This window comes from Lepidochelys kempii, chromosome 1, assembly GCF_965140265.1.
Source record: "Lepidochelys kempii isolate rLepKem1 chromosome 1, rLepKem1.hap2, whole genome shotgun sequence".
Classification (NCBI taxonomy): Eukaryota; Metazoa; Chordata; order Testudines; family Cheloniidae; genus Lepidochelys; species Lepidochelys kempii.
The window spans coordinates 172,449,125-172,521,213 of record NC_133256.1 but is presented as its reverse complement, the minus strand read 5'-3'; positions in this window follow the sequence as shown (position 1 = coordinate 172,521,213).

The window sequence follows — 72,089 nt, the reverse complement described above, 5'->3', positions numbered from 1 at the left end:
AACATGAAAAAAATGGGTGTTTATCATGCACACTGTAAGGAGAGTGATCACTTAAGATGAACTATTACCAGCAGGAGAGTGGGGAGCGGGGAGAAGATTATAGTGTCATAGTTCCCCTTGGGAGGCAGGAAAATACCTCAAAGCTCTGCAAACTCCTCCTTTACAAGGGGGAATAACTATGGAATGATCTGACCATATGGAATTTATGTATTGCTCTCTGAGATCTGTTATGGCTCCTCTAACCAAGTTGATGGGCACTAGTTGCTATTGGTATGTTCCTTTTCTTTTTGTCTCTCTCTTTGGCGTTAAAGAGTTATTCTCAATTTACTTCCTGTTGCCTTAACTCATGAAAAAGGAGCATCGATGTTAAATCAATCATTTGATCAGTAACTACGTTTTTTTAATCATTCCTATATCAGATGGTGCTTCCCTATAGACTAATGAATCAAGGATTTTATTGGTAACAAGTGAATACTATAGTTTTAATGTTTGGGCCCCAGCAGCTGTGAGGATCTCCAAGTTTCATCTAATATGGTCTCCCTCAAGTGTGTATTTTTGGACTGTTTACATACATCCTTCTTCTGATTGTATGGTACTAGTGTCCATTTTTCCCACTATCTTTTCTATTTTGCTTTTTCACTTATTTAATTTCTTTTTTTTCTACTTTACTCCTGTTACCCTCCCATCTTTGGAATTTCCTTCCCCCCCGTAGAATATGTAGTGGGAAGCAACACCCTTCCTCTGGATTATATAACTTTTGCTACTTAGATATGAAAGAACTGTATGCTGCTCAAGAACCTCTGCAATGTCTCATTTATTCACAAAAGAACTTTATATTTAATCTGGTATATTTTAACAAAAATGGCTCTGATAATTAAATGTGTCTCTTGCCATATAAAGGGATTCAATAACCATATTAAAAGTTTAAAAAATATACTCGGTGCTTTTAACAGAGAATGTTTACATTGCATGCTCCAGGAGACCTCTCTAATGGGATTTGAAGCTTGTAAAATGAGTAGAGATTGGGCAGACCTCTTAGTTTATTTTGCTTTAATTCTAGAGCAAGGGGCATTGCTATACTAATACATAAAAAGTTGAATGTTAATATTTTGAGCACAAGATCTGAGAATGAGGGCAGACTTAGTGTCCTCAATGGTCAAAATGGCAATATATAAAACCTTTGCCAATCTCTATGAGCCAAATCAACATGGTCCAAAAAATTATCATATTTTTGAGTATAAATTATATGGGCCACCATTCTATTATTATAGACTTTAACAAAACTCTAGACCCAGTCCTTGATAAGTCTTCTCCATCTCTGCATAAAAACTCATCCAGCACTTCATACCTACATGGCTGAGGTAGGATTACAACAAGGAGTGGAAACTGGGAAATCCTGCAGGCAGAAACTATAGGGGTTGTGTTTTTTTATAGCTCATTCCGCATATTCAGTACTGGACTATTGCTTAGTGTCACAAGACTCGATCAATTCTGTCACTGATTGTGGCATTGGAACTATTGTTATAGCTGGCCAAGCTCCTATATATATATATATATATATATATATATATATATATATATATAAATGTCTTTAGGCCCTCAGGATATGCACCCCCAACTAACATGGGGGAGATAAAATATTCCTCTGCTGATTGATTCATCATTTGTTAATTCTATCCAGCAGGCGTTAGAAATAATATTAATTAATTTATTAATTAATAATAAATAAAAAACAAATGCCCCCACTACTTCATCAACTACCACACTTTGGGAAGTCTTTAAAGTCTTCATCAGAGGTCACATACTCTTTTATGGCACCTTAATAAAAAGTGGAGAGAACATAGAATTGATACCCTTGTGAAGGAAATTAAGACGTTGGATTTAGACTGAGTTCCTCCACAGAGGAACTCAGAACTCTCATCAATCTAAGTTATGAAATCGAAAAGCTTCTGTCTGAAAAAGCTGAGGTTGCTTTATTCTGTTTGAAACAAAATTATTAGGAATCTTGCAAGAAAGCTGGCAAGCAGTTGGCATATAAACTTAAGCAAAAGGCTAACAGTGGACACTTGTTATTTTTAAAGCAAAGACTGAGTTCTCACCTGTGCTATAAGCATAACCTGAAGACTTTGGTGTCTGTATAAAGCCACTGATCAGTTTCCAAGTAAGAAAAGATTCATTCCCAGTGTACAGTAGCATACATTGGGCAACATTTTTTCCCTTACAAGAAACAAAATGCCATTTTTCTCCCATGGAAGAAAGTATTATCCCTTAAATGGCAATATCAAATTACATAAGCATCAAATTACATACTTTTTAATGGCCAGTATCAACGAAATATTTTTAAGCTGTTAGAAATAGTTCAGTACATACTTGAAGAAAGAACCAAAGCATATCCACATGTGTTCTAGTTTGCTGGAGATTAATTTTAAAAATGTTCTAAAGTTGAGGATAACATGTATAACTTTTACAAAAACAAAAAATCAGCATAAACAAATATTCTGGAACTTCTCCTTAGGAAAGGTTTTGATTAGCTGAGTTCATTCTGCAGCAGTATGTTTTATACTAGTGCCTGGTAAATACAAATTCTCTGATATTATACTCCTTATTTATCATGTAGCAAGTCCTAACATCATGAAAAGGATCTTCCATCTTTTGAGCTTTGGCTTGACACACAAGGATGACTAATAATACTTAGCATTTGTATAGTACTAAGTTCAAAGCACTGCAGAGATATTAACTAATTCTCACTCCACTTCTGTCAGATAGATGGCAAGTGCTGTTATCCTCTTTTTACAGAAGGGACTCTGAGACAGAAGGAGAAGGAAGGAGAAAGAAGGAGCTGCACAAGGCCATACAGAGCCATCATTAGAACTCCAGACCTCCTGACCTAGTGCTCATTACTGTAGACCACACTGCCTTATTGATTGAATTTAATGTCTGTCATACGTGGCACATATTCTGCACAAGTCCACCAAAATGGAATGATGGTCTTCTAATTTTGTTCAGCTGAGCACTAACACCTAGCTCTTGTGTAGTGCTTTTCATCTGTAGATCTCAAAGTGCTTTACAAAGGAATGTTAATGATCATTATCAGAGCAAGGAATAGAAAGAACCCAGGTCTCCTGAATCCAGTCCAGTGCACTATCCTCTAGTCATATGCATATATGTATTCATAGTTGTTATTGATAAATATTTATTTTGCCAAATAGTTCAGTTAGCATGAAATGAGGGCTACAGTTCTTTTCACCTGCTAATTTAGGTTGTGGAAGTCATTTTGGAGAGCGTTTATTTACCTGAATAGTCCTATTGGCTTCATTCATTCCAGTATCTAATATTACTAGGAGTACTCATATGAATATTGGGCATTTATTTTGATAACAAAAGAATATCCAGAATTGTCTGGGTAAATATATTGTTTTTAAATTTAACATGAGCTTTGGGGGGCATATAAACTTTCATGCTTCAGGGCATAAAGCAAACTTAAACTACTTGGGGTTAGGAGTAATTTTGCCTACTTATCCCATACCTGTCCACTGAAGGGTTTATTATACCTTCCTTGGAAACAACAGTCCTAGGATACAGCGGTAGGATATTAGACTAGATCAGCGGTTCTCAAACTTCATTGCACTGCAATCCCCTTCCGACAACAAAAATTATTACATGATCCCATAAGAGGTGACCAAAGCCTGAGCCCACCCCAGTTCTACCAACTCAGGTGGGGGGCCAAAGCCCAAGGGCTTCAGCCCTGGATGGGGGAGCCAAAGCTGAAGCCGAGGGCCTCAGCCCCGGGTGGGGTGGGGGCAGTCCTGTAAACTAAGCTCTATGGCCGAGGGCTGAAGCCAAAGCCTGAGTCCCACCACTCAGGGCAGAAGCCCTTGGGCTTCGGCCATGCGCCCCAGCAAATCTAACGCTAGTCCTGGCGACCCCATGAACACAGGGTTGTGATCCACTTTGGGGTCCCAACTCACAGTTTGAGAACCCCTGACTTTATCAACAACTTTTCACACAGTAATTCCTGCAGTACAGGGAATGAATCTTCCCTGATATTTATAACCCCAGTCTGGAAAATTATTATGTACAGACATAACTTTATGCACTAAAAATAGTCTGATTGACACATGGTGTACTATATTGCATGCATGCATAAATGTTTGCAGTATTGGTGGCTTATTTGCTTATTTCTCCCATGTCTTCATACATGCTTTATGAAATAAGGATTGACATTTTTCAGTGTTAATTGCTCGTATTTCAAAGCAGTTTGTGTGGTATAATACTTAATTAGTTGGGTTATAAATGTGTCTTTGTGATATTCAAGGCTTCTTCTAATCTAGTCCCTTGACTATGTCTTTTCTTCTCTTTGCTTTAATTTACCCTGCCTTTGTTCTAATTTTCTATTTCTACCAGTATTATTTTGCTTTGAACAATTATGCTTTCTTTTTTCTTGTTTGTGCTCAGTTTTGTTCATCATTTGGACATAGCCAATAATTTTTATTCCATAAATCATCACCAGCTTCAGTTACAGTACAGTACAGCATTTTTCCAGTACTCTCTGAAATAAGTTTCTTTTTGTATTTTATATTGTCTTCAGAATATCCTCTTAAACATTATCTTCAGCCATAAGCTTTCCATACTCATAACCATGACAGACCTGATCCTTTTGCTATTCCTCTGTGAAGATAAACGTTCCCTCCTAAATCTATCACATAGTATACAATTTTTGAAACTTATTTTTCCATCTGAAATGACAAGAGCTGATACATTTTAGTTCAAAAAATTGTGGTTCTATTTCTTCAACTTTTGGGGAAATAATTTTATTGAAGAGCTTCAAAGGTTCTAAAGTGAGACAAAAAACAAAATGAAAAGGAAAAAGATGTGGAGAGACCAGAAGAGAACAACAAAAATTATAAAAGGTTTAGAAAACCTAACTTATGAAGAAAGTTTAAAAAACAACTTGGGCAAATTTAGTCTTGATAAAAGAAGATTGGCAGGGAACCTAATAACAGTCTTCAAATATGTTAAGAGGTGTTATAAAGAAGCTGGTGATCAATTGTTCTCCATGTCCACTGAAGGACAAGAAGTAATAGGCTTAATCTGCAGCAAGGGAGCTTTAGAGTAGACATTAGGAAAAACTTTATAGCTATAAGGGTAATTAAATTCTGGAATAGACTTACAAGGAAGGTTGAGGAATCCCTATCCTTGGAGGCTATTAAGAGCAAGTTGGACAAACACCTGTCAGGGATGATCTTAGTTCATTTGTTTCTGCCTAAACACAAAGGGCTAAACATGATGTCCTTGTGAGATCCCTTCCAGCCCTACATTTCTGTGATTCAGTGAAACTGAGCCACGCACAATTGGGTACTGGCAACACCTATTCAAGTGTGTTGGCTGTGGCTTAGAAACCTAGGAAGACAAGAGTCTAGAACAGGGATCAGCAACCTGTGGCCAGCCATGGTAAGTCCCCTGGCAGGCCGGGCCAGTTTGTTCACCTGTCACGTCCGCAGGTTCAGACAATTGCAGCTCCCACTGGCCGCGGTTCACCGCTCCAGGCCAATGGGGTTGGGGCGGGAAGTGGCGACCAGCACATCCCTTGGCCCACACAGCTTCCCACAGCCCCCATTGGCCTGGAGCGGTGAAGTGCAGCCAGTGGGAGCTGCGAATGGCCGAACCTGCAGATGTGGCAGGTAAACAAACTGACCTGGTCCGCCAGCAGGCTTATCCTGGCGTGCCGCGTGCCAAAGGTTGCCGATCCCTGGTCTAGAACTGTAGTGGAACCACCAAAAAAGGAGAACTGCAGACTTCTGTCTAACCATCAAGGAGCTGCAACTGTCCTTATTTCTGTCTGGTACAGCACTGAGCATACTAAATACTACATTATATTATTTTATAATAAAGTGACTATAATTGTACTTCATTTGTTATAGAATATCTTCATTACACTGTAGTTACAGTGTAACTACACTGGTTATGCCTCTTTATACCTAGGAGGACAGATTCACAGGGTAAATTATCATAGCTCCATAGCTTCAATGGAATTATGATATTATATAGCACCTGAAGATCTGCCCCATAATTATTTAACCAAACCTTAACTAAGTGACCAAATTACTTACTAATCTTTTGGTTTCAGATACAACGCATTACTTATGATTGTGTCAGTGTGCTTTTTTTTTTTTCCTAGTACAAAATCCTACAATCTATCCCTCATTGTTATAGTTTATACATTATAATTGCATTGTAATTGCAGTGTAACTGCAATAGAACAACTGTCCCAGTTTTATAAAGTACTTACAAATGTACTACATGTGGGGAATCCCTGCAAAGGTAAGAAGCTATACTAAGGACCAGGAATTTATGAAGGAATTTAAACACCTAAATATTCAGCTAGGCATTAACTCCCATAGACTTTCAATGGAAGTTAGGCACCTAAAATGCTTAGGTTCTTTTGTAAATTCCAGTAGGTGCATATCTCTGTGTTTAGGTGCCTAAATACTGTTGTAAATCAGTGCCTAGATGACTTTGCTAAAGATCTTTTCCATCTCTTATTTCTATGACACTTTTTTTAAAATATAGCATTGAGAAACAAATTTGTTGTAACACTGGAAAGTAAACATTAAAGGAACATAAATGCTGGACCTGAACCAGTGGAGCAATCACAGCTATAATTGAAGTCAATGGGAATGGCATGGCAGGTGTTCAGTACATCTCAGAAACAGGCCTTTTGCACTGTAAATCAGCTGCAGTCCCTACACTGTCTGATAAATACATCATTAAAATGTTTCTGTTTGGTTACTGGTAACTTTACAGTGAGGGGGGAAAAAGTACAGTATTAGAGAAAAGATTTTCTCTTGTATGAGGGAGTTATCAAAGTTGTAAATCCTTGTTGAAGCAGCACGATTTGGAATAAATATTCCATGTGTGACAAGTCATCTTCTGGAACAATTGAGCCGATGAAAGATATTCAAAAGATAATTGTAGGAAACATAAAAGATTTTGAAAGATGCATAAATTACAATTATTATGTAATGTACTTTGTCAGGAAATTCACAATAATAGGATAAAACTGTTTTTATACTTCAAAAGGAAGACTAGCCTCTAAGATAGCTAGTATTCTTACCTGAGAGAGAATATCCTGCTATGGTACGTCAGATATGATTTACACATGTGCTTGAAAATCCATTAGTGGTAGTCAGTTGCTTTTTTTAAGATACTGAAGAAGGGTCATACAGGGAGAAAAATAATGTGCGATTTTCAAGGCAAGTCAACAGATTTATAGGATGTCAGTTGACTTTGTTAAGCCATAATTATAACAGTTTCTGGGCCAACCCAGTCTGTGAAGCCTTATTTGGCCTAGTTTGAAGTTCTATAATACATGATTGTCTTTGCTAGTTCAGACTCATTATTGTTTGGAAATTTTGTTCTAAGTGGATTTGGATAACCCTCTTTTTAAAAGATCTGTGCTACCATCTTTCATTGATCTAGAAACTTATCACTGTCCCATAATAGACTTCTGAATTTGTTTTTGCCCCACTGGATATTTACTTGTAAAATCTAAGTCAAAAGAGAGATTTCTCCATGGCTTTACAAATAATTAAATAAAATTCCAGGCCCATGTAAGTGAAAAATGTATTCTCTCTAATTTTCCTGTCCACTTACAGATTTCTAACTTGCTAGTTTCATTTGCAGTATGCATACTGAAAGCACATTTCAAGGGCTTCTACTGATCTGAGAAATGTATTGTAGCTTAAGGGCCATTGGAGAAAATTGGCTAATTACTACTCCAAATTAATCCATCAAGAACACAGTGATGTATGCAGGTTGAGGGGTAAGTATGGGTAGGGAGGTCGGAGTATGGGAAGGAAGGCCGGAGAGAGAAGAAACTGACTGGGAAATCAGAAACGACACAAATAACTATGTGAAGTGGAAAATATGCACACAATTTACGGATGGACAAATCGGTTAGGGAAAAATAGCCCAAACATTTTCTCATCCCCCAAACTGAATCAAACTAGATTTTCTATTTCCATGTTGAAACTAAAATCCTCCCCGCACCCCGCTTTCCCTAAAATGGCTATTGCTCATTCCTCCCCAGGGATGATCCTCTTAATCAACCCTGGCTCACTCACTCCTTGAACTCCTGAAGCTCTTTCCCTCCCAAAATCCCACGTTCCAACAGGACATCTACCAGCCTTCTCCTGCACAAGGAGCCTCTGGCTGATAAAGGAGCCTTCAGGTTGAAAACATCCCCTAAGGAAACAGGGGAGTATACAAGGCCTCTCTATAACTCCCTCATCCAGCAACCTGTCATTTTGGGCCCCCTGACTGAGTTCTCCAAACTTCAGGACCTCTTCTTTACCCTGTATAGGTGCTCCATAGGACCTATTGCTGCCTGAGGCAGTAACAGCCTTAATGGCTCTTGCATAGGGAAATTGGAGTCTGCAGAGGTCTAGAGAATAGGAAGGAGAGTTTATTTGCATAACCATCTTGTTCCCTTCTATGTCTCTGCATGATCCTACAGCAGAGTAGTTGAAAAGCCACTTCACTCTTTACTCTCACTTTCCTCCATCATTCTGACCATCCCCCAAGATCAGTTAGGCTGGGACAAATCTCCCCTTCCTGAGACTAAAACATTATTAAAGTTTCAGTGTGTTGCTAATTAATTTTAGGACCCAAACTCCCCTTGATAAGAATACAAATATAACAATTCTAGCATCTTTACCAATTGTGCTTTCAGTTTTTGGAAGAGAAGCCAAAACATTCCATCTCTGTAATAAGGAGTTCAAAATTACTCTGATAGGTAAAAAGGAGACCTAAATGGAATGAAGGTTATAAAAACAGGTTGAAAGGATTCTCGCACACACAGAACATAGCAGTAGATTATGCTCTACATATATGTCTGAGGTTGTTGAAAAAATGTTATGGTATTGTATTCTGAGAAATTGTATATGATCATGTATTTAAAAACTGTATCATAATGGGGAACAAATATTGGATAATAGGCTTTTTAATGTAGCAGACAAAGGTATTACAAGATGCAATGCCTGGACATTGAAGTTAGATAAATTCAGACTGGAAATAAAATGTAAATTTTTAACAGGGAGGGTAATTAATCATTGAAACAATTTACCAATGATTGAGGTGGATTCTCCATCACTAGAAATTTTTCAATCAAGAGTGCATATTTTTTCTAAAATATATGCTCTAATTTGAACAGAAATTATTTAGGGGACATTTTATGGCCTGTGTCATGCAGGAGGTTATACTGGGTGATCATAGTGGTCCATTATGGCCTTAAATCTATAATACACTTAAAAAAGAGGCAAGTTTAAGTCTTCCCATGCAAATTGTAACATGGTCATTTCCTTACTTCTGAATTCTGCAGCTTCTTAACAGGTTCTGATGGCATTTCCAATGTTTTATTAAGCAATAAAAATTCCAGACTCTGGAAATATTTGTCTAGAGAGTATCAGCATGTCCTACCACATATGTCTACACAATATAAAGTTTGCCTCACACTGCTCCACCTCAAAAGATGGCTAGTGAATGAGGCAGGAATCCATTTACCCCAGACTCACATTTTCCTAGTAGGGACTATAGTAGTAACCAGACAAGTAGGTGATCTTCAGTACCACATGTATTTTAACATCCAAGAACAATAGATTGAACTAAAGGATGGGATTTCTGCTTATCTGTACAGATCTCTAGTTTTGTGGGTTTAAATCAGACCTCCATAATTATTTGAATATTTTTTGTTTAATTGTAATTGCATACAATCTAGCGTAGTTATTTTTGAAAAAAGAATAGAATCAGCACATGGAAATTTGATCTAGAAATTGATAAAAGATTGAAACAAGTATTCTGAATATCAGAGAGGGGAAAAAAGCAGAGCTAACTCTTAGCATGACAGCTGTGAGAGCAGACAAAATCATTCTTAGTCCTGTAAAACTAGCAAACCAAGGTCTTCGTGTAAAGAAGGTCAGACCATGACAAAAGAAGCAGAGTAAATGATGGAGCAAATCATGGTAGAAAGAGATATCCATCTCCAGAACTCCAAACAGATACCTCAAAAAGAGTATTGAAAAAGCTATTTATGGACTGGTTTATCTCTCTCAAATATCTAATATAGTGAACAGAGGTTTAATAATGATTATGATTTATTATTTCTGCTGGAGCCAAAGTATTGCACAGCTGATGCTCAGTGATAGCCTTTAAATAAAGGACATTGACAACACAATTTTTATTAAAAGATTTCATCTGGAGGATGTTATTAAGATTAATCATATTGCTTATGCTTTTGCTCTAGTGAGTGCAGTGAACATGTTTAAGTTACAAGAAGAAATTATAGAAACTGGAAATCTAACAAATACAGACATGGCTGTGCTGGACTCTACTTGACAAGGCTTCAAACAGCTTTGGCCAGTCTGTCCCTAGATGGGAGGGAAACAAAGGAAAACACATAAGAGACTCTAAATTCAGGGTCCTATCCAAAGCCTATTGAAGCCAATAGAGTCCCATCCATTTCAGTGGTCTCTAGACTAAACCATCTGTGGGATTCTATTGTGGAGCTTTCTCTGTGTGTTCCCTCACGGGGAAAGGACCTGACTCTTGAAGAAAGAATAGGTGGTTCAGAGGCACTATGTCTCCATGCTCCCCATTGGATCTTCCTGGTAATGAAAGTTTGTTGCCAGGGCCTGCCCTGTTTTTCATTGCCAAGACAGCATGCTTCCATTACCAAAGAGACCTACAGGGAGGAGAGCCACAGTATCTGTACAGATGCCCCATGCTTTCAGCTGATACTTTGGAACTTCAGAGAATCACAGAGTATGACTATACACAAAATTAACACTGATACTTTTTAATTGGAATTGGATAATTGTGAGTGGAATCTTTATAGATTTGTTTTATGGATGGAGCATGGAAAACACTGGCCACACAGACTGGTCCCTACCTGTAGATCTGAATCTCCACAAGTAGACTTCCACAGGGTCTGGGAGAAGAAGAGAACAATGCCACATAAGTGGCACTCTTTGCTTCATCTGTCCTAGGCAGGGATCAACTGGAGTTTTGTCCCGTGGAAGCAGACAGGACAATTTTGAGGGTAGTTTATTAGTAAAGGGTTTTTATTTGTTTGGGGACATGGAAAAGGGGAGATGGAATGTGCAAGTATGCTCTGATTGAGACAACCCAAAAGGTAAGGGATAAATGGCTAATTGCATTTTTTTTTTTTACCAAGAGAGACATTTAAAGTAAGAAGACATCCAATTGCCCTTATATCATGTATGGGTACAGCCACAGACAGAATGGTGGCTGAAAGTTTAACAACATATCTACAGAAAAATTGACTTACAGACAATGTGCAAAATGGGTTCAAGAGTGGAAGGAGTACAGCTAATCATATAGTAAACATAGAGGTGGATGCAGAAAAAGTATATGAAATGATTATATGATAGTAGCTTGCCTACTTATTGAAAAAAATATATGATACATTATGGAGCGAGGGCTTACTGCATAAAATAGCATCCACACACATAAAAGAAAGTTCTTTACTTAAGTAATCTTTGATTCAGATATATACTCTATGTGGCTCAGAGTAGAAAAAGCTTACTCTAGCATATATACAATCATAAATGGCACTCCGCAGGGGAATGTCATCATCCCTACTTACTCAGTGTAATGATAAAAAAAACTCCCAAAAAGGATGAGTACAGAAATAGGCTGTGACGTTATCTGATTACAATATGACCATATAGAGCATTGTTGCAACCACTGTTATATATTTGCAGCAAATCTTGTACAAAGGTTGTCAAGTGAGGTATCTATGAAAATATTATGATTTCCTGCTCATGATTATGATATCTGTATGCACGTATCATTTTTGAATTTGAAGTTATGAGCATTGGCTCTATACCTGGATTTCAAATGTTTGTTCCTGGGGTACTGCCCACACGGTAGCTAGCCAGGACATCTTGGAGGAACTATTCAAATTAAGTGGCTCATCATGAAACACATGACTGACTGGACCATGAGAGATGCCCATCTACAGTGAGTGGACTGTCTTGTAAACGTGCTATCTGGAATATAACTAATGGCTTCCTGCAATGACTGAGTGAAATTGGGCATGAACATGTGTCTTGCCCATGTGACTCCAAACACTATCTGATCACCTGTGATTCTCCCCTACCTGTGCTGAGGTTCTTGTTTGAAACAATGGCAGACAATATAAATGTCCCTGGAAACACCTCCATTTTGCCTCTATCCTGCGCCAGCCTCTTTCTTGTCCAAGCCTCTGGACTATGAACTCATACTAATGGGAGCATTCTAACCAATGGACTTAGGACCTTCCAGTTATTTGGAAGCAGCTGGAGACTTGACTTAAGCCAGCAGTTTATTCCATTACTGCTACAAGCCTGAACCAAGAACTTTGCAATTACTGTATGTATTTGATTCCTTTAACCAACTTTAATGCTCACCTTTCTTTCTTTCTTTCTTTCTTTCTTTCTTTCTTTCTTTCTTTCTTTCTTTCTTTCTTTCTTTCTTTCTTTCTTTCTTTCTTTCTTTCTTTCTTTCTTTCTTTCTTTCTTTTCATGAATAAACCTTTAGATTTTAGATACTAAAGGATTGGCATCAGCATGGTTTTGGGTAAGATCTAAGTTATATATTGACCTGGGTGTGTGGCTGGTCCTTTGGGATCAGAAGAACCTATTAGTTGATGAGATTGGTTGTAAAGAACAACTCATCTCTGAATCCAATGTTTTTGGTGGTGATATAAGAACTGGAATGCCTGAGGAAACTGACTTTATGTCGTACTGTTAGCTAGTGTGGTGAAACAGAAGTTTACTGTTGTTGCTGGTTTGGTATATCCTATGGGGGATTAGTCTTGGGGTCTATATGCTCTATTTCTCAGCAGTTTGTCCTGAATTTGGCATCCTCAGTTGTGACCCACTGAGGCCGGTTACAGTGGCATATTCTTGTTTCCAGATGATTGTGCTATATGAGCTAAAAACAGAAACCAGGAAATAGCTGAGAAGCAAATTAATGAAACACTTAGGAAAAGTGAAGAATGGGGAGATATGAGAGGCTATAAATTTTCAGTTCTCAAAACTAAAGAAATGATATTCATTAAAAGGAAAATTTTAAAGCATTGTAAACTCTCTATGGACAGCACATAGGTGTAGTAAAAAGCTACACATTCCTCAGTGTGCCATTTGATAGCAAACCAACATGGAAGGATCACATTAAAAATACTATAGCTAAATGTAAAGATAACCTCAATATACTTAAAAGTATTTCTGGAACAGCCTGGGGTATGGAAAATAAAGCAATGATAGTGCATCATAGAGCATTAATAAGATGAAATATTGAGCACCGGTGCCAAGCATATAGCTCAGCATCAAAAATGAACCTAAGGAAGCTAGATGGAACCCAAGCTCTGGCATTATGTGCTGCATGCAGTGCCTTCATCACAACACCTTTGTGTGTAATGCAGATGGATGCTGGTGAACTGCCTGTAGCATTAAAATAAATTTGTTGGACATTACCTTTTGGGCAAAAGTTATTGGAAACAGAGAAGATGGAAAGAGTAAAGAAATACGTGAAGAATGCTGGGAATTCAGTTGACAGCATGGGGGGAAAATACCAAAAATGCCTCATGGCAATAGGATTAAAATGTAGACAAATTAAGAGAAAAGAAACACCTAGAACACATTAACATATATAGGCATGAGGGAATGCATTATGCATGAAAAATCATATCCCCAATATAAATGTGGAACTATATAATGAAATTAAAAGGGGGAAAACGGAGAGCTAAATGTATTAAATTCAGCAAATGGATATGTATGTGATAAATATTTATGGATGGGTGTAAATATGGGGGGGGGGGATGGGAGTGGGGACAGCACCTTGTGTCCCAATACTGGAAAAGAAGAAGTCCATAAGACTATCAAATTTTGTAGTTGTTATTGGTGGAAGGAGCAGGAATAATGTTGTCATTATATTGGGTACTGGCCATGTGACCTGTCTCAGTTGTCATCTTGTTGGATTCACTGTCAGATTTACTTGCTGACAAAAATGGGAATTAAGATAGCAGAAAGGATATAATTAATGAATTATTGTTACTAACAATTGGCACAGATGGTATTTAATATTGAAATGGCATGCATGTTGGGATAGCAGGAAATAAGGAGACTGACAAAGTAGCAAAAAATGCTGTAAAAATGGCAGACATCCCTCTAAGGGCTTGTCTCCACTTACCAGAGGATCAATGTGTGGTGATCAAGCCACCAGGGCTTGATTTAGTGGGTCTACTGAAGACCTGCTAAATTGTCTGCCAATCACTCTCCTGTCGACTCCATTACTCCACTGGAACGAGAAGCATAACATAAGTCGACGGGAGAGTTTCTCCCATCGACCCAGCGTGGTGTAGACACCGCAAAAGGTCGACCTAAACTATGTCAACTCCAGCTATGTTATTCACATAGTTGGAGTTGCATAACTTAGGTCAACTGTGCCCTGTAGTGTACACGTGCCCTAAAAGTAAACAGGACTTTAAATTGAACTGAGAGAGGGTTGGAAGGACGTATGAAGAAAAGAAACAAGGGGGAAGAAATTTAATGAATTATGCCCTGAATCAAAAATGTTGACATACTGCAAGAACCTGAGAGAAAGATTGTGATAGCTCTACTCCAAATACTTACCGGACACAGTGGCTTAAACAGTAACTTGGTTTTAATTAACAAACACACAGATGAGCTATATGAGAACTGAAAGTTGATCACATCTTCTGGGAGTGGAATTCTGTATGAGAAACTCAGACACCGAAAAGTTTACACTAAAACACTTAGTAGGAGCATCAGGAAAATGGGGAACCATTAAGAAAGCAATATTGCAATTTAAAAAAATAAATACTGGGAAGAGAGAAATAATGTAACTATGTATCGTGAAATCCAGGACCTGGAGGTCTGAAGAACTGTACCAGATTGAGGTGACAGCAAAGGAGGTTTTGGAACAAATCGATAAATTAAATGGCAATAAGTCACCAGGACAAATTGTATTCACACAAGAGTTTTGAAGGTAGTCAAATATGAAATTGCTGAACTACTAACTGTGGTATGGAACCTATCACAGGAAGACAACTAATGTGACACCAAATTTAAAAAAGACTCCAGAGGTGATCCTGGAAATTACAGACAGGTAAGACTAACTTCAATACCAAGCAATTGGTTGAAACATAAAGAACAGAATTATCAGACACATAGATTAATGCAATTAGTTGGGGAAGCATCAGCACAGCTTTTGTGAAGGGAAATCATGCCTCACCAATCTATTAGGATTCTCTGAGGGGATCAACAAACATGGGAACAAGGGTGATCCAGTGGATATAGTGTACTTGGACTTTCAAAAAGTCTTTGACAAGGTCCCACAGCTAAGGATGTTAAACAAAGTAAGCAATCATGGGATAAGAGGGAAGGGCTTCTCATGGATCAGTAACTGGTTAAAAGCCAAATAATGGAATAAATGGTCATTTTTCAGAATGGGAAGAGGGAAATAGTGGTGTTCGCCAGGGATCTGCACAGGGAATAATGCTGTTCAACATATTGATCTGGGAAAAGGGGTAGAGAGGTGGCAAAATTTGCAAATGATGCAAAATTACTTAGTATAGTTAAGTCCAAAGCTGAATGAGAAGAGTTACAGAGAGATCTCACAAAAGTGGGAAACTGGGCAACAAAGTAGCGGATGAAATTCAGTGCTGATAAATGTAAATTAGTGCACATTGGAAAATATAATCCCAACTATATGGTCAAAATGATGGGGTCTAAATTAGCTTTTACCACTCAAGAATGAGATTTTGGAGATGTGTATCGTTCTTTGAAAATATAAATTTGCAGCAGTAGTCAAAAAAGCTAACAGAATGTTAGGAACCGTTAGTAAATGGATAGGTAATAAGACAGAAAATATCATAATGCCACTATGTAAATCAATGGTGTGCCCACACTTGAATACTGCTTGCAGTTCTGCTTGCCCCATCTCAAAAAAGGATGAATTAGAATTGGAAAAGGTACAGCAAAGGGAAACAAAAATTTTTAGGGACTTGGAACAGATTCCACCCAAGGAGAGAATTACCTTTTGCTGTACCTTTTCAGCTTGGAAAAAAGACAGCTAACAGGGGATATGGTAGAGGTCTATAAAATCTTGAATGGTGTGGAGAAAGTGAATAATGATGTGTTACTTACTCCTTCACATAACACAAGAAGCAGGGATCACCCAATGAAATTAATAGGCAGCAATTTTAAAAGAAACAAAATGAAATACTTCTTCACACAAGGCATAGTCAACCTGTGGAACTCATTGCCAGGGAATGCTGTAAAAGTCAAAACTATAACTGGGATTTAAAAAAATAGATAAGCTCATAGAAGATAGGACCATCAATGGTTATTAAGCCAAGATGATCACGGATGCAAATCCCATGTTCTGGGTGTCCCTATGCCTCAGACTGACAGAAGCTGGGAGAGGATGACGGGATGAATCACTTGATGATTGCCTGTTCTGTTCATTCCCTCTGAAGCACCTGACATTGCCACTGTCAGAAGACAGGATATGGGGCTAAATGGACCATTGATCTGACCTGGCATGGCTGTTCTTATTTAAGCCTTGAGGTAAGGGTACGCAACCCATAGGGACCTGGACGTAGTCTAAAGACTCTTTCTTACGTGGGGACATTGGACCGTGGTCTCTGTTATGACAGGAGGACTTGACTGGTGACCTGGCCAAAGGGCTAAGTTGCTACCTACCAAGAAGGGGACCACCACACTGTCGGAGTGATTGCTGGCAAGAGACTCTAGAGACGGAAGAGTTCAGTACCCAGTGACCTAACAGCTAGGTAGTACCACCAGTATGCCCAGCCTCATCATGGTACCCTAAACAAGGTCTGAAGAGACTTCTCTTCTTGTCCATTCAAGCCTTAAATTATTCAGTGAGATTGCCAATAAGGTGAGGGATGGGCTTCTGGTGAGTTGTTAAGTTGAGTTTTTGCATTTTGGATGCCTGCCTACTAGGAATTTAATTGAGATTTACTAACTCATTTTACATACTAGCTGATGATGGTCCAGAGACCTGGCACCTTGATATTGTTGATCTGGATCCCATTTAAACTAGTGACTTACAAATACTGTTCAAGTTTCTGTATCTTGTTCTGAATCCCAGCACAGCACACAGTATTCTGTAAGTTTAGCCCTGGCTACCTCAGAAACTGATTCTGTCCTCGTGCTCCACCTTGACAATTCACCTATCATGTTTGAGTTCTGAAGACTGGTGTACAGAGCTTTAGTATGGCTTCCCCTGTTGGTCTGACAAAACCTGCTTGCTCTTTTTTTTTCTTTTTTTTTTTTGCCTGAGGGGTGACTTCATTATCTTAACTTTCTTTTTCAGTCTATGAGTTAACTTTTTGTCAGATTGTTTATTCGTTAATTTGTGAGCTTTAAATTGCTCTGCATTTGCCCTGATTTCAGGAAGGGTGCATCTTACAAAAATTAGGAGATAGAATAAAGTTGCTTGTGAAGGGGTAGTGTCCTGCCACAACAGTCCTGGAACTATTTTCTTTGTCCTCAGAATATCATGCGATTTTGTGACAGACTGCACTGGCTTATAATAATAAAAGGCTATTGTTTCCATAGTATACACCAGCAACTGGAAAATCATCACTTGCATTCTCCCTTTCATTTGATAATATACCATAGGTGTAGAAATTAGGTAGTATGCCTTTAAATAGCTTGGGAACCCTCTTATGGACATCCTGTCTTCTTATGCAGAAGTCACAAGAACCTTTTGCAGCTGCATATATGTGTAGCTAGGACTTCAGTGTTGATATATAGTTAGTTAAAATGGTTATTTGGATCCCAGTTGGGTGCATGTGGTTTCCTCTCATTCTTAATGTTGTGTTGAGAAATGAAATGACAGTAGACAATAAGTGAAGTCATGTCATTGCACAGTAAATGGAGTTAGAATTTGATATTTTGCAATTTTATATTGGGGTAAAACAAATAAAAAATAGAACACCCCCCCACACACACACACGCACACATACACTTCTATAGAATACATATTTTCTCATGCCCAATATAAAAACTGCATTATTAAACATGCCCAGATAGAACAGTTCTGAGCACCCCATAGCACACTAACATCTCCTATGTTAAGATACTGAACAAAATAAATCTAATTAATATGTAACCTTTGACCATTGCAGAACTTCCTGGGAAAATCTTTTTGAAATCTCAGGTTTTGGTTGCCCACTAATAAAGATTTACTGAGCTTTAAATACCCAGGCAATTGATCACATGCAGGTACTTTTACTTGGCGCTACTGGAAATTTTCCTTTCAGTGCCACTAGAAGACATGACTAGATAACATGTCTGAGAGCATTCCTTTTGGCCTGTCTTCTTCTCCCAGTTTCTAGCAAGAAAACTGTGCCATGCCCAATTAAAATTCTATTTGAAGGACAGATAATACATTATTTTTCCAAATTAAAAGTGAAAGGCAGAATGTGTGTAAAAGGATGACATTTTGCCTTGCTACAAATTTAGAAAATCACAATTAGACCTGTCCATATTTGTGTGACAAATCCACTATTTTTAATTCCAAAAGATGACAAATGTCAGAATTTGACATTTCTCCCATCCAATTTGTGATCTTGTGAATTCTCTTAGAAAATCATGAGAAATCATTTTTTCTCATAAATTTGTATGAAACAAAAACTTGACACAATTACATAGTTATATATTTTTTTCAGTACTCTAATACTTCTCGTAAGAAAAACTGCTCTGCTAAGAATTTTGTTTTACTGTGCAAATATAAAAATTTCTCCAAAATAGCATTGGTTTCTGTTGGGACTCAAAATGGTTGTTCCTGTCTCTTGATGGGGAGAAGGGCTAATCTCATGGATTTGGGTTCAGGCTTAAAGAGACTTGACAGTGCTGAGTAGCATAATTGCTGAAACAATGGATCAAAACATTTGAGCAGTGTTTGGCATTTCTGCTACAGTTGTGCCAGCATTTCCATTATGAGCACAGTTCTCTAGGGAGATATTTAAAGAGCAAAGGAAATTATTCCTGGCCATGACTTACCAGCTGAGAAGAGAATCATTTTACAGATGTAAAAATGAAACATCCTCTCAAAGCCACTAGAAGACAGTATTATGTTTAAAATTATAAAGGATTGTTTCTCTGTGTGTGTGTGTGCATTTGTGTTCCTATGTGTATGTGTATACATATAATATATACATATATATCTTTATGTATAGATACAGAACAAACATTAACAAGTGGTTAAGACATTTACTTTTAAAAGTGGGCTTTATCCATAAGCACAGACAACTTTCATGAGGAATTTTACTCCATTACGCTATGTGTATACGTACATGGTGGATCCTTAATAGGATATGGAATAAATAATATTTTTGCTTTTAAAAGTTCATAAACGAGTGATGGCCTCTTAAGTGAATAATTTTTTCAGCATTGGAGTGAGGATGCAAGTCTGCAGGGAAAGGAGAGAAGAAGGGCAGCTGGGGGTGGGGGGTGGTCAGAAAAGTAAGGGCTCATGTTCAATACCCATTGCCACATCAAGTGCCCACTGGGATAGGGATATGCTTTTCTCCTTTCAGCTAAGGAGGGTTGGAACATATTTCTCTGCTGCTGCTTCATGTTGTGATATCCAGATGGGCTCAACTGTTTTTGTGCTAGTTTTGCCATGCGTTCTGGCTCTGCTGGCTACTCCTTGTGTGTGTGTGTGTGTGTGTGCGCACATACACACACACACATACACACACACTATACACATATATAAATAATATTAAGGATTATTTCAGATCTTGCCTCATAATGTCTAACACCGCTGTATACAAAATTGAAATGCGAAAGGCAATGCAGAGTAGCCAGGGTCACTTCCCAGTGCCATCCTCACCTGAATCCTATCTCCTATGTCACCTGGCCCCACTTTTCTCCAGCAGTGCCGCTCCCAGATAGATCTAAATTCTGGTTAGCCCTGCATTCCCTATTAGTTAGTGGGCAGTTCTGCCAATTAATGGGATATATACTTACTTTGCAACTGCTTGGAGGAGCCTGGTAGGATGGGCTCAGAATATTTCACCATAGGTTGGTCCAAGCCCTCACATTTGATAAAGTTATGTTCTAATACAATGTATAACATTAGAAAACAAAAAGGAGATATTTTCTTCAATACTCACTGCTTTAAAGGTAATAAGGGAGACCAACAGTTAATAACACTGTTTAAATAGTGGAAGGTCAAGATGGCATGTGCCAGGCATAATGATGGACCCAGTAAAAGGGTCCATGAACCAAGAAAAAGGCACATGGGATCCAAGGTTGCATATTGCAAATATATTTTTAAAAAATCAGTTTGAACTACATTTCAGTTTTAAGTTTATAGTTTAAATTAGTTTGGTCACCAGCACCTTAATGTAAAGGTTGACATTGCACCTTTGTAGCAATATTTGTTTTCTAGTATGATATGTTTTTTAAGTGCATCACCTTTCAGGCCATTTTATTTTGAAATCAGTACTCCTGAAGAATGTTTTCTTTCATACTAAAAATATCTCTTAAGATCTTTCAAAAATATCTGAACAGTGTAACTTTTAGTACTATTAACTCTCTCTCTCTCTCTCTCTCTCTCTCTCTCTCTCTCTCTCTCTCTCACATACACACACACACACACACACATATATTTGGAATGAGATTTAAGCTACATCGTTGGCATTTGACAAGGCTGGTAATTTTTCTGAAGAAGAACAAAGTTCCCTAAAGACAAATAGTTCTTGGTGCATGTTCAGATTTTGGGATTTTCTGCAGTTGTTAATTACCCCTCTGGGAAGACAATTTGTCTGGAAATTGAAGAATTTCCATCTGCATTTGTGAGACAGTAAGTCCATTTGGAGATCTTCAACCCATTTTGTTAGTATGTGAATTACATCTGTGGCAGCAGATTTGTAATGGCATGTTCTGATATCAACAAGATACAACAAAAACACCTTCAAGGTACCTGCTGAGCTCAAAGCATTTTTAGACATACATGATAAATCGGTCATAGAAGCATCTTGTAGTAAACCCCGGCACAAATTGCAAAATAATCACTCTACAGAGCTCAGCTATAAAATATAAATGACTGATCACTAAAGATCTTTTAGGTAATGGGCAAGTAAGATTGAATGTGTATGAGTGCTTGTGCGCATGCACACAGATTTTGTAGATACAGCATCAGTGTCCTCACTATGGCAGTTGCCACTTACAGAATACTTCTTCTGTCCAAAATCAAGAACATTTGTTTTTCCATTCAAGTTTCAGCCCTCAAAAATGTACAGAACATAACACAAACTGTCATAGGACAATGAATGTTGAAAGGTTATGGTAGTTTCTTGGAGAATTGCTTCTGTACTGTATTTCTGAGGTCAGGTAATAATGAACCAAGCACTACAAGAGTCACTAGATTAGTAGTAGTGCATGTCAACAATATAAATACGACGCACATAAGGCAATATAACATTACTTGCTTCAGAGGGTTACAAAATAGCTTATACTGCATTCTTTAGTACATGATTATGTCACTTTATTCTTTTTGATCTTAGGCTTTATTGATATGAATAAACAATTCGACAAGCAATACAAATTCAGAAAAAATGAATGTAAGTGCATAAAATATACAGTATTTGTCAAACAGTTCTGTATTATTTGAAAATACAAAGGGAACAATTAATTATAATGGCACAAATAATGTGATATCTAATTACACCATGTGATTGCCCTTAGACATTCCTGTGGGACAAATACACTATTATTATTAATTATTAGTTGTATGACAGTAGCAGCTAGAGGCATCAGTCAGGGTTGGGCTCCATTGCACTAGGTGATGATGATCTAAAATAGATCATTGAAAAAACATAAGTGAGAAACTAGCATCTCATTGCATATAAATAATAGTAGAAGAATTATGAGAATGTGGTATTTTTATATATATAAAACTATTTTGCTTCCATTTACTGTGTATTTATTTTTTGGATTACAATAGCACCTAGACCCCATTTTTATGCACTGTACATACACCTACAAAGAGTCCTGAAAATGTAACTAGATAAGATAGTTAGGATGAGAGGAAGGAAATGTTATTTTCCTCATTTTACAGATGGTGTAACTGAGTGATTAAGGGCCAGGTGTTTAAAAGTAGATAGGTGCCTCACTGTCATTGATTTCAAAGGGAGTTAGGCACCTAAATACCTTTTACTAATTTAATACTGGCCTTAAGTGACTTGCCCAAGGAAGCCTGTGGGGTCCCAGTTGTTGAATCCAGATTCCCTGAACGCCAGTGCCTGAACCACAAGACTGTACAATTGAAGTAGCAGGGTACTGATTTTCTTTTCAGAGATATGCAGACAGTGCTCCTAGCAGCTGAGGGATTTTACACTTGTAGGTGCTGATTACTATGCTTACCCATATTGCTGTGTGAATACTTCAGTATTCAGTTTGCACTGTGGGTTTGTGAACTGCACCCTGCAGGAAACCTGTGGGTTTGTTTGCTTGAAAGTTAGTTTGAACCATCCCACTCCATCCCCACCAAAATCCCCTACAAACACTCAGGTCCCTTTCCTCTATGAGCCCTGCCCCACACACACCCCACTCCCACATGTACACTTACTTCACCTTAACTGTTGCCCCCCTCCCTCCCATTGCTCAATTGTATGGTGTAGTGGCTAAGGTACTACTTGGGGGCTCTGAGTTCAGTTCTTGACTCTGTCACAAACTTCTAGTGTGAACTTGGGCTAATCACGTCATTTTGTTTCCTGACCGCTCTTAATGCTCTATTTGTACAATGGAGATAATAATGCTTCCCTTCCAGGAAGGGGCATTATAAGGAGAAATCCATAACTTCTTGAGAGGTGTGCGGATACTGCAGTGATGGGGAGCCATCCAAGCAGATGTGTGTTAGTTGATCTAAATGTATATAAAATGAGGGATAAGCAAATGATCTTTAATGATGCATACAAATAAGGGGTAATCAAAATATAAGCTAAATGTAAATAGCATTCTAAAAAAGACTCAGATGAATTATTGAAATCATGTTGCATGTCATTTCATAAAGAAAGGACAAATGATGAAATATTCTTTATTTTATTTGCAGCTAGAAGTTTCCTTCATAATATGTTTGAAACAATTTCAAATTTATAAGATTACTCATTATTGGGAATTTATTAACAGAATTGAATATAGTTCCTTACATTAATTATCAGTCTATTTCTCTGCTGAACTCAGGCTAATTTCCTTTACACGTATCTGAAAATTTAATCCTATTGTACTTGGAATTTATTATTTTCAATTTGAATCTTCTAAAATATTTTAATTAAAAAGGGGAAAAATCTTTGTGCCTTAAAGCACACCCTTATCCTCCATATTGTCTCGTTATGAATGAAGGAGTTAGTCATTTTACACATGCAGTAAATCATGTTCTGCTCATTTAGGCCAAAATGAAAAGGTTCCCCTTTCTTTCTTGCTCTCTAGCCTATGCTTAACCCACTATTTCAGCTTTCCACTTATTGCACAGCTAAAACATTAACCTCTAAACATTTGTCAGATATTTTCTGAAAATGTATGACAACTAGAGCTTTAATGAGATTTTAAATGATACTTATTAAAGCAATACACTGAACAAACCATGCATTTCTCTTTGCATAATACTAATTATACACATACATAAAAATACAACTTTCTTCTAAGGGCCAATGTGGGGATGATTTGAACATATCCTGAGATGCCTTACAACTAAACTCTCCTGCCTTCCCCAAACTTTCTCATACTCCTCCAACCAAGGTTCCCCTTCTGACTTATACTTTGTTGTCTCCTAGTGAGGACTTGGTGATTGTTTACCACACCTATCTTTTCCTATTGTCTTCCAGGAGTGTTGAGGCCATGAGTACCTGGCTTCTCTCTTGGCACTGTGGAAGAAGCAAGCAGGGGTAGGAAGTCCAGCACTGCAAATTTTAGGTGATCTGCATCTGCTTAAGGCGTTCAGCCCGCAAACCTTTCAAGGATTATCAATGTCTCCTTCATCCCTTACACCCACCCGTACCCTGCATCACGCACCCATACCCTGCATCATTTTTTTACATCCCCCGACTAGAGCTAGGTGGACAAGGTGGGTGCGGTAATATCTTTTATTGGATCAACTTCTGTTTGTGAGAGAAACAAGCATTTGAGCTACACAGAGCTCTTCTTCAGGGCTAAGAAAAGTACTCCCAGCATTACAGCTAAATGAAAGGTGGATCAGATTGTTTAGCATAAGTAGTTATGCTACATATGGGACCATTGAATGGGATTATTCAAGGTGAATTGTCTCTTTAACACCCCTGTAGTCATTGAACAAAAAGGAAGGTTAATGGGATACAGGTTGTTGTAAAAAACACAAATCTAGTGTCTTTATTAATATGCTATCCTATGCTATTTATAATAAAGTAAACACAAATTAAGGCCCCAATCCTGCATCAGAATCTACTCATACACTGGACACATGTGTAGAGTAATCTGGACTTCCACGGGGCTACATTCAAATGAAACAATCAGCACTAGTAAAACTTCTTTTGTGGGACTGTGGTCTAAAAATGACTAAAAATTAACAGATTAACACACCAGTTAAAAAGTATAAAACCAAAAATGAAATCAGCATGCTATGGCAATGCCTTATGAAATAAAAAAGCTTTTAAACCAGTTTTAAAAGGGTCTAATTCCATCCTCGAGTCAAAGGGAAGAGCATTTTATAGCCCAAAATATGAAATATTTGCTGAAATATTTGCAGTATATGTACATCTCATGGTGATTGGTTAGCTGTTTCTTTTGAGTGCAATAGATTGGTTTCAAGGTTTATTTTCTCCCAAAGCTGTCCAAACACTACACAATATAAACTAATGTCCTGTAAAAAATTCAGATTAAAAATCAATGTCCCTTTTGGGTCATAATAGCACAGGGAAATATCATAAACCACTGACTTATTCTCTCTTCATTCTCTTTAATTAAAAAAAATAAGCATACTGGCTTTTTCAAATTTTGTGTTATGTGTATATGTCTAGAAAGACAGAGATGTTATTCCTTGGACCTTTAGGGATTTATAATGGAAACATTGTCACAACCTTAACTATTATGGTTAAAAATAAAATCTATATTTTTTAAAAAAAGAAGAAGCAGCAGCAGCTTCCGAACTCTGATCTTTGCTTTCTATATGAGTCGAAATTAGAGTCAGTAGAAATATTTTCATTAAAATGAAATGTCATTGAAAAATCAGCGATTGGGCAAGAATCACCAGCATGTTTGTGATTCCCCCCATCTCCACCCCTACACTTTCTAATATAAATTACAAAATGTTACACTAGAAACAGAACTGAAAAGACTGCATTTCTGTATGTGCAATGCAGATGACTTAGTATTGCTTTTGAAAGCTTAACTTTAACTTTTCTGTATTCTTGTGATTATAACTTTTGGAACTTAAAGGTGCATTAATACAGGGTTGTTGTTTTTTTAAATCATCTACTGGCCTTTCTAAAAGTAAAATTAAGTTCGGTGCACAATGTTAGCATTTAAATGGTGCCAGTTAAGGTTTGTCTACACTAGAGTATTTTAACTTGAGTTAATTGATTGCCAGTTAACTAACATGTTTGTATGTTAATAGGCAGTGTCCACAATTTTTTGTGTCCTGTAACAAATCTTTGTGGACTATCCAGACTAGCATATTGTTAGCTAACTCAAGATAATAATAATAAAAAAATCTACAAATGAAGACATATTCTTAGCCTTTAAAGTTCACAAATAATTGAAGTGAATGGTGTCAAAGGGGGGAAAGTTCTTGCCAACAGCAAAAGAAATGGCCTCCAGCACAGTACAGGAGCATGCCCTTACTGCATCTAAATGGAATATACAAGTGGTCTCATGAAGAATTACATTTCTCATGCCCTATCCCAGAATCTCTTGACAGCTACGAGCTCTCTCATTTGACCTCACATCAATATCTTCCACCTAAGTGATCAGCAATTTAACAATATTAACAGTGAAGGAAATTGTCATAATTTGGCTTCATATTTAACAGCGTATTGAGATGACTGAGGTAGTTCACACATCTCCTTTATCAGGTTGTTTGAAGATACAGGAAGACAATACTGACTCGTGTATACTCAATTCACATTTTTAAAGATTATCTTCCTAAATGTTAAGTCTAGAGACTTTATACTTTTTAAAATAAAGTTTTATTTCTGTAACACAATTATCCAATTTTAACAGTAATTATCTGTCCATTTGTACAAGCACACAATCAGATCAGCCATAGGACCCTACTTAACATTCTCCTTTGAATGGTGTCCTTATTCTCCATTCTGTCAATATGTATATGAAGCTACTTGGGAATATTAGGAATGTTAGAACGGGGATATATATATGGATTCATATATAATCAATTCATGATTGTACACAGCATTATGCTACCTCTACTTTCAATATGGTTGTCTACAGAATATGGTTGAAGTCCTTTATACTCAGATCAATATAACTCTTCTGTTTGGGTATCAATTTTGCACCAGATTCTGCTTTTGGGATTATTCCTTGTTGCCCAGCATTTGTTTGAATGGCTAGGTTTTATTTGTGCATCAGGCTCAGTTTTCATTTTCTGCGCATCCCCTATAAAGGGAAGTGTTTTCTTTTAAATAAATGAGGATCAAATTCTGTCACCCTTTTTCAAAATGTGTAGTACCACATGCCACAAGTAGTTCCATTTATCTGATTGGGGCATCTTGTGGAATAGGGTACCACTATATCTGAGTAAGAGAGATAGAGTCTGGAACTGTCTGGGTTTATCCCAGGAAACCCCTATAAGATGCATTCTGATCTCAGTTTCTCAGTGTAATCCAGCGTAACTACGCTGATGTTCACTGGTGTAACTGAGGTCAGGTTGTGGACCTAGGTCATTTTTCAGATAGTGATTTAATGGCAAACTATTTTTGATAACTAGATGTGAGGAAAATTGCATATTAACAATATTTTCCCATTCTATGACCATTATTTAATGCTTTGAAAAGTTTGCTTGAAATCTAGTTTTATTGCTTTGTCAGTTTTTTTTAAAGAGGCTCTAATCTTATAACAATCATTTTCAAAGTTATCTGCCAGCTTTCTAATTCATTATTTTTTGTCTCTAGCCATTTGATTCTTGAATTATTCAGATATCACACTTTTCATCTGTATAAATACATGAACAGGACAGCTTAATATTATTGCTATTTTCTTATCGCCTTTCTGTAAATTCCTGATATCTTTCCTAAGAGGGATGATCATTCTTTTCCCTTTAACACTTGTCTATTGTGTTTGTACTTACATGCTTTTTCCCCCTTCCTTACTTCGTACTATTTGAAGCTTTTCATTTTAATTTTTAATCTCAAGGGCACAATCTTTTACTGATGCACATGCTTTAGTCATACAATTTGCTATAGTTTTAATGAGAGCTGTACAGCTAAAGTCAACCATCAAATGAAGATAGCCATATCTGAAATTTTCTAGAAAGCTGTTGTGGTTCCTATATGATAATCAGAGGCTAAAGCAGATTAACCTCAAATTACCATCCAGTGAATTAATTTACTAGGGGCGGGGGTGAATTTTGCACACTATACAGATGATACTTCACTAAGAATGTCATGGTCTACAGCACTAAGTAAACTGACGAGGGAGACCAACTATTACTTCTACTAAACTTGTCTTGCATGGAAGTCACAATTTGAATGTTAGACTTTGTCTATACTACATACTTACTTTGGTATAACTACGTTGCACAGGGGTGTGAAAAATCCACACCCCAAAGAGACATAGTTATACCAAACTTAAACCCCCAGGCAGACAGCATTATGTCAGTGGGAGAGCTTCTCCCGCCAACATAGCTACCCCTTTTGTGGAGGTGGAGTTACTAAGCTGATGGGAGAGCTCTCTCCCGTCCGTTTAGAGCATCTTCACCAGACGGGTTGCCAAGGTTCCTTCCCCACTCTGAACTCTAGGGTACAGATATGGGGACCTGCATGAAAAACCTTATTTTTTAAAAGCTTATTTTTACCAGCTTAGGTTAAAACTTCCCCAAGGTACAAACTATTTTACCTTTTGTCCCTGGACTTTATTGCTGCCACCACCAAGCGTCTAACAAATATATGACAGGGAAAAAGCCCTCTTGGAAACGTCTTTCCCCCAAAATCCTCTGAAACCCTACACCCCCTTTCCTGGGGAAGGCTTGATAAAAATCCTCACCAATTTGCATAGGTGAACACAGACACAAACCCTTGTATCTTAAGAACAAGGAAAAAGAAATCAGGTTCTTAAAAGAAGAATTTTAATTGAAGAAAAAGTAAAAGAATCACCTTTGTAAAATCAGGATGGTAAATACCTCACAGGGTAATCAGATTCTAAACATAGAGAATCCCTCTAGGCAAAATCTTAAATTAAAAAAAGACACAAAAACCGGAATATATATTCCATTCAGCACAACTTATTTTATCAGCCATTTAAACAAAACAGAATCTAACGCATATCTAACTAGATTGCTTATTAGCCCTTTACAGAAGTTCTAACCTGCATTCCTGCTCTGGTCCCGGCAAAGGCAACACACAGACCGAGAGAACCCTTTGTTTCTCTCCCTCTCCAGCTTTGAATGTATCTTGTCTCCTCATTGGTCATTTTGGTCAGGTGCCAGTGAGGTTATCCTAGCTTCTTAATCCTTTAAGGTGAAAGGGTTTTTTTCCTCTGGCCAGGAGGGATTTAAAGGTGTTTACCCTTCCCTTTATATTTATGACACAGGTTATGGCAGCGCAGCTGATGTAATTTGTAGTGTAGACTTGCCCTTATGCATTCCATCTCTCTGGAAATTGAATCCAGTGGTGCCCACCCTCACAGTCCACCCTTTATTTTTGACAGAAATTTGGGAAGGAGATGAATGGCTGGACTATTGAACTAGGCATGAACAGGAGGGAGTCAGAGTTAGGTTGTGGTGTTTTATAAGGCCATTTCAGTAATAATGGCTGGTTAAAATTGGTAACTCTTATTTGTTGCTGGAGCAGATCTCAGAACTTCAGTTAAGTAAGAGAAGTGTTTAAATGGGGTGAAAGCAGAGAACATCTAGGAATCCTGATTGGGTGGAAGATGGAAAAAATGAGACTGCAAGGATGGGGAAGAACAGAGCATTTGGGAGAAGAAACAGCGTCCTAAAGAAGGAATGGCAAGTAGGTTTTTAGGGAAAGGGGGGAGGTCCAAGATAGGTCTTGCTTTCCTATTTTAGGCCATTTAAGATGTTCTTAGTTTTCCTTGCTTTATTTATGAGCTTACATATAATTTGAATATTATTAAACATTGGCACGGCATCTGCTGACTCTTTGATATTCCTGCTAATCCCCCTATTTCTATAAATTGCATGATCAGATAATCAGTTATTTATTCATCTTTTTAACAACATTCAGAACTTTTCCCTGGGTAAAATCCTGGCCACACTGAAGTTGATGACAAAACACCCAACAGATTTCAAGGGGACTAGGATTTCACCCTGTGTTGTCTTGTCATTTTCAGATCAGTTATCCAAGTATCACCTTTGAAATCCCAATTTTCTTCTGCTAACACTGAGTCACTGAAAGCCTCAAATTTCTGGTCCCTTGTATTCTTAATTGATCATACTTCCTCTCTATGATGCCTCCTAAGAAACAAATCTCTAATTTATTGTCTTTTTTTTTCTGCAAAGTCCTTTACAAGGCACAATTTCCTTTGAAGATCTATTTTTTTTTCTGTATCTACAGGTAAAGCTATTCTTGCCTCCTATTCCTGCTTCATTCTCTCCAGCCACAACATAAACTTCTAACTTGGTTAACTTTCCTCTATGGAGATAGTGGCAGTTAGACACATTTTGAAAATCCCAGCCTATATTGAAAATTCTCCCTAATTGGTTTTTACCTATACAAGCATGCCAGGGCATAGGCAACAACAAATTGCTTGCTCACTTAGAACATTCTGTGCTTCAGAGAAAAGGACCATGGAGATAAACAGATGAAGCACTGTCATGCTCTCAGAGGGGGAACACAGAACAAACACTGTGGAAGGAAAACAATCTGTTCCAGTTGCAGTAGAGAAAAGCAAATACATTACCTGGACACAGAGCCAATCTTAAATGCTTTGTACTTTGACAGACTAGCCCATCCCTTTCCCACCAACTCATAAGAATTTGAGACAATGCGTTGAAATATCTCCCTCTGTACAGCTTCCAAAGTTTCTGTTTTCCTGCATACAATGTAATTAACCCATTGGGAGACTGGATACGAATTAAATATAGAATCCTGCAAATAGGATTTAATTAGGTAGTCTTTATGCAAACATTGTTCCTATTGTGGGCACAGAAACTAACAATCTGTACAAAGTTTCCAGTCTTGCCATTGTCATCCCCATGAAATCTCAACCAATTAACCCACCATAGATACAAAATGGTCACCAGGTATTTTATAAATTCTTTCTTATTATGTGTGAGCCAAGACTGGGAATTTGCAAAAAAAGATTATTTTAGAGGTTATTATAATTCATGGTGATGTGGTAGTTCTAGAATATTCTAGAACTGTTTCTCCTTTCCTCCCTCCCCATCCCTCAAATCCTCATTTTCATTAGTATTGTCTTTAACAAAGCATTTTTTTCTGGAAATGAAGACTAAGTATGGCATACACTTTGGTGGGGGCAGAAATTGCTTATCTTTGCCTTTCAATATTTCAGAGAATGGGAAAAGAGACATTTATCTGTCAGAGACCCTGGAGTACTCTCATTCTGAAGGTAGACAATGCCATACATCGGTTAGTACATAGTCACTGTTTCCATATTAGCTGTAATGCTTTCAGAAATGGTCATCGTTATTGTATGTTTTAGATGAGGGTGGGAGGGTTTCTTAGCTAGTCACTTGTATTATTTAAAGGGATAGGTTACTATATTGGTTTGCAATTTTGTTTTCAGTTGTTTTCATTAAGGCTCCTAGACTTTTTCAGTTAGAATGGCCAAATATTAAAAATATTACTTGTCAGATAAGCAGTTTCATAGGGAACTAGCTATCTACCTTGTCATCAAGGAGTCCAGGACTCCCTCCATTCAGTGCCTGTATCTTCATAAGTATATTCACAAAAATACTAATACAATTTTCACATGGACATTTTGGTACATCTCAAATTAAAATTCTGGTCACTTTTTCCAACAAAGATTATAAGAATGACAAAGACTGGAGGTATAATAGTCTAGAGAATAACAAAATGAAATCTTTTCCCATAGAATGATATTACAGGACAAGCAAATTACATGAAATAGAAACTTCTTCTTACACGTCTAACACTCCTCCCTGAGCACCCATGAAACTACTGATTTTTTTAATTGATTAAGAACTATGACTTTCTATCATTAAATGCACATTTCAAAATTTTAGGAGCATACTAATAAATGGATACCAGTAATACATTATTTATATTCTATTGCTTCCTCAGTCTTTAAAGAAAAAGTCTTGTTGACTTTTATATAGCATTGGGCAGGGCTATTTGTTCTGGTATGTCCTTTATCTCTTTAGTTACCTTTTTTTGTGAAAAGATTCCCTCTGCTTATCATATGGAACCAGTCCAAAATATCCACTGTGCACCTGAAAATTAGTTCATACTTGAAATCTATTGCTATTAGACACCTTCATTTAAAAGTTGAAGACCAGAGCGGAAATCCTGGCCCCATTCAAGGCAATGGGAGTTTTGCCATTGACTTCAATGGGGTCAGGACTTCACCAGACATTGTGCTCATCCTCTGTGCTTTGTGACAATCTGTGCCAGAGCCAGTCATAATGGGAAACTTTCCTTCCGGAGAAAGGGAATATACAGACAGGAAAGGCTACATAGAACTCAGTGTTCATATTCAGTAATATGAACGATGCATACTCTTGGTTAACAATCTGTAAATATTTTAATTTTAACCCTTATTTTCAGTTATATAATTTGCCAGACAGTGAAATTATCATGTATCGCCTTCCCTTATTTTATGATTGTTGTAGAACAGTTTCATTAGAAAAGCTTGAGCCACAAAAGGTTTAGGTCCAAGTATTATGAAGAGGACCAAAACTCACAAGAACGAGTTAGAGGTCAGGCTCCAGTTTCTATTTTTAGTTCACCCTTTTATGCTGTACACACAGCATCTCTTCCAATATGACATATCACATGTCCCCTGATGAAGGATCATACTGCCTGCAATACATAGTGACAACCAGAAATGGAACAGTAAGGACATAGCTTAATCTTAATTAAATTGCCCCACTTTTGTTTAATTAAGTCAGGTTTTTAACAATACTTAAAGTAATTTACAGTTGTTTAATAGCTGTAAATCAATCTATTCAAGGGGCTTCTTCAAAAGAAAACTAGTTGGACTAATTCTGACCATTTCATTTTACATTACAATTTGCCTATGGCTGATTTTAATTAAAAATGTAATAGCACTGTACAATACCAGATACACTTTTATTCCTTGAATTAAAACTGTGCATTGGAACAAATCCTTGCTACTGTTAGTTGAAGAATGAAAAGAAAGAAAAAAATAATTTTCTCCGATAGTCATTGTTTCCCTCAGCTACACTGAGATGTTAGCAAGAGAACAGCAAGCAGTTCTAAAACAATGGGCTTAATTCTGCCCTGTCATCCATCCCATGCAACTTCAATTGGTTTCCAAACAATAGAAGTCAGTGAGAATTTGTTCCTATTTTAAGTCCATAAAATGAAAGACTGTTCAGGCTGAAGCATCATCCTCATCTGTTCTAGTTGTGCCTAGTTATTGTAGTTCTGCTTACACAAATATTTCAGTTTTTAAGCCAGCAAAATTGCACTTGAAGCCTCTGGGAGCTTCATCTGCATAAAGATTTTAGGATCAAGCCCCTGTGGTGTACTTATAAGATCATCACTTCTGGGAGGATCCCTCCCAATGGACACAACTATAATTTAAAGCCCCCTAGAACTACATCCTTCCAAAAGCCAAAATTAAAATGCCCCTTATTTACAATTTATGAATCATTAGGTTAATCCATGAGGAACTTTTTCTGAGTCATATTATCTGCTCCACTGGAGCTTTTACAGTTTTACAAATTGATGGTAAGGGATGTTTTGGCCCACTGGATAATAAAGACTCCTTTTAACCTATTATAATCTATTATACCAGTGAGTACCTGGAGGCTCTTAAATCTTCAGGTTATTTTTCTTGTGGGCATCCACACAATGACTGTGTTTAAAATGTTTATGAAAAGCTTATTGAAAAAATGTGCAGGTTTGTGTGCAGGACTTTTGAAAGAAAAATAATTTGGCCATTTACAGGGTTCTTTTTCCCTCTCACAAATCTACATAGGCATTTTCCCATGTTGTAAACCACAGATTATACCATTCACATTGTGACTCCAGCAGGTGGCAACACTGGAGTGTTTCTCCTCTGCTGGTTAGTCAGGAGGGTGCCAGCCTGGACAGAGCCAGTCTTCCTCCCCAACTCTGCTCACCAACTGTTTCCTGTCTCCCTGCTGGAGCCTGCTACATGGGCTTCTCTTTTACCCTCCTCACTGCATCTTGCCACATCTGCCTGTAGATTTGTCATAGAGCATGCAAAAAAGAAACGAGAGGGAATCTCTGCTTCTCCTTTTCCAGTCTGTTGCAACCATCCATAATGGGATCAGTCTGCTTGGTGTTGCCTGGTCCTCCTTCACTGGGGGCATATGACTGGCAGCACCAGGAGTGCTACTTGGGCACTTTGAAGCATTGAACATGATCTCTCTTAACTGTGTCTTCCTGGTGGCCACCTCTTCAGCCTGATGTAAAATTGGCAGCCTTGGCATAAAAGATCACTTACCTAGTCTTTTACCAAAAGAAGGAAATCTTCTGCATTTGTTCATTTTTTTCCCAAAGATATTTTTCTCCTTTCATTTAAATCCTTTCCTAATTCTTGTCTGAATTCCAAAAGCCTTAAAGAGGCATCACTGAATTCTCTGATATCCAAAGTAATCTGAAGAATTATGGATTTCACTCAAACCTCATGAATAAATTCCCATCTTTAGTCACCCTCTTTGCGGTATCTTATGCTGTATCCATATCTAGCCTCCTTTTTGCAGAATGGCTTTTTTCTTTATTCCACTAGAGGAGTAGTGACCACATGTTCTAGACACAGTATTTTGGATTGGAGTTCCTCAACAAACACAGTTTTGACATTGATACTTTGACACAGATACTACGCATTGGTTTCTCCAGGAGTTTCTTTCTTCCTCTGAGGGTGCAGTTTCTGTTGTTACTAGAACTCAGTGTCTTCTCTTCTCCCCTCCTGCTAATTCCAGTTCCTGTCCCCATGCCACCACAACCAGATCCTATCTCTTCTATAATTTTCTGTGCTGTATTAGGCATCACACACCCAGTGTCTGCACTGGCTGAAGCCATATTCCCTACATAGAATTGCATTCTGGAATGTCACAGGGACAGAACAGACTCCCATCCAAGTCACCCTACTGAGCATAGGAAATTGGTTGTATGTCTAGACATTAGGAGTTCAGAGTAGGCCAAGACACATAGGTAGATCTTGACTGGGGAACAGAGCCAGAGGAAATTAGGAGGAGAAGGACTCAACATTAAAATCTTCTTTACCTGGATTGGCACTGGCTTTGCCATATCCTGGAAATCAAAATGGGAAGAAATATTTGTCTTTTGGAAAATGAGAGGTCAGCGAAACAAAAAAGTGCTGAAAAAATTACATTTTTTTTAATATCTGAGCCCCAATGACTTAAAACAGTCAAGCTACCCACAACTTCCACATTTTGAAAATAAATTATATCTAAGTGAGGAATATATATCCCATTCAGTGATATTTTTCAACTGATGTTAATCCCTTTAGAGAATGGAGGATCACCATTGGCATGTGCCAGATATAGAACATTCGCTATCATAAAGGGTCATTGTGACTCCCTTGCAGTGGTGTGCATTACTCACATGCAGAGGCCTAACTAAATCAGAGGGATTCTAGTGTAAAGGATTCACAGTCTAGGCCAAAAGGATTATCCTTTAAATTACACAGATTAGCTATGGCAGCTTGTAAAGACATTAAACCACATCCGATAGATCTAGAAACACAAATGAGCTTAGAGATGCACTAGAACAACCACTAGGCTAATGACCAGAAATGAAAGTTAATACAGTTCAGTGTTTTTTTCCACTAATGTCATTTGTTTGTTCCTGTATTGCAACACCCTGCAGACATGAAAGAGAGGAGGCAGTCTGATCCAGTGGTTAAAGCATTGGATTGAGACAATTTCAGCTGGGGACTCTAGGCACTAGTTAATACAACAGTGATAATAATGGCACATGCTTTACTTCTGTCTAATTAGGTTTACCATCTTAAAACGTCTAAGAAGTTCTATTCAGATCTTGATAATATTGAAGCTTTAAATCATAAATAGGGGGAAAATGCTAGTCTTAAAATCTGTTGATAATAACTGAAAATGTGCTGAAAATTTCTAATAAAATACTTCACCATAGATAATTTAAAAAAATAATCCAAAATGATAGTTAATTTAAAAGAGAACAATAACCTACTTTTAAAAGGAAGAATTTATGGGAATGGTTTTCTGGGGCATTTTTCTAAGAGTGAAGCATTGCAAGTTTCATTGGATCATCGAGGAGCTGTGGCAAATCTGTCACATTACTGTTGTGCAAAAAGATATGGGTCCCAGACTCTCATAAAATCAGTGAGGAGAGGAGAGGAAGAAAAAAGTAAAGACTCAAGGCTACCATAGGGATGAAAAACAGGGGACTTTGATTTAAATCTCCATAAAAAGTCAATTAACTTGATTTAGACTTAATATAGTCTCCCTTTCTTAAGGCCTACTTTTAAGCATAACAGAGCCCTTGCCAGAAAACAGGTCCAAGCAGAGATTCAACGAGCACAAAATTCTAACTTGAAATCAGGTTTAAGAGGCTGGAAATTAGGTTTTTAATTCATTCTCTCTTTTCATGCAATCACCCCAGGTCACCTTTCCAACCTGGGTTATTCTTTCCCAGGCATCAGTTTTCTGTCTTTATTGTGTAAAAAAATAAAATCCATATTAGCTTCCTCTGGCCAAGAAGAAGTAAGGACTTGTCTACATTTGAAGTTATTCTGTACAAGAGTCCCTTGTTCCTGTTTAGTTTAACTCTGGACTCTTATTCTGAATTTAGAGTGTCTATACATGGATTAATTCAGGAGTAGCTGTTCCTGAATAAATCCATGTGTGTAGGCAATCTTTAAAAGTCACCAGTAATGACCACATATACAAACCGCTGGAATCAAATCAAACACCCACCACAGAACTAATACTGGAAAATTTCCCATTCCCAATAGGGAAGCAATGCTGCATTACGAGCACCAGTTGGTGATGTGTGAGGGTATTAATAGTAGTTCTTGCAAGTTCTCTTCCATAATCTAAAATGAAGTCTATCAGCAAATGCGCAGCTACTCGCTTAGTACCAGCGAAATCTCAGCTCAAGCAAAAAGATATTCCCCTGGGGTAAAAGAATGTCAAGGTTTCTATTTTTGGAATGTAAGTGAAGAAAAGAGAGGGAAGGAAGAAACTGGTTGCATAGTGTGCATCCTGCATTGAGTTCTTCCCTTTCCCTTTGGGGTTTTACAAATGGTTTCAAAGAAGATCTTTAACTAAATTAAATTAACTACCTGGTATATTAACACTTTAATAGTGCTATCCCTTGGGTATTCTCATCTATAGTGGCATTTTGCTGTGTAGCACAATCAGGCAGCTTTGTGCTCATGGCTTCTCTAAAAATACAGTACTGCAGTGGCGCAGCTGCAGCATGTCTGGTGAAGACGCTCTGTGCTGATGGGAGAGATCTCTCCCGTCAGCATAATAAAACCACCTCCGCGAGAGGTAGTAGCTATGTCAGTGGGAGAAGCTCTCCTGTACACACCAACAATTATGTCAGTGTAACTTATGTAGCTCAGGGGAGTGGTTTAGTCACATCTCTGAGCAACATAAATTATGTCAACATAAGCTGTAGCATAGACATAGCCTAAGTCTGGGCTGGAGACTTAGGATCCACAGCTAGGATCTTTCCTAGAATCAGGTTCCTAGGCCATTTCTTGAAAGCACAGTGGTGGCATATGCCTAACTTCACGCAAAAGGGCCTGTGGGGGAGGAGGTGGCAAACTTCATTATACCTTTAGCCCACCATTTAGGGCACTCACCTAGGATGTAAGAAACCCTGGTTTAATTCTCTACATTACCCAATGAGCAGAAGGGATTTCAAGATGGGTTTTCCACCTCTTTGATGAGTGCCTGAGCCAGTGGATTAAAGAGTCATTTTAAGTCTCTCTCTCTCTTTCCCTGGCCGAACGCATATTTCACAGTGGAACAACTTCAATAGGAGAGAGATTGAGAAAGGCCCCCATTGAAATATCCTGTAGTCCAGTAGCTAGGAAACACACTTACAAGATTAGAAGCTCATCTTCAAATGCTTTCTCCACATTAGGAGAAAGGGGGCAGAAGGGGGAAATGAACCTGCATGTCTCACACCCTGGATGAGTGCCCCAACCAGTAGACTCAGAGATATAAGAACACTGTCTTCTAATGGCCATTGTTTGTGGAGTTAGGCATGCTCTTAGCACACCTACTGGATCCAATCCTGCTGGTGAGATAGGTGGAGAATACTTGCCTTCATCTGGTTTGAGGGTCACTGTGGGGCTTACATATAGGAGCCTGCTTGAGGTAGCAGTGCACAGGCCTAGAGGCAGCGAGGAAACTTTTATAGGGAAAATTTAGGTGCCAAAAGATTTTAGGTATTTACAGGGTTAAACACCAGCTGTCATGATGCGGATGTGAGTGGTCTGACCTAGTGGTTGGAGCAGGAGTCGTGCATCAGGCCGGGTCAGATTACCGGAGGTCAGAGTCTAAGATAGGCCAGAGGACAAACCAGGAGTCAGGTGTCAGCAGGCAGACAGGGTCAGGTTACCAGGAGATCAGGAGCAGGTATAGCAAGGGAAGCAGTCCTAAGCAGGGAGAATTGTCCTGTGCTTGGGTTAAATAGAGGCTGGGGACTAATCAGGATCCCCAGGATTCTACCAAGCAGATCCCAGAACTAGAGTTCTCTGTTTGAGTTCAGCTGCTATTCTAGTAACCATTCATAGATTAGGACTGTCTAGCTCTTAAGTTCCCTGTAAACCAGTGTTCAAGATCTGCAGTCCCTGACAGCACTGAGTGGGAATTTAGAGACTTTCAGTGATGTCTAATTTTGAACTTAAACACCTAACTCCCACTTTAGCCACTAAAGTGTTTTTGTGGACTGGGGCCCTACTGCACAGAACACTGGAATGGGACCCAGGAGACCTATTTTCCTGGCTCTGATTCTGGATTCCTGGGTGATCTTAGAAAAGTGACTTCACTTCTCTGTGCCTCGTTTTTCCCGTGTGTAAAATGGGAATAATGGTGCTTACCTCCTTTGAAAAGCACTTTGTGATCTGTGGATGAAAAGAGCAATATAAGAGCTAAGTATTATTAATTATTAATTATTATTATTATTATTATTTTATTTAGTCATAAAATGCCCTGTGATTTTTCATTTCACAAATATTCTCACACATTTTTTTTAAAGAAGGCATAGTTTATATAAACAAGAGATTTTTATTGTAAATCCCATAGGAAATCTTTACAATCCTTTATTTATATATCTTATATGAGTAAGGTTCCCAAAACAATACAATCTCACATGAAAATACACATAAGATTCTGAGTGGATTTAGATGTTATGCTTAAAAATTGTCCTAGAAGAAAGGGAAAGAAAGATCTTTTGTCTACTGAATAAATTTGTAGAGTCTCAGACTTTAAGGCAAGAAGGACCATTGGATCATCTTGTCTGACCTCCTGAATATCGTAACCACTAAATTTCACCTATTTACCCCTATACTGAGCCCAATAACTTGTCTTTGATTAAAGCATAAGTTATGTTTTGCTAAAGCACATCTTCCAGAAAGGCATCCAGATTGAATTGGAAGACTTCAAGAAATGGAAAATCCACTACTTCCGTTGATAGCTTGTTCCAATGGTTAATCACTCTCGTTGTTAAATAAGTACATAAATCAATAATTAAAATAAAATTGTCTGAGTTCAGCTTTTACCCATTGTTTCTTTTTATGACTTTCTCTGCTAGATTAAAGAACCTTTTAGTAGTACCTGATATTTTCTCTTAGTGGAGGTACTTAATTTTTGTAATCAATACACCTCTCGATCTTCTTTTGGAAAAGCTAAACATATTAAGTTATTTAAATTTTTACTATAAGGCATCTTCTTCAGCTCTCAAATCAACACTCTCCACTTTTTCAACATCCTTTATAAAATGTGGATGCCAGAACTATACCCAGTATTCCAGTATCAGTCTTACCAATGCTGTATACAGAGGTAAAATAATCTTCCTATTCATACTCACTACTCCCATGTCTATATATCAAAGGATTGCATTAGCCCTTTTTGTCACAGCATCACACTTATTCGCTATGGAGTTTCTTATTCGCTATGACCCCCAAATCCTTTTCAGAGACCAGGCTTTCCAAGATATAGTCCCCCATTCTGTAGGGATGGTCCTACATTTCTTACTCCTAGATATGGGTGTAACTTTGTATTTGGTTATGTTAAAACACATTTTGTTTGAATCTTACCTGTGATCCAGAGCACTCTTTGTGGCTACCCTGTCCTCATCACCATTTAGTGTTTTTTGTTTCTTTGTATTTCTTTTTAACTGTGGGTGCCCTGATGAGGCAGAACTACAAGTGACCTTAAACAGGACAGCAAAGGCACTGGAGGTTTTGTAATGCAGGAGATGACCAGCAGGGAAACTGTGTCAGAGTGGCTTCTGCACCGCACCAATGCTGAACAAGGGCATTCCAGAATGGATGTGCAATTTCAGAATCCTAGACCTAGAAGAGGGGTGAGTTTTCTCCTCCAGGAATCTTAAACCATATGCTCTTTAATGAACTGAGTGCAAAGATTAAGAGTAAAGTACTTAGAAATCCAAGAGGGCCTGGGCAAAGACCTGCTGGAAAGCAGCACATATATGAGAGGATAAATTCTGTAACTCTTAGGAGGGAAGATCCAGTGGGTGGAACACTTTACTTAGAACCAGGAAATCTGAATTCTGTTCCTGGATCTGCCACCACCTGATGTGCCCCTTTGGGAAAATTTCTTCATCTCTTTGCCTTAATTTCCCTATCTGTAAAATGGAGGTAATGATATTCAGATTCTCTTGAAAAGCCCTTTGGGAGCAACGTGTGAAAAGTACTGTGTCAGAGCTAAATGGTAGTGAATCACTAAAACTAGTGAATCCTGCTTTCCGATTAAAACTGTACATCCTGGAAGTCTATGCTTGTAAATAAAAGTAGAATAAGGTATGTGCTGTCCACTCACTTTCTCTCCTCCCGGAAGAATTCCACCTTTCAAATTTAAAATGGCTAACCACTCTATCATTCTGGTGCAGTCATGACTGTATGTTTCTGAACGTTTGTTTCCTGTTGTTACCAAGTCAGAAACAAAACTAAAACAGCTGATGGAATGTTACCCAAACTTTGTGTTAACTTCTGAGGTGAGAAAGAGTCTGTACTTAAGTAGAAAAGCTCCTAATTGTATTACATCTTTCAGTTTCAGTTTGAGCTATTATGCCAAAGCACCTGCTCATGGTGGTGGTTGGTTGACACATAGTAGTGAAATCTTAACTGTGCCTGTAATCCTTTTAAATAATGTCAAGTTCAAACTCAGAACTCTGATTCTACTTAAAAGTATTAAAGGAATTAAAGAACTGATGTGTATTCAATGCTGTGCCATGAAGATAAATGATGGTCACAGAATAAATCAGAACTCTTCAGGGAAAAGTGACTTGATTAAGTTAGTAGAGCCTGTGTGGAAAGAATCATCTAGAAAACCTCAACTTCTACAAAATAATGTTTTGGCAGAATTAGCCAGAGTAAACTTTTAACTTGCCTTAAATGATAGTGATTTTTCTTTTCCTTTAATACATGGGAGTTCTGTAAATCTATTGGACTGTAAGCTCTTCATGGAAGGAACTGATTTATTCTGTCGAAATAAAGCTTTTGTATATTTATGGTTCTGTTTAAAAGCTTTTATAATATGAAATGCAGGTTCTCATTAGGGGTCCCATGCTAAAAAATGGTATGTGAGTGTAATTGAAGAAGGGGGCTGAATTTCCTAATTTGTGTGTTTGATTTTGCGACCTTGACATTCTTTTAATGTCACTTTTTGAAATATAATGTTACACATACAAGCTAATGTACTTTTCATACATCTAAACTTGTGCAGCTTTGTGTCGTGCAGAGACAGATGGTTTGTATGTTCCTACTCCCAGATCTATACTAAAACCACTGATAATGAGAATATAAAACAGAGTTATGTTTGCATGTCCTCTCCAAGCAAAGAAAAAATATAGTAAAATAAATAAAGAAAAGTCATTTTTAAGGTTCTAAATGTATAGAAAAAAAAACACCATGGAGAAAAATGAGTATTTTAACAGTATGTTCATTTCCATGTTTTTTCCATGTAGCTCTAATACTGTGTACAGATGTAATGGAAGCAGGAAAGAGAACATAACACTGAAGCTTTTTGCCTCATCCACATTTTATGAGTTGAACAATTTAAATGTATTATTTTGTGTGCTTGTGATAGCTATTAGAATGACAGCCTGGAGAAGAAAATCCTTCATTTATCCTGGAACTGGCACCATAGGCTCAGTTCTTCTGCCACATTTTGAATCTGGAAAAAAATACTCCAATTTTCAAATGCAGTTTGTATTCTCTGTCTGTTAGATGCAACTCTCAGCCCTGCAAGCACATAGGTAGGTATTAGCTAGAGTTAGCAATGAAAAGCAGGGTTTGGGTTTTGGAGTTTCTACCGATTCTGTTTGAACAGTTTGACTGGTATATATCTTTCTCAGTACTCAGTGTATCAGTTTTAAAATGTGTAGTGTGCATTAAGTGTGCATTAACTGCAAGTCACTTAATACAATACCACTAAAATCATGATTGGAAATTAGAGAGAGAAGGTGGTTGAGGTAGTATATTTTACTGCACCAACTTTTGTTCAGGGCTTCCGGTCTGGGAGAAGACTTGAAGAGCTCTGCATAAGCTAGAAAGTTTGGCTCTCTCGCTAACAGAAGTTGGCCCAATGAAAGATATTCCACCTTGTCTCTATAGTATTCTGGGACCGATATGGCTACAACAACACTCCAAATGAGATATGATTGGAAATGTCACTTTCCCTGTTAAGAGCTCTGTGAGTATCAATAAAATTAAGACAGGTTTCAGAGTAGCAGCTGTGTTAGTCTGTATTCGCAAAAAGAAAAGGAGTACTTGTGGCACCTTAGAGACTAACAAATAAATCTGTTAGTCTCTAAGGTGCCACAAGTACTCCTTTTCTTTTTAATAAAATTAAGTAATTTTTCTGCACTCTGATAATCTTATTACAGAGAAATATAATTTTAGTAGATAAAGTAATGTTGCATGCATAACCTTAAATGTAGCATTTCCTATATGGTTGCCAGTTTTGGTTGGAAGTATTCCTGTAGGTTTCATCACATGACATGATCTTTAATCAAAGATTAATCATCATTAATTCCTGGAGACACCAGGACAATCCTCGAGGGTTGGCAACCCTGAGTTCCTAACTTTTAAGCGCTTGACCCATGTCCCACTTCCCTCCTCCCTCTCTCTCTGCTCCTACCCATCTCTCAGTTCCTGTCTCCCTCATCCACTGCTCTTCCGTTCTCTTTGGTTTCTGCAACCCCTTTCTCCTCTTGCCCACTCACTATTCCACAGCCTTCTGCATTCTGATGTAGCTGCTTTCTCCTTTTCCTGCCTGATGTCTGGGAGTCAGTAAGGAGAATGTTGAGAGCATAGAGAGTCTGTCTCCTTGCTCTCAGTGTCTGTGTCATTGCCTCAGCAGTCCACCACAGACACAAGGGCCAATTGCAGGCAAAGTCCTAGGTGGAGCATGCCCAGAACAGATGGAACCTTTGGAGAATTTAACTTCACAACTCAAACACATCTCTATTGGGTATGTGAAAACTTAATTTTTTGGAGGTTTATAATTTGGCCACATTTGGGTGAAGTGCCACTGGGATGGCAAGAAGCACATCCCTGACCCCAAGACAACCTCCCTACCTAATTTTAGCTCCCTGCTCCTAAGAACGGAGGTATGAGAGCTTCCATGGTTGTAAGAATTTTTTAAACATGTGAAAAACAATATATGTTTTCCCTAACCCCATTTTTGGAAATGGCTGAATCATTTTAGTTTAAACTTTCCAGAAAAAGTCATCCTGAGGCAGACACGTGGTATGGAAAACTTGGGCCTAAACAGTAACAGTTTGATAAAGTTATAAGTAGATGAAACTTGATTTTATTATGTGAAGTTTCAGGCAACCTTAAGTATATACAGTGCTATCAACTCTGCTATAAAATTTCAAATTGTGGAGGTTTTTTTTTTTAAGTAATAGCTCTACTCTTATACAACTCTCACATTTAATAACTCATATTAACTGTCAGCATTTCTGATATTTGCTTCTTGCCACACTTTGTTAAAATACGTCAACATTTTAGGCTGAAAGTATATGAAAGGTTTCCTTTAAGAGTCTATGGGAGGAACAATGTGTTCCAGTACATCAAGTGATACAGAGGATAAGCTTGTTGAATAAAAATTTCATCTGAAATACAAGAGAGATTTTCCATGTACAGACATGTGCAGAGAATAACTATAGTATGACACTGGAAAATGTACTGGTGTCATAGATATATTATGTAAGTGCACTACAGTTTGTCAGAGATTGTAGAAAAGGAAAATGTTAAGTTTAATAAATGGTATTCCAATGATTGAGCAAGAGATTAATTAATGGTGATTTTACCCTTCAAGGAAGCATTAAAAAGTTAATATTATTCATGAATCCATGCCAACAACTGGCTAAAATGACATATACTTAAGCTTGTAAGATACAATATATGAGCTGCTTCAATAAAATGTTAATAGTTTGTTATGGAAGTTAGTTTTGTAGCTCACGAAAGCTTATGCTCAAATAAATTTGTTAGTCTCTAAGGTGCCACAAGTACTCCTTTTCTTTTTGCGGATACAGACTAACACGGCTGCCACTCTGAAACTAAGAGACTTGAAATTCTTGGCCTTGAAATGGAAAATCCAGTCTTGACCATAGTAGAAAGAAACAACTTGCATAATTATATGGAAATATATAGGAAGCAACAGTAATTGCTATGATTTGCATACCTAAATTAGCATAATTGTTTTTAAATACTAATGGCTTAAAATCCCAAGAGTGTTTGAACTGTAATCATAATGAGTGTGAGTTACAGGAAAAAAACAACAGTTTGGTTTCCATGATGATCCATCTTACTAAAGACATGTTTTGCACCTAATTACTATTTAAAGGCTGTGCCACACATGTATTGTTGTAAATCTTTAGTTTTTTGGGTGGAGGGAATGTGTATATTTTTCAGGACCAATAAAAGTTGTTATTGTTGTGGACTGCAAATGGCTTCCAGAGTGCATCTTTTTCCAGGGAGTTCTGAACAGTAATGAGCCCTGCATAAGAGTCTGTACAGAGTAATACCATAGCAGCATTGATAATGGCTGGTTTCACAACAATGAAATTGTTTAAAAATATAGATTAAGGATTGGAATGTGAGCCATGACATCCCTTCTGTTTTCACTGTCTGGTGGAAAGGAAGGTACTAAGCACATTGCCCTCAGGAAAGTTGGATGCAACCTCTCAGTCTCCCAGTAAATGTGAGGGATGTGGTGATTAGATTGACACTGTATTCAAATTAATTAGAAAGCACCAGTAGGTTTTTTTTTTGTTTTGCTTACATTCGTTGCTGTTTTATAATGTATATAAGGACTCCTTGTTCTCATTTCTGCCTGTCTGAATGAAGTGCCTTTGTACTCTGGTTATACCAAGAACCAATTGACTGCATTTCATGGTATAGACAAAGCCCAAGCAGTGTCCAGAAGTGCTAAGTACATAAAATATTACTGCTTTAAAGAAAAAGTGTCAGTAGTTTAAAAGCGAAAATAAGGCCTTGTCTATACTACAATGTTTTGCTGGCAAAAGCTGGCTGCTCCATTTGGAGAAAAAAGAGCAAAACATTAAGGTGGAATGCTCCTGTGCTGCCCTGCACTAGAAACATAGCCCCAGGTAGACTGCTGCTGGTGTGTGGAGGGGGAGTCACTGCTGGGCTGTTTTGACACTCCTCAGCATAGAGAGCTCACAGAGCTGCTCAGGATGCCATTCCCAGCCGCTCAGGAGGCTGTGGGAGAACTGGGAGAGAATCACTGAACCACAGGCAGGCAGGCAGCGCAGGCTGCTTCAGGAGAGACTGCTGTGCAGAGCAGATTCTGGGGCTGATGTGGTGGGATGTCCCCCTGCTGCTGCTGCCTCAGGACAGATTGGTCAGCTTGGTGTTTCCCCTGCCCCAGATACACCACTCTCCACTCCCTCTCCCCAAACACTTCTGTTGAAAAAGCAGCTGACAATCTACTAGGATGCCCCAGGAATGATGGGACTGAGAAACCTGCATCATGTGATGCTGTGCCTCCCCCTTCCCAAAGCACCCTGTGGCCAGTTACACAGTGGGATAGCTACCTACAATTCACTGCTCTCCGTGTTGATGCAAGAGCTGCTAGCGTAGATGAACTCTGCCTACACAAGGAGCTAGTGTGGACATGTGTCAAGGTTCCTCCCCCACTCTGAACTCTAGGGTACAGATGTGGGGACCTGCATGAAAAACCTCCTAAGCTTATCTTTACCAGCTTAGGTCAAAACTTCCCCAAGGTACAAAATATTCCACCTGTTGTCCTTGGACAGCATGGTCGGTTTGCAGGTGGAAACGCCGTCCCCAAACATATGGGCGTAGCTTTTCCAGAGCGTAGACAATGGCGTAACATTCTTTTTCAGTGACTGACCAGTTGCTTTCCCTCTCAGACAGTTTTTTGCTGAGAAACACTACAGGGTGGAATTCTTGATCAGGTCCTTTCTGCATTAAAACTGCTCCCACACCACGCTCGGACGCATCTGTGGTTACTAGGAACGGTTTGTCAAAGTCTGGGGCCCTTAGTACAGGGTCAGACATTAGTGTCGTTTTAAGCTTGTTAAAGGCCTTCTGACACTTTTCGGTCCATTGAACAGCATTTGCCTGTTTCTTATTGGTTAGGTCTGTCAGTGGGGCAGCGATTTGGCTGTAGTGCGGTACAAATTGTCTGTAATAACCGGCGAAGCCTAAGAAGGATTGAACCTGTTTCTTTGACTTTGGGACAGGCCACTTTTGGATAGCATCCACTTTGGCCTGTAGGGGGCTGATAGTTCCTTGACCCACCTGGTGTCCAAGGTAAGTCACTCTGTTTAGGCCTATTTGACACTTCTTAGCCTTAACAGTTAGTCCTGCCTCCCTTATGCGCTCAAGGACTTTTTGTAGATGTTCCAGGTGGTCTGCCCAGGAAACCGAAAATATGGCCACATCGTCAAGGTAGGCGACTGCATATTCTCCTAATCCCGCTAGGAGACCATCTACAAGTCTTTGGAAAGTGGCGGGTGCATTTCGCAGCCCGAAAGGGAGTAGATTAAATTCATACAGCCCGAGATGTGTGATGAAGGCTGACCTATCCTTGGCAGATTCATCTAGCGGTACCTGCCAGTACCCCTTGGTTAAGTCCAAGGTAGAGATGAACTGGGCCCATCCCAGTTTCTGTAATAGTTCATCTGTGCGTGGCATTGGATAGTTGTCTGGGCGAGTTACAGCATTTAGCTTACGGTAGTCCACGCAAAAACGTATTTTCCCATCTGGTTTGGGAACTAGAACCACTGGAGATGCCCATGCACTTTCAGGGGGCGGATTACACCCATCTGTAACATATCTTGGATCTCCCGTTCTATAGCAGTTTTAGCTTGAGGAGACACCCGGTAAGGTTGGACCCTAATTGGGTGAGCATTACCTGTGTCAATGGAGTGGTATGCCCGTTCAGTCAGTCCTGGGGTGGCTGAGAATGTTGGTGCGTAGCTAGTGCACAGCTCCTGGGTCTGCTGTCGCTGCATACGCCCAAGGTTCATGGAGAGGTTCACCTCTTCCACACCACCACCACATTTCCCTTCGTAGTAGACACCTTCGGGCCACTCAGCATCGTCTCTTCCCTGGGCTGTAAACTGACAAACCTTTAATTCTCTGGAATAAAAGGGCTTAAGAGAATTAATATGGTACACCTTAGGCTTTCGGTTGGAGGTGGGGAATGCTATGAGATAATTAACAGCTCCCAGGCGCTCCTGGACCGTGAATGGCCCTTCCCACGATGCTTCCATTTTATGGGCCTGGAGCGCCTTTAAGACCAGGTCTCCTACTTTGAAGGAACACTCTCTGGCATGTTTATCATACCAGGCTTTTTGCTCTTTTTGAGCATCCTGTAAGTTTTCTCTAGCAAGGGCTAAAGAAGTTTGGAGGGTGTTTTGTAGGTTGGTTACGAAGTCCAGAATGTTAGTTCATGGAGACGGTGTAAATCCCTCCCATTGCTGCTTTACCAACTGCAATGGCCCCTTAACCTCACGGCCATATACAAGTTCAAATGGGGAAAACCCTAAACTGGGATGTGGTACAGCTCTGTAGGCAAAGAGCAACTGCTGCAACACTAGGTCCCAATCATTGGAGTGCTCATTTACAAATTTACGTATCATGGCCCCCAAAGTTCCATTAAACTTCTCCACCATGCCATTTGTTTGATGGTGGTAAGGAGTGGCAACCAAGTGATTTACCCCATGAGCTTCCCAAAGGTTTTTCATAGTTCCTGCCAGGAAATTAGTCCCTGCATCTGTGAGGATGTCGGAGGGCCAACCTACCCTGGCAAAAATGTCTGCTAGTGCCTGGCACACACTTTTAGCCCTGGTGTTGCTTAGAGCTACTGCTTCCGGCCATCGGGTGGCAAAATCCATGAAAGTCAGTATGTACTGCTTTCCTCTGGGTGTCTTTTTCGGAAAAGGACCCAGAATATCCACAACTACTCGCTGAAATGGAACTTCAATGATGGGGAGTGGCTGGAGAGGGGCTTTGACCTGGTCTTGGGGTTTTCCCACTCTTTGGCACACCTCACAAGACTGGACATAGGTAGAAACATCCTTGCCCATTCCCTCCCAGTGGAATGACCCCCCAAACGGTCTTTGGTCCTGTTCACCCCAGCATGGCCACTAGGGTGATCGTGGGCTAAGCTCAAGAGCTTGGCCCGGTATTTAGTTGGAACTACCAACTGTTTCTGAGGATGCCAGTCTTCCTGGTGTCCCCCAGAAAGAGTTTCCTTGTATAAAAGTCCTCTTTCTACAACAAACCTGGATCGATTAGAAGAGCTGAGAGGCGGTGGGTTGCTCCGTGCCGCCGTCCAAGCTCTCTGGAGGCTTTCATCTGCTTCCTGTTCGGTCTGGAACTGTTCCCTTGATGCTGGAGACATCAGTCCCTCATTGGATTGTGGACCTAGGCTTGGTCCCTCCGGAAGCGATATAGGGGATGGAGCTGGTTCTGTTGACTGTGAACCGCTCTCCGCTGGTGCACTATGTTGGGATTCAGGCTCCGGCTGAGCCTCTTGTGTCGGGTTATCGGCTGCTGCCAGTTCAGGGTCGGTGGGGCCCTCTGGTGTTGAGGTTGCAAGTACTGGATTCAGTGCTGACACTGGGTCTGGTATTGGTTGTTCGGCTGGTTCCGGTTCTGGGACTGGTTCCGTCTGGGTCTCTGGGACTGGATCCACTACTGCTGTTGCAGACATTGGCCTGGGGTCCGGGTCCATCACCTCTGACCGGGTCCTGATAGAAGTTTCCGGAACAGAGCTAGGCCTCACGGCTTGTTTAGCCTGGCTGCGGGTGACCGTTCCCAGCCTCTTGGCCTGCTTCACATGATTGGCCAAGTCTTCCCCCAACAGCATGGGGATGGGATAATCATCATAGACTGCAAAAGTCCACATTCCTGACCAGCCCTTGTACTGGACAGGCAACTTGGCTGTAGGCAAATTGAAAGAGTTGGACTTGAAGGGTTGAATCGTCACTTGGATCTCTGGGTTGATTAAATTGCGGTCCACTAAGGAAGCATGGATAGCTGACACTTGTGCTCCGGTGTCCCTCCACGCGGTGACCTTCTTCCCGCCCACACTCACAGTTTCCCTCCGCTCCAAGGGTATCTGGGAGGTATCTGGGCCTGTGGACCTCTGGTGTGATTCCGGTGCAATGAATTGTAATCTGTTGGGGTTCTTGGGGCAGTTGGCCTTTACATGCCCCAGCTCGTTACATTTAAAACATCGTCCAGCTGACGGGTCACTGGGGCGAGGAGGGTTGCTGGAGAACGGGGTGGTGGGACGATAAGGGGTCTGGAGGATTCTTTGGGAGGTAGGTGGGGCTTTGGGCGGCCCCCGGTAATAGGGTGTGGTCTGGGGTGGTCCCTTCTGGTCTCCGCTCCAACTGCGACCAGTTTTCTTCTTCTCTGCCACCTCCACCCATATGGCTCCAATCTCTCCTGCCTCGATTACAGTTTTGGGTTTCCCATCTAGGATGTATCTTTCTATTTCCTCAGGAACACCCTGTAAGAATTGTTCCATTTGCATTAGGAAGGGCAAATTTTCTGGAGATTCAACACTTACTCCTGATATCCAGGCATCCCAATGTTTCACAATGTGGTAGTCATGTCGGGTAAATGACATGTCTGGTTTCCACCTTAGGGCTCTGAACCTCCGACGAGACTGCTCGGGTGTTATCCCCATTCTGACTCTCGCCTTAGATTTAAACAGTTCATACTTGTTCATGTGTTCTTTAGGCATTTCAGCTGCCACCTCAGCTAAGGGTCCACTGAGCTGCGGCCTCAGCTCTACCATGTATTGGTCAGTAGAGATGTTGTACCCAAGGCAGGCCCTTTCGAAGTTTTCTAGGAAGGCCTCAGTATCATCGCCTGCCTTGTAGGTGGGGAACTTTCTGGGATGGGAAGTGGTACTTGGAGAAGGATTACTAGGGTTTGTTGGGATATTCTGCTGAGCCTTTATCTTCTCCATCTCCTCCACATACTTCCTCTCTTTTTCCTTCTCCTCCAGTTCTTTGTCCCTTGCTTCCATAGCTCTCCTGTGAGCAGCCGCTTGGTGTTGTTCTGCTTCTCTCGCTGCCTCCCTTTCTTGTTCCTTCTTCAGCTGCATGAGTTCTATCTGTCTTTCATGTTCCCTTTGTCTTTCCTCAGCCTGAAATTTGGCTAATTCGAGCTGCAGTCAAGCCGCGGATTTTGTCATTCTAACCTCTCTGTTTTTAACTAACTTTACACCCGAGGTTTAGAAATAAACAAACAAAACTTGGCTGTAAAATTTTGCTGTGCTGGAATAGAATACCTTTTCTCTGATAGTGATTGTCAGCCTACAGAAAAAGACAATTCCCTTGTCTCTGCTCTGGGCCCAAATTAAAGCAAAAAACCTCCAAGTACTTGGAAACCTGCTTACCCAGCCCAAAGAAAAAGCAAATGGGTAGAACACACACCCCCTATTTACTTTTAGGAAGAAAAGAAAAAAAAAAAACTCTGGGTTGGAAGACTGTGAATTTCCCTGCAGGAGTTAAGTACCCTGCCTCTAGGCAAAGAAAACCTGCAATTCACAAAGATAATCCCCTTTTGTCTCTGCTTGACCACAAAGCAGAGAAAAAACAAGCTGCTTTCAGTTTCAGCTGCTTTCTGGACTTCCTTTCCAAAGGAAAAAAAAATGTCCTTTTTAAAATCTGTATTTCTAGTTCAAAAAATCTCAACTGGATCTCAAAATGATTTCAGGTTAATCCCACCACTATGCCACCATGTCAAGGTTCCTCCCCCACTCTGAACTCTAGGGTACAGATGTGGGGACCTGCATGAAAAACCTCCTAAGCTTATCTTTACCAGCTTAGGTCAAAACTTCCCCAAGGTACAAAATATTCCACCTGTTGTCCTTGGACTGGCCACTACCACCACCAAACTAATACTGGTTACTGGGGAAGAGCTGTTTGGACGCATCCTTCCCCCCAAAATACTTCCCAAAACCTTGCACCCCACTTCCTGGACAAGGTTTGGTAAAAAGCCTCACCAATTTGCCTAGGTGACTACAGACCCAGACCCTTGGATCTTAAGAACAATGAACAATCCTCCCAACACTTGCACCCCCCCTTTCCTGGGAAATGTTGGATAAAAAGCCTCACCAATTTGCATAGGTGACCACAGACCCAAATCCTTGGATCTGAGAACAATGAAAAAGCATTCAGTTTTCTTACAAGAAGACTTTTAATAAAAATAGAAGTAAATAGAAATAAAGAAATCCCCCCTGTAAAATCAGGATGGTAGATATCTTGCAGGGTAATTAGATTCAAAAACATAGAGAACCCCTCTAGGCAAAACCTTAAGTTACAAAAAAGGTACACAGACAGAAATAGTTATTCTATTCAGCACAATTCTTTTCTCAGCCATTTAAAGAAATCATAATCTAACACATACCTAGCTAGATTACTTACTAAAAGTTCTAAGACTCCATTCCTGGTCTATCCCCAGTAAAGACCAGCATATAGACAGACACACAGACCCTTTGTTTCTCTCCCTCCTCCCAGCTTTTGAAAGTATCTTGTCTCCTCATTGGTCATTTTGGTCAGGTGCCAGCGAGGTTACCTTTAGCTTCTTAACCCTTTACAGGTGAGAGGAGCTTTCCCCTGGCCAGGAAGGATTTCGAAGGGGTTTACCCTTCCCTTTATATTTATGACAACATGCAACAGCAGTTTTCATTAAAGCGCTTTAATTAAAGTGGCATAACTCTTGCCGACAAATCTTTGTCGTGTAGACAATGCCTAATACCCACTATGGAACTGTTGTTATCTAAAAATAGCTGCTGCATATGTGAGTTCCACACTTGAAAACACTTCATGCTATTATACTTCCTTTGCTGGCTCAACATCCACAACTACTTAACAAACATTGTTCCTAGAAGAGCATGATATTGTGTATTACGCTAGTGGTCAGAAAAGAAGGGAAACCAAAGAAGCCCATGTTCGCTTAAACCCTAGAAACATGGGTAGGAAAAGCAAATATGAGCCAAATGCAGAAAGATCAGAATTTGGAAGAGAAGGTCTGTAGTGTGTTTATGCTTAAACATGGGTATTGTGAACAGGAAAAACCTAAATGTAAAAATAAGAAAAATAGTACTGTACTTCATGTTGCTGGGAGAAAAACCAACTTACTGGGCCTGATTCATCATTCCATTACAGACCAGTTTTATGCCAGTCTAACTCCACTGAAGTCAGTGGAATCATATTGGCATAAAAAGAGCATGCTACAGAGTGGTGAATCAGACCAAATAAGTTTCATTCGTGTTCATGACATTGTCATTTCTTAACTTTAGCTTTCTGATGTTTTACACCCATTACTCTTACTGCCTCCTCACACATTCTGGGCAGAGTGATGAAGGATACATTCTATTTGTATTCCAAGTTTTTAAGTGGTTTAAAATAATGTACAATATAAATTATGCAGATGTCTGAATGAATACAGCAAATATAGTTGAGAAGTAAAGATTTTAACAATCTTTACAATAACTGGTGTCACAGGGCAGAATTATTAAGGTATTAAATTAGAGATGAGCATATGCTTTTGTTCCATAAATGACAGCAAAGAGTCTAAAGAATAGAAGAATCTAAAACGCTTGAGGCCATGCATGAGTGTCATGTTAGGCCTAGTTACAACTGAGAAATGCAAATCTCTGTTAAACCAAGGAAACGCCTACTTTAGCATGGATTTATTTTGGAGCTAATTGCACAAGATGGATCGTAACAAAACCCAAAAGACAGAATTACTGAAAGTGAAGGGTTTCAGATGTTCTAAAATATTGAAGACTTAGGGATGTCCAATAAGAATTTAGCTTAAATATATAATTCCACACTTTACTAATAACCTTAAATAACGTAAGAGATTGGTAAGATCTTTGTCATGGAGCCAAAAGAGACCTGTTCTCTTTGTATGTAACATACTGCAGAGTCTGAAAATCTCTAAGTAAACGAGGATTTTTGAAATGTGAGACCATGTGGTGCATGGCTGGTAATGTTGACAGTTATTAGAGACTACACCTCTGGTTTCACATCAGTACAGACATCTCTGGAATGACAAATGGATACTATGTGAAAGATAAATGGAATTGAGAACATTTGGCATACATTCCTATTATCCATTAATAGTGAATCCTCATGTTATTTGGTGTGTCCAGTCCTTTATTTTTTTTTCTCTCCCATTCTTCCCCTAGGGCCTATTTTAATTGTTTTATTTTCAGCTTTGTATAAAACAAGAATTAGAATGTTTTTAAATTTGAGCCACCATCTTTTAGTACAATAATTATTGTGTTAGCACTCACTTTCTGTTCACAAGCAGTAGAATGAGAAACTTTATAATCACTAAAAGATTAAAAATGCAGAATGGAATTTTCTCTGTCTTGTCTGAAATAGATAAGTTTAAATGACATAGGTTATTTTTCTCAATATCATGAGATTCTTTGCACAGAAGCAGAGCAAGCAAATATGACAAGCCACAATAGATCAGCAGATCTAGACAGGTCAAGTTTCATGGTAATTTTGCAGGTGCAGCTAAATCCATCTGTAGTGCAAGGAAATGGCTCTCACAACTGTGATACAGTGCTTGTTATTTGTCAACTTCTATTGTCTTATAAGAGAAAATAATGAAAAGAAAGTTTAAATATGAACTGTTTTTTGAGCTGCAGTGTATTGAGAAAAAAATTCCCCATCTTTTCCCCTCACTATGGATATCTCATTTTTGTAACTTCCAGTTCACTCCCAGGTTGTAGAGTGGACTTAATGAGTGGACGTCTGCCCTTCCCTGCACTGAAGATTTGAATGTTGCGTGGGTAGCAGCTCTATCAGTTGTGCCAAAAGGGAGCGGTCATCTCTCTGGTAAAGCCAGTCCTTACAGTCACTGCTGAATTTGCACTTTGTTTACCATGATCATCTTCACTCTCTCTTTTTATCTGGTTATGTGCAATGAAATAGTCCCACACTGTGAAACATGTTTAGATGCCTAAATACATCTACAATCTGGCCCTTAATCCAAAACAAACCAAGGGTTATCCACGGATTACAGTCATGAGAGTGCTGAGTCACTAACAGGGCTGCCAAGCATGGTGCTTGGCTGCTCACAACTAAATAAGGTTGTGAGCTTCAGAGGGGGAGTATCAGCAGATTGGCAGATCAGCAAGAAAGGGTGCCCAGCATGCATCTGCAGGCACTGAACAGCTATGATTTAATGGGAACTGCTGAAAAAATATATGTGTCTGACTGTCATGACATCTTCTCTTCTCACTTTCTCCCAAGGTCAGCTGTTCAGCACGCTCAGGTAAAGCAGCACTCCAAAGTGGCCGACAGCAGGAATATCTTTTTAAAAATGGAAATGGCTGCTATATGTATCTGTTGCCTGTGTAAAATAGCTTATAAACCACTGTGACCTGGCTGTGCACCGACTCCTTCTTCATCTTCCCCTCCCCCCCCTTCCCTTACTCACCACCTGCTTGCTTCAGTGCAGCATTGAGGTTGATTCACATTACTGAGCACCATGCACATTTCTCTAGATATGATGCAAAGGGCTCTGCATAGATGATTAGCAAGAGCTAATTGCTCACACTTCCATTCTACCTCTCTGCATCTCATATAGCAGGTTTGAGCAGCCTGCAGGATCAGTCCTTTAAGCTGAGTTGACACTGTTCAGAAACTTTTAAAAATATAAAATTGCATTAATTTTTAAAATATTTAAAACTGAAGCTGCTCCAAACTTTCAAAAAAAAAAAATCCAGCAGTGATAATGGAAAGCAACTTTGACTATTCTGACCAGTTCTAATTTTAAAACTTTTTACATAAAGTTATTAGCATGTCTTTGCATTCAGAACACTTTCAACTCCATTATGTTCTGTGTTTTAAAAAATAAAATAGATTCTTTTAAAATAATTGGGGTGGGGGGGGTGTAAGAAAAGAGAAAAAATAAGAATGGGGAGAGAAAAGGCAAAATTAATAAAATGTTTTAATGAAAGTTTGGAAAATGGATAGTTTCTGTTAAAAATATTAATTTTGAAGAAGGGACATTTTTGGCACAAAATTGTTCAAAAAGTTTCTTTCAGCTCTATTTAAAATGTTACATTGAATTGTATTAATGTACTAAAACAGAGCAGGGTTTCTGCTTTTGTTCTGCATTTATTAGCCTTAGTACCGTTCTTCTTGTATCACTGCACCATTGCAAACTTACTTCACATCACTTTTCAGCAACTGATCTTGTAGTTCGTTACCATACCATATACCTGCAACTTCTCCACTGAAACACGGAGTATGGTAAGAGATGAATTACTATTGTTTTTTTTTTCCCGTGATAAGCTAGTGGTGAGAGAGGAAGTGGTCCTGGCGAAAAATGGTGCTCTGTGTTTCTGGAACTGCCGCTTATTGCCAATCCTCTTTGGTAGCCCTAAGACTTAAAAAAAAAACCAACAACAACCCCAAATCTTATAGGGTGTCTAATATTAAAATAGCATAACACAGAAGAACAATTCCATATTTTTAAGAGAAAAATGCAAAACCAATAACTACAGTGTGTTTTGTTTGGAGGTATATCCCTTAATATTAATACCTCCTAAAATATCCATCTGTAAGAAGTGAAATGGAGGGAGGAAAAGTTTGAAAACATTTTTTTTTAAATGAACACAACTGTCAAGATTTGTACATCACCCTTATTCTTCCTCTCTCTCCTCCTCCCTCTCAAAACTTTATTTTTGGCTCTTTATGACCATCGTTTATTGTTGCCATGTGACATTTATATTGTACACCTGTTGGGCAGGGATATTCACTACCCTTGATTCTTCTAAGGCACCTAGTGTATTTTCGGGTATTTGAAGAATAATAATTAAATGAAACTCCAGCACTCTCCGGATTTGTATCTGTATTTCCACTAGAACACATAAGACTTCTTTCTGAAAGTGGTCAATATATTGATTGCAGTGTCCCTGTGATGGACCATCTTGTCACCCTTCCCTTATTCATTTTAGTAATTTATTTTTTATTGTGCTACTTTGCCTCATAATGATCCCAGTCTTTCAGGGAATGCCAGGCTATCAACATCAGATGTTGGGCTTGTAGCAGAAAAAAAGTGCATGCATACTTAACAGAGCCACATTTAAAAGGGCAGTGCCCCAATGCATGAAAATAACAGTAAATTTTCTTAAATGAGTATGCTGCTATATAGTGTTTTATATCAGAATAATAGGCATGAGGAAGGAAGGAGAAAATGAGTATTTACAATTCAGATCACTCCTTTAGGTCTTACTTAATATTTCAAATGCAGTGTGATGGGGGTCAATGTTCGCTCCAGGAGGCAAAATGTAAGAACACCTTTTGCTAATGATTACCATGAAACACAGTGTACGCAAAAATGTTAATAGAAATAGCACTTGATTTAATAGGAATATTTAAGCGTGTTGGATGTTCCCATATTTATTATATTTGTTTATTATTATAATCTAAAACACTTTGTAGCACAAAGATAATTGAGGGCTCCCAGCTGAGAAATATTCAAAACTGAAGCCTCTCCTTATTAGCATTCATTAGGTTAAATATACTATAACAAACCAGACTCGACCCCAGAGAGGATACATGGATAGAATGAGGCCACATTGTCTGGCTGTTTTGCTGAGCATATTTGATGAAGCACTATGAACTGAGAAAATCCTTATTATAGGTTATTTTTATCAGCCTTATAAATTTGTCCATTAATAGGCTCCCCATACCTTAGAGACATTTCTGTTTATGACTGGCATTAATGGACTGTAGCAATCAGCCATCACAGTTATATGAACTGTTAGGAATAAACCATTTAGTGCCTATTCCTGCCCCATTTAAGTTAGTGAGAGCTTTACCATTGAGGTAATGGATCAAACCCTTAATGGATAGACAGTCTGCAAGGTAGGTTATCCCTGATGACGGCAAGTACTGTATCAGATGTATCTTGAGAATGTTTTCATCCTTATTTGAGTGTATAGTGAAAGATGATGTGAAGATTAAAGATTTCTCCATCTACCCAGAAGTGGTGACATAACAGAAACACAGCATGAAGTTCCTCAGTAGAATTGTCAAAGTTGCCTTCAGGGTGGAAGGAAGGATTTATGTGAAAAACAAAGTGGTTCTCCAGCAGAAAGATGAAGATTCATGTTAAACCCCCCCTTCCCACCTTCATGCTTCAGTAGGCATTTCATGTGTTTGGAGGCAGAGCATCTGGGACATCTCTGGTTTGAGGTTTTCCAAATATTTGTTCAGCTACTTGAGTTCTCTTTTATAGAAGACTACCTTGTAAAAATATTTATCTGCATGGAATATACTCACTATAGGTATCTTTCATATAGTGAGTATGGGAAAATAGTATGATCCACACTCATTGACACATTTTAAGAATCATAAGAAATACACATTTTACACATAAAATAAGGCTGATAAAATTAACAAGATAACATATGTGGAGTTTAGTATCAGCATATTTTATATAGGAAAAAATCCTCATAAATAAATGGAATAGGGCCTGCTTCTGTTTCCAATGAAGTTAACAGGAGTTCTGCCTTCAGTGAAAATAGAATCCTTACTGCTTATTTTTATGAAAGACATTAAGAGATTTATAACATAATTACATATGAAATATCTCCCCAAACCTGTTGTAACCCCCCTTTTCATGTTTACTATTTAATCAATAGCCAAATACATACAATAGTAATGGTATATTTCAGCCAAACTTTTCTTCTGCTTCACAAAAACATAATTATAGGCCCAGTCTTACTGTTCTAAGGAAGACAAACGTCTTGTTGATTTCAGGAAGAATGTTGCTATTGTTAGAAGGTGCAGGCCTTTAGCTGAAAGGCCTTTTACAAACTACAGTGCAGAACTAGGACAGAGGCCATCATTAAAGAAAATAGAAAAACTTTCTTTTTTTAAACTTTGAAATGAATGTAGGAACTATTTAGAGTAATGAGTGCAGTCCCTTCCTTTCCCTCAACATACAGGAATTCTCCATATATTCCATATGGTTTTATTTTCTATCAAACATATAATATACAGGATAAGAGGAAATTGTTTAGTGCTTAGTGAAATGGCCACTCATGTTCACAGTCAGCACCAAAGCTAAATGCTACTCTGCTACATCTGTGTAGATCTGAAGTAACTGCATTTTCTTTCATGGATGTACGCTATTGCAACTGAGAACAGAATTTTGCCCAAACTTTGCAGCTCCTGCTCGTCTTTAGAGTTCTCCATAGTAATAATGACCTTGCCCTTCTAGTCCAGTTACTGTTAGAAGCTGGGATGCCTTAAAGTTTTATCTTAAGAAGCTGAATATCCTGTGAGTTTTTCAAATTCCTAATTAGCTTTACATTAGCAATTATCAGTTATCCTTCAACTTTCAGGAACGAAAACTCTCCTCTTTGCCTAGCCATAGGAGGTAGGAGTACAGCTAAAAGAAAAAGTGATTTTTCAGTTCTGGGGGCTGAATCTAAACATCTGGGGGGAAAATGAGTTACTCTCAAACCAAAACTGATTTTTTTCAGATTTTTCCTCACCAAAATGAGGAGAGAGAAATCATTTCATTTCAAAATGAAAACAAACAAACAAACAAAAAACCTAACGAGAAACAAAATAAAATTCCTTTGGATTTTCATTTTGTTTCATTTTTAAAATATCTTTTACCATTCTTTTGTTTTCTTAATAAACACAGCTAAATTTCCACATAAAATATTGTTTGAAATAAAGTCCAAATATTTCATTTAAAAATGACCCATTTCGACTTTTAAAAAATATTTGTAGATGAAATTATTCATTGAATTCGACTGAAATTCATGAATAGTTTTGGTGCCCTGAAAGCTATATTTTTTTTCAAATGTATTAATTGACAAAATATTTCTCGCATCTTTGTTAGGAGTTGGTTATTATGCCTGCCTCAATTAGAAGTCCCCTCTTGCATATCTTCTAGCTGTAATCTGCAAAAATTTCATAACATGCTTTTCACTCTGACAAACTTTGAACTGATTTGCTGCACTTATCATAGAAGTGCTAGTTGCAATTCAATGGTTAAACTGAGTTTCACTTTCTAATGAAATTTAACGTACACAGTGCGAAATAATGAATTGGTAGTATATTTCATCTTCAGTTTGTTAATGAAATCCTGAGCCCACCGCTTAGCCTGAGTAGCCAGGCCAAGCACTAATCATATGCATGATGAGGAAGGATGGGGGAATGAATCTTCAGCCAGAGGCTGTGAAGGGGCTGAAGAGATATACAACAGATACCACTTTAGCCCAATGACTGAAATAGCCTTTGCAGGTCCCCCGTTGAAGCAAAATGGGCAGATTTGTACAGCACGAGATCCTCTAGTCCCATCACCCTTTCCCCAAAGCTGTTCATGGGAAATTGTGTAGGTCAGGTCAGAATTGAAAACCTACTACCGTAAGTGGTACAACCTGTACTGGTCAACTTTGTGTGCTGGGCAGCAGTTAATTAACCCAGAAACCTCAGGAAGCACCAATGGCTTTGGACCGATGAGCGCCTGAGGAGGATAATGGAACCCTTGATGAAGGAAATGCCATCAAAAGTCAGATGAGCAAATTCAGTCAGTGTTTTTGCCAACAAAATCCACACAGGACAGATTGGGTCCTTCAGCTGTGGCTAATAACCAGTCTAGGAGTGGAGCCCCAAAAGGTAGGCAGATGGAGAATCTCCTCTGCTCCGGCAACTCCTGTAGCGTAGCTGGTCCCAAATGTATTGACTCCCATCCTTCATTTGGTCCAAATCAGTGAAGTCAAGAGGGAGATGCTGACACACGGGCAAAGCAGTGCCTCCATATCAACTGCCCAGGCTATTGCAGCCACATCACATGGAGAGGACACTCCATCCTTGCTGTCAATATGGACACAACATGGAAGGTGGCATTTATGGGTTATAAACTCTCACTTGATTGGCATAGAGGAGGGTGCCATGGGTCATCTTTGATGGTGGGAGGAATTACTGTGTTCCACTGGTTAGCCACCGCTCGCCACAAAGCCGGGCAGTCCCCTGCCTCATGGGATGCGTAGGGATAGACCAAAAGTTGAATGGCAGATGGAAACCTTGCAAAAATAAGAAATGAAGACCTTTCCGGCTTGGAAGCTGGAATGTCAGGACCATGTGTCTGGGACTGACAGACAATGACAACCTACAATACACAAACAGCATATGAAAATCAGCTTTGATAGACCATTAGTTGTACAAATTCAATGTTGACATTGCAGCCCTTCAGGAAACAAGACTTTCATATGCTGGTTCTGTCCAAGAAGCCAATTACACCTTCTTTTGGCAAGGTAAAAACAGTGAAGAAAATCATCTGCACAGTGTCTGTTTTGCTGTGAGAAACAAGGGGGTAAAGCTCCTAAAAACACTCATTGGGAAGTCAGAGTGTATCATCTCACTTAAACTTCATCGGCTCTGTGAACATCATTAGTGCCTATGCACCAACACTCAAATCTAGCCCCGAGGAGAAAGGGCAAACACCACCCCTATAGCTCTCATTGGTTGGTTCCCGGCCAATGGGAGCTGTGGGGGCGGTGCTGGCAGCAGGGACTACGAGAAGTAGTCCAAAAGTTCAGCTATTTAGGTTCTACACTGACCACCAACCTCTCACTGGATAAAGAACTACATGTTCACATTGGAAGAGCTGCCACCACCTTTAGCAGACTAACTAAAAGAACATGGAACAACTCAAAGCTTACCATCAAGACAAAAATTCTGGTGTACCAAGCTTGCGTCCTCAGCACTCTCATATATGGTGGGAAAACATGGACAACTTATGCTCATCAGGAGAAAAGGTTGAACAGTTTCTATCTACATTGTTTATGCCACATATCTACGCCAAATGGCAAGATAAAGTCACCAACGCAGAGGTTCTTCAAAGGGAAAATTTACCAACTGTGACAGCCCTGCTCAAGCAAAGATGACTGCACTGGCTGGGCCATCTGAGTAGGCTGGAAGATGGATGCATACCCAAGGACATGCTATATGGGAAGCTATCAGAGAGAACAAGAACAATAGGACGTCCCAAGCTTCCCTATAAAGACACATGCAAATGAGAGATGAAGGAATTTTGAACTTATCTTGACCAATGAGAAATCTTGCAAAGTGATCGTAACAAGTGGTGCCATTATCTCCATCAGAGTATCAAAGTCCAGGGCAGGAGCTGGGTCCTACAGCTTGAAGAGAAAAGAGCCTGTAGGAAGCAAGCAGCTCTCAACCAAGATACATGCAGTTGCAATAACTGCCAAAGATCATGCAAATCTTGGATTTTTCTATTCAGTCACATGAGACATTGCAAACCATCTACATCAGAGGCTGCAGTTCCCACCGTTTCTTGCAGACAAAATGATGCCAGCACAAAGCATGGGAAATGGAATATAAAGTGCTTACTTCCTCATCCAGTTCTGCTGCTCAAACAGCATAGCCACACTAGTGCTAAGGGGCCCTCTATAGCCCCAGGCGAGGGTTTGGATTTACCTTACAATATTTTTTGTGGCTGTGTTATGTCCCAGGAAGGCCAGACAGGCATCCATCTCTCTCTTGAATTTGCAAAGCTGGGCTTGAAATTTCATGAGAGCTGAGCTTCCGTGAGATACCTGGTGCTTTCTGCTGATGATCATGCCTGAAATACAATAATGACAACTTCCTTCTTGGATTTGGGAGCTACCACTTCCAGATCTGGTTAGAACCAAAAGTATAAAGAAACAGAAAAATGATCCATAAAAACAGAGGTAGTCTTTTTGGACCTAAAAGTTGAATTTAAGTCTTGGGCAGATTCTTAAATTTATGTGAACCAATTTCCTGTCTCTAATCATTATTCATTATTACTTTCCTGTGAGATTGTAGACCAGATCCTCAACTGTTGTCAAATGGTGTAACTCCACTTCAGTGGTTGGAGCTGTGCTGATTAACATCAGCTGAAGATCTGGACTTGTTTATATAAATTTTTTGTCTCTCTTTTCCATGGGTGTAGTTTGTGGGGAGGCATGGGCGGGCAAGCCTCAGGCAAGCGAGGAATTTCCCATTTCTCCCCCCGATGCATTGTCCCGTTGGCCTGGCTGGAACTGCCCCCACAAATATAAAAGTCAGACTACACCTATGATCTTCTCCCCCCACCCCATCTCTGTGTAACAAAAATATTTTTTTCTGCTTATGGATATTAAAAGGACACTTCATATTGTTCCAAACTTCGACAAAAGTTTTCTTATTCTTGCTTTTGCTTAAGAGTTATTTTCTTTAGGTCCTGTGACAAATACATTTAATGCTTCAGTGAAATTCCGTAAAAATCATTTTTTTTAACTTTAGAGGCTGAACAAAAGGAATTAGTTGCTGTGTGCATTCTGGACTTCATGATAATTATCAAAGAAAGAAGGGAAAATCAATCCACCACAACTAACCAATAAATCTTTAATAAGAGAATTTAAAATTTGTTTTAAAGAAATTTGCTACATTTAGATTTCTGCTACATTATGGAATTTTAAACAAATGTACAAGAGTAGATTATTTTTTTTTTCAGTGTTCTGAACCTCATGTTAGGCCAACTAGATGCCTTTGAATTTAGTAATTTGCATATTCAAATACCATCTTAATTTGAAAGATGTTACAATTGAGTAGAACAATGATCTACTAATTATGGATCATTCTTTTTTTTCCTTTTGTATTTTTTCAATCATACCCCCACTCTCTATGCACTTCAGCATATTGTATGAAATTGTATACTGCTAAGTGACAACAGACAAATCATTCTAATTCCTCTCTCTGTCTAATAACCCCTTGATTCATAAGCATCTGCTATGCTGTATTCCCTGACTCTTCTTTCTCACAGAGATCCTTCAAATACCCCTCTATGGCTCAAGAGCTTTCTCTTGCCAATTTGTTTGGAGTCTGAATTTAATACCATGTCTATTTTAAAGCAAATTCTCTCTCTCTATTGATGACCACAGCTAGGCAAAACTTCATGGATTCCTTTCCCGGATTTTTTTTCTCCCAACTAAATTCTCAACAGTTTTTTCCCCTCATTTTGCAAATTTTCAGTCAGCAACCAACTGTAGGAAAGCAGTAAAAAGAGACGATTATTTATTAACATCAATAATAATGCTCAACACACAGTTCTTTTGTTTTCAAAATGTTGTGTAAACGTTATTGGCTTTGTCCTATATTCCTTATGTATCTAGACCTCACGCTGAAATTGCCAAAAGTTTTTGCTGTGCAGGGAATGAATATTGTGCCATAACTTTTTAATAACTATATATTTTGGTAATTTAGTGGACAAACACGTTTGGGCCAATGATAAATCTAAAGTATCACCGTTCAGTTAAACAGATGAAGAGAATTTCTCATAACATTAAAACAAGCTGTTTATAAGAGAATGAACCTTAGCACCACGTGGAGGTGTTCAAGATGTCTGTTCCATGATTATGATATCACAGCTGGCATCAGCTAACACCCATTATAGTTAAGTTTGAGAAAAAGTGTCTGTTGAAAATCCCTGTTTTAATACACACATAGCTTCCCGAAAAATTCACATGCCTGGTGCCTTCCGAAAGTAAATTTAAAAAAAAAAAAAAAAAGCAAAATCTCTTCAAGCCATATTTGAAAGTGTATGTGTGGGAGACGGAAGGAAGAGAGAACATATTTCACGTTTTAAAAAAAAATCTAAGCACACTTGATTTTTAAAACAGAGGCACAACAAAATGACTGAAGATTATCTTCATTAACTACTAGTGCCTTTGCCTAACTGGAGCCCAGCAGAAGTGAGTGGATGAAAAATAAGTAAGTTTTAACTAATTGAAAAATTACATTTGAGCATGCTTAGAAGGCATCTGTTAAGTTTTACAGATCCTAATAGAGAGAGTCCTGTTCCTTTGTGATACTGTTGCATATTCTACCAGTTTACCCAGCAGAGAGGCGGCTGCTCACGCATTGCTGCTGAGCCATTCTCAATGAGAGAGGAAGGGAAATGTCTTACTGAAACACAACTAGCAAGATCCTCCAGAGAAACTGCCTTAGCATCAAGGGAAGGTGAAAAAAAGGGAGCTTTCTTACACACACAAAAATCACACAAGTTTAGGGCATCTTCAGAATTTTTGTGGCATTCTGCAGTGTTCTGTCAAAATCTTTTAATTAGTAAAATAATTGCATATAAGTTTGTCATGTTCTGTTGTGAAGATATTATCACCACATTCTAAAGACATGGGATGCTTCTGAACTCATAGAAAACTTTCAACAACTAATAGCAGCATTGATGGTGAAAACTCACCTCCACCTATTCCCATTCACCTCAATGAAATGAAAATTGCATTTAAAGAGGAGATTCTGCAGTGTGGGGGAAAGCACTACAAGTTGTTATAGCCAACCAACATGTCTCCTCTCCTTGCCCCTGGAGAGCAGCACAGGGCCAACAAAGCAAAAGCAAGTCTCAAGGTTACTTCTCCCGGGTGCCTTAAACGGCAAGACAAGCATGTGCTACTGCTTCATGAAACCTCCATGCTGACAAAACAGCCTGACTTCTAAAAAAAAATGCAAGATTCCTGTAAAATGGTTCTTTTACCCTTCAAAGTTACTGTCAGTATGATGAACATACAGTGAACTATTTTGCTAATGTGACAAAACTGCCTTAGCCCTGCTGCACCACTGACCAGACTTTTAATGGCCTATTAAAATCTCCCAGATTGGTCTCAGTAGCCACAGGGAGATTGATTCTGATTCTGGGAGACTCCTGGCCATTCTGGGAGGGTTAACAACTCTAGATATGCCATGAGATGGATGAATAGTAGCACAGGACTTGAGCACAGCGGAATATCAACATGACAATAAGAAGGGACTATTTTCACATATTGGGAGCATAAAAAAATGCTATCAGTGATATTGTTCCATTACTAGATAAAGACACTTCAATTGTCAATCATGATGCAGAAAAAGCAGGAGTAATCAATATGGCTTTTTTGTTCTGTATCTGGAAAGAAGTGGAATGATGTATTCATATTATTGCTTCTTTTTGGCATGAGTGGTGAGCCAGTATTCAGGTTGTTTCCTTGAGGAGGAGAAATTGATGATTATGAGTCAGGTATTTCTTTGGTGCAATCCTGCTTATAAACAAAGAATGAACACAACATTATGTTTCCCTGCACACAATGGAGATGGCAGTTTTTTTGCTTGTAAAGCCAGATCTTCTTTTCTATCCAGTGATTCTATTCTGCCCAAAAGAATCTTTGCTTCCTCCCAGAGCCCTGGTTACTACTACTTTTCTGCTCCTTAAACATACACAGACACAAACCCCTGCAAACCCTCATCCTTCATGGCTCAATTTGTGATTGGTTTTGTCATATGGCCCATTCCCTTATGTGGTGCATCCAATGATGAGCTGGCAAAATCTTAACAACCACTTCCCTCCTCACCCCACGATGGGGTCGTAGCCTACCCCCAGCTCCGGACCGCTGCCCCATCCACCCCTTCCCCCGTCCCCTGACTGCCCCCAGAACTGGGCAGGAGGGTCTCGTGGGCCACTGTAGTGGGTGCCCACCACGTCCCGCCCCTAAGAGCCAGAGGGACCTGCTGGGGGCGAGGTGGGGATTCCCGGCGGTGCTTACCTGGGTTGGCTCACAGGAAGCATCCGGCAGGTCCCTCTGGCTCCTAGAGGTGGGGGAGCATAGCTGGGAGGGGAGCAGGGGGAGCAGCTTCTCCCCCCCACCGATCACACTATTTTTTCTTGTTTTTCTTGTTCACTTGTTTTCACTGTAAGGTGACATTGTAAACAAGAACCATGCAGTATTATTTCCTGCAAATGTAAACAAAACTGTTTGTCTGTTCAACTGACTGAGCAAGAAGTAGGACTGAGTGGACTTGTAGGCTCTAAAGTTTTACATTGTTTTATTTTTGAATGCAGTTTTTTTGTACATCATTCTACACTGGAAAGTTCAACTTCCATGATAAAGAGATTGCACTACAGTATCATAGCGCTACCATTCACAATGTCAGAATCAAGTCACAATATGCCATGTGTTGTCTATGGGGAAAAGGTACATCAGCATTTCTCAAATTAGATATATTGTTTCTAGTTTCACTGCTATCAGGATGCTGTAATAGAATAAAAGAGAGAGTATTTCTGGTGAGCACCCAAAGTTAACTGCCACCCAAATTGCTTTTAAGCTGTTAGTAACATCTTTGTTTATAATGCCAATAAATAACACTTGTAATGGAGTAGAAAAGTTCCAGCCTAATCAATGACATATTGTACTTGATAAGAGTATACAAAATATAAAATAAAATTATACATAGTAGAAAACACTTCTATTTGTCTATGTAATGACTTTGGTACTGGTAATCACATAAATGACAAAATAATAGTTTCTCAGTTCTATTCAATGGCTATCTATCTTAGAAATTTTACAGAAAAACCTTGGTCTTTCTGACACCACATAAACAGGTTGCTATTGCGTTATCTAGGAATGGGAGAGATAAAGCAGTCATTGAGATGGAGATGGTTTGGTCAGAAAGGATTGATACTGATTGTGTTTTAAAGTGCTGTCAACAAGCAATAGCAACTTTCAGTTTTAATATGAATGTACATTTATCTTTCTACCATTAAAGAAATGCTGCTCATATAAGGTGATGCTTTATGTGCTCGAGTACCTATTAGAATGAAGAATCCCTTTAAAATACTGTATTTCCCCCCAAAATAACACATTAAAGATAACATACATTCAACTTATTCTCTCTTAGCTCTTTCTTTCTTTCTTTTCCCCTTAGGGTTACAAATTAATAACACAAGTGATGTTCACCAAATGCTTTATTTGCCAAGACAAATTATGTCACATGAACATTTTAATATTGTATACACCCTCAGAAAATAGTTGGAAGAAAATAATACTAAGATCAATGATTAAGAAGAAAAGATTGATGGATTTCCAATCCAGCTCTTTGTCTCAGAATAAATTATTAAGTATAGCCAGGAGTACATGGCAATGAATTTATTTGGCTGATTTATCGAGATAGTCTTATTATATTCTTTCAGATTTTGTCCTGTACCGATTGTTGACTTAATATTCTCCAACTGGTCTAGGAACTGTATGAAGGCTGCACCACGACCATCTTCTCCATGAAAGAGAGACACCCGAAATTCCTTTCCGTAGCAGCATGAAGCAAGGCTGCCCCCTGAGCCCCATAGTTTTCAACTTAGCCATGGAGCTGCTCATTTGAGCGACCTCCAGCAATCTAGGCAGTTTTGATCTATACAACAACAGAATGAATATCCTGGCCAACACAGCTATTCTGGTCCTGATCCCATCAACCCTGAGAGTTTCCAAAAAATGCTTGACATCACCAGCCAGGATGCCTACTGGATGGAATTCCGCTTCAATGCCAGGAAGTGTGCATCCCTGCATATCAATGGCAGTAGAAGGGATTCAGTTCAAGCTACATCTTTCCAGATCCAGGGTGAACCCATAATCTTTCTCAAGGACGGGCAGGCATACCAACATCTCGATATGCTGACAGGTTTCCTTGTCCAGCAAACACCTAAGGATACCATCGCAGAGATCCTGTTAGATGTGGCCAGGACTGACTTCTCCCTACTGGCACAGTGGCATAAGATCAACGCCTTGAACACCTTCCTGATTCCCCATATCTCATTTGTCCTGAGGGGATCTGCCATGGTGAAGGTACCTTTGAACAAGGAAGACAAAACCATCCAGCAGCTGGTGAAGAAGTGGATGTTTCTTTCCCAGATGGCCAGCAATGAACTGGGGTACATCTCGCACAGGCAGGGCAGTGCCAACATCCCTCGAATGGGTGATCTGAGCGACCTTGAAATGATCACTTATGCCTTCCGCCTTCTGATGTGCCTAGATGCCATGGTGAGGAACATCATGGGGAGTGCTCTGCAGGATGCCATCAAGAAGCTAATCGCTGGGACCCCCTCCAACCAAGATGTTGCTACCTACCTGAGCGGCTCACTGGAAGGTGAATTTGGAAGAGATGGGGAGACTTTGTTTTGCTCTGGACTCATGCCCGCAATGCTATGCGATGACTGGAGAAGCATATTGGCTGCTACTAGATGTGGTGTGAGGAACGCCAGGAGCTGGGAGTCCTGGTGCCACAGGTGAAGAATACAGACCACACTATCATCACTCCGAGAGCTAGAACCAAGCTTGAGAGCACCCTGAAGGATGCCATCTGCTCCCAATATGTGGAAAACCTGAAACGGAAGCCAGACCAGAGCAAGGCATTTGATGTGATGTGCAAGTGGGATACAAGCAATCATTTCCTCCCCGGGGGCAGCTTCATCCAATTTGACAACTGGAGGTTCATCCACAGTGCCTGGCTCAACTGTGTCCCACTGAACGGAGCCATCCGCCATGGAAATTGGGACAAACGATGTTGGAGGTGAGGCTATGGCAACAAGATGCTACCCCATGTCCTGTGTAGCTGCAAGCCCCATTCCAGAGCCTGGCAACTGCAACACGCCATCCAAGATCACCTGGCCAGAACCACCCCGTCACCCATGGGAAGGTTGCCATAAACTCCGCCATCCCCGGAACTGACGGTCAATTGTGACTGGACACAGTCATCACCAATGAGGACCAGAAGCAGATCATCATGGTGGATGTCACACTGCTGTTCGAGAACAGGACCCCAGCCTTCCATGATGCCTGAGCTTGAAAGGTACAAATGTGCCCCTCTGGCTGAGACCTTGAGAGATAAAAGTTACCAGGTCCAGACACACGCACTGATTCTCAGAGCCATAGGCACATGGAACCCCAGTAATGAGCAAGTGCTGAGAGAATACAGAATTGGTCAATGCTACACTCGGCTGATGTAGCATCTCATGGTGTCGGACGCCATCAGGTGGTTGAGGGACATCTACATAGAACACATCACTGGACATCAGCAATACTAGGAGGGATGAGCTGGAGTCGATAAGCCGATGAGAAGCACAGTCAAGAAAGTTACAAATACTTTCCTCATCGATTGTATTTTCTAAATTGACAACCAACCTAATTCTTAATTACTGAGGGACAATCTCCACTCATTGATATATTATGCTTTCCACAACCAAATCTCCGTACAACTTTTTCTGAGTGATGTACCTGAGTATTCGGATTCTAATATCTAAACTGTATTGTTAAATCTATTCACCTAAATGTGGGTTATTGCCGATTATGTACTCTGTGTATCATATGACTTTTAAAACCTAACTTTGTATTTGTGCATAATCTAAGCACTATATCCAGATGTACAGACACGTTTTTCCCAACCTATGTGTAGCGGGGTGGTCACCCGCTCTGGTCTTAAAGGCTTAAAACAGCGCAGGAGAGGGTGATGGCTGGGAGCCAGCAGTTCCCAGGCTGACTGGGGGAAGCAGGCTCAGCTGTGGCCACACCCCAATCAGCGCTCAGCTGGCCCTTATAAGAGGGCAGTGGGCCAGGAGCAGAGAGATTCTCTGTCTGCCTTCAGAGGGAGAAGGGCCTGGCTACTGGGGAGCATACCTAGGTACCTAAGGTGAAGCTGGGCTGGGGAAGGCCAAAGGAGCCGGGAGGATCCAGACTGGAAAAGCCCCAGGCTGCAGGCCTGGCAGACAGCCTAAGATAGGTACTGGGGTTTCAGGGGGCAGCCCATGGGTAGGCAAAGGCAACAGGTCCAAACCCCCCTTGCCTGTGATGATTGGCTTATATACTGCAGTCTGCCCCAGTGAATGGGGGCTAGATGGTGACTGGGCAGTAGCCATATACTGAGGTGAGGTGGGGATAGTGGATGGGAGTTCCCTGGGGAGGGGAGACCCAGAGACTCTGGGGGTACTGCCAGGGGGCAGCACCCTGGGTGAGGGGCACCAGGGTCCGGGAGGGACATGGGGGCCAGTGGCAAGTGGGACACCGGCCTGCAGTGGGTGCTCCAGAGGTGAGAAGAGCTAATACCCTGGATGACCAGTGGGAGGCGCTGCAGGGGTGAGTCCCGCACCACTACACTATGTATTATATATATATTTAATATTAGCTTCAATTTTTTTTTAAAATCTGAGCAGGTCCCAAGTATCTAAAAATAGAAATAACAATATTGCTTCATTCCTAGCCTCTAGAAGAAGTAGCCTGACTATAGGATGTGTATGTATGTGTGAGGGCATGAGGAATATTTGGATTATAAACTAAGTCAGAAAAAATCAGTTTTGTGCTCAGTCCTAAATGTGGTGAGGTCTGTTGTTGTTCTTATCTCTTAGAAGTGAGTTCTATCATTCAGAAATTCTCCTTTGAAGGTTCAGGCTGCTAGACTAAAGAGCCTTCCCCAGTTTAATTGTTCCACTGGAACATAACCACTGTGGGAGGTCAGGGTTGCAGAGGGAGAGGCGGTTTTTCACGTTTAGGGTCAACTCCATGGAGGGTTACAAATATCATGATCGACCTCAAACTGGACTCTATTTATTCAGAGAGCAGGGTCACTGGAGTGATGTGTTTGCAACTACCTGCATTGCTACTTAGATGGTCTTCTGTGTTTGTATCAGCGAGAGCTCTTCAGAGTTTTTATTTTCATTCCTAGATATGAGTAGCAATAATTAAGCCTGAAGGTCATGGATCACCATGATGATGTCTGTGTTTAATGGAATGGGGCACAATTTTCTAGGCATCTGGAGACAGACAAGTGTTTTTTGTCAGTGTGGCTAGTTAGGCATCCAAATAGCAGTGAAGAGTCCAAAAGGGCTCCCAGGCTGTGGACTGACTTAATTTAAATCAGAAGCCCTCAATAAACAGACAGACAAATGATAAGATGAGAGTTGTTTGTTTTTTTCCTGATAACTTTACCTTATTCTTGCCTGAGTTTAGCTTTATCCAGCTGCTCTTCATTCAAGTGCTGATTTCATCCAAACACTAAGAAAGCTGAGACACGGTGCTGTTTGACTGAGTGTTGTCTGCATGGTACTGGTGCTTTGATGTTTCCGGCGCTGTTCTACCACCAGCATTCCCAATGGCTTAATATGTATGTTGAATAACCTAAGGGAAGAGACTCAGTCTTGTGTGACTCCACAGTTGAGATCTTTTGAGCTGGAGCAGGAATTCTCAGTAATGACCCTCAGGGTTTCACATGAAAGGAAGGAACTTAGCCATTTCAAGCCGCTTCATAGCTTTTTAGAAGTGGAATAGGAATATTTGTTGATCAGTTGTTGCTGCAGGGAGCTCCAATATTATGAATATGTCTATGCTTCCCTTGTCTATAGACAGGAGGACATCATCTGCTAGAGCAACAAGTTTTATCTATGGCATGTTAGAAATGCCTAAGATATGGTAAATACTTTATTGTAACTAAGCTTCCCTTTTTCCAATGTGTTTGAAAGGGAAAATCAACAGTGTAGGGAAAATACAGATTAAAAAAAATTACTACCATGTCACACGTACCACTAGAGTACAATAGTTAAGATTCAGTGAATGTTGCCAGTAATAGCCCTTTATTTTCAGGTGCTCATAATACCAGAAAGATGTTGACAAACTGGAGTGAATTCAGAAAATAACAAAAATGATTAATGGGTTGGTGAGTTTGACTTATGAAGAAAAATTAAAAACTAAATATGTGTAGCTTGGACAAACAATGACTGTGTGAGGGAGGCAGACCAAATGGTCTTCAAATACTTGAGGGGTGTTGTCAAGGTTCCTCCCCCACTCTGAACTCTAGGGTACAGATGTGGGGACCTGCATGAAAACCTCCGAAGCTTATTTTTACCAGCTTAGGTTAAAACTTCCCCAAGGTACAAATTAATTTTATCTTTTGTCCTTGGAATAACCACTGCCACCACCAAACTCTAAATGGGTTTACTGGAAAATGTAGTTTGGACACGTCTTTCCCCGCAAAATCCTCCCAACCCTTGCACCCC